We start from the raw sequence: 71,697 nt of genomic DNA, 5'->3' as shown, positions 1-71,697 counted from the left end.
CCTACCAGTGCAAAAGGGATGGGTGAGATATCCCTGCTGTTGTTCAGCTGTTGGTTAACAGAAGAAGCTGTTTTCTATTTGGGCTTGAACTGGTTGAGCAGCCCTGTCTGCAGCTGTATCATGTTACACACTGTTGTGCAATGCCATCTTCTCTTGCAAACAATGACAGGAGCAACCTAAATCATGAAACATAAGGACTATAATTAAAGAGGGGAAAGTGCTTATTTTGCATTCAGATACCCACAGCCAATTCAGATTAGCTGAACCAGCAAGTTGCTTGGCACGGGCTTAATGAAGATAACATTTGCACTGGACTAAATGATGGTTGTTTTACCCCACTGTCGGCCAAGATGGAGTAGTGTAATTTGACTAATGCTGTCAGGTTCAGGTCTTGGGCAGTTCTCTTCCCTCTTGACAGGCAGTAGGATTCACACCATGAACAGGACCCTTGCAGTCGAAGATGCTGCTTCAGGTTTCAAGACCATTAGCACTCAGGGGAGCTCAAATCTAGGATGATGCTTCAGGTCCATTTCTTATGAGTGGAAATTCGCAGAGCTGCAAATCTGACAGTTTCTGCTGACACTGCCAAGTCTAGCTCTATGCCCAAGATTTCCATGCTGGGCTTACCCTCTTCACACTGTTTGGCAGGTTTATGCATCCATGCAGCTTGCTGCTACAGTTGGCTGTGAAAAGTGGAAGCCCGCCACCAGGAATTCTGAATTTAGTCTGTGACTGTGCAAAGCCCCTTAATGCTGTGCACATGGAAAGTGTTCCTCACCTCTCCTACTCTCTCCCTTCCCCCTCATTTCTTAAAAAAAGAGCCCACACAATTTTAAAGATCTGATATTTCTTTCAGATTTTTCTTGCTGGAGGTCTTCCTTGGGGAACCCAGATTAGTAGCTTACTCAGGCATTAATGGAACAGCAGCTGTTTAATGTTAAACAAAGAGAGATTTTCTTCCAACTGATTGCTAGATATTGAGTTAAATAAGAATTAATTAAAAATAAAGGCCCTGCTTCCCTTTTAATTTGCAGCTCTCACCCTGGTGTGCATCTCCACAGGATTCAGTTGAGTTTTATGATTTACACCACAGTTATCAGGACTACAAAAATTCTAAGTAGACCAAAAAAATGTGAATGTTCTTTTGTTACTGTCTTGGGACTATAAAACCATATACCTACAGGATCTTTAGCTGACCATAGAGATGTCTGGTGGGGGAGGAAAATAGCCTAAGTTTAAAATGTAAAATAGGGGGAAGATGAATCAGCACAATTTTGATGTTGGCTGCACCACCCTTCTGTTCTAACCATACATTTTCACTTTTCTCTTGCTGTAATCGTTCTCTGCATGTACTTACAATTACTTTACACATCACCGAATGCTAGAAATGATACAAGTTACACTTCCCTATATCAGTGAAACCCACATCTTGCTAATTTATATTGGATATGAAGATAATTACCCATGACTTTCAGTAAGTAGGTCAACAGTTTTAGTTTATGGAGAGTTCTGCAAAATATTGATGATAAAACACTGCAGCATCTGTACTGCTGGTTGCATAGTGAACATGTTCTTGTCCTGTTGCTCTCCAAACCCCTGTATTATCCCTTCCCACAGCCATCCCATCAGAGCCAAAAGCTTATCTATCTGAAGAGTCAGGCAGCTCTGCAAATAGGAAGACATTGCATGATATTGAATAACAGCTCTGTTTCCCCACACGCATGCATTTTTCCATTAATCCCTCATTCCTTTACCTTGTTCTCACAGAGGGAAAGTTCAGGCATTTCAGCCTTGAAAATGGCTCTTTGGTGCTCAGGTAGCTAGATTTGAGGCACAGTGAGTTATTTTGCATCATTAAGGCTGGGGGCTTTGCTTACCAAGAGAATATAGTATCATATTTTGCTGACTGCAGTATCACTCAGACATGAGACAGTGCTGCTGCAGCAAGCTCCTTCTCCAGCCCAGAAGCACTTGCACTCACCCACTTTCCCTCAAGGTCCCACAGGCAAGCTGTTCTTTAACCTGTTCACCTTTGTGCATTTCCTAGGACAAGAAACACAGGACCTCTAAGACAGCATAGCCTGACTCCTACTTAGCTTTGCCACAGGCTTTGGGTGGGAACAGTGAGGATTTTGTATGCTAATGAGTCCTTAATTGCACCTGCATGTAGACTCCTCCTTCCACCAGCTTAGCCCAGCTCACAGCCCTCAGTTCATCATGTGCCTGCCTGTATAGCAGCTAACCAGCCTTAGGTACCTACAGAGAGAAGTTTATTTACCTCTGGGACTATTTCAAGGCTATAAGGCCTAACTGAGCCTGGGCAGGAGGATGGTCTGTGGAGGCCGGGGAGGATTTGCAGGTGGGGTTAACAGGGTTAGCCCAGTGCTTCTTTGCTATTAGGGCTGTCCCAGGTTGCTTCTCTGTCTTTGGTCAAGCAATGAGGCAGCAGCTGGTGCAACCCACCATTTTCACTATAGCCATATCTAGCCAGGAAATAGAGTTTGAGTTTAGCTTGACAGGCTGGTCCTTGCTTTTCCTTTAGGCAAGATGGAGGTGGGAAGCAAGTAGTGCTCCTAGTTTCTACCCTCTCTCTCATAATGGGACAAGGTATAATTTGAGCTAATGCTCTGTCTGCCTACAGGAGCAGGTGTCTCTTCTCTCTCTGCTTTGTGCTTCTCTGACTCTGCAGATATTGTTGTCAGACTAACTTAAAAAAGTGCATTGTTCATTTTTGCTTTTCTTAAGTTCATATACAATCATTCTTTCTGTTGCTTTAAAAAAAAGCTGCTTTGGGAATATTTAGACTTAGGCTGATGCTTCCCACATCTGACTTTGATTCTCTATGATGCTGCATAAGGAGCAGCAGCTACTTATGGAGTACACAAGGAAGGCTTTCTAGCAGCTGCTGGTGTCACCCCTGCAAAGATCCTGGGAAAAGCATTTCCATGGATCACAGTGCCCTGTTGGATGGAGGAGCAGTTATGTATTTGATACTTCTCCCAAAGTCATGTATTTACAAAGTTGTATGCTGATATCAAATGCTTGGTAACTTAAGAAGAAGGAATTGTATGTTATACTGGTGTATTCTTCTTTTTCCTCCATGTCTTCCCTTCCCTTCCTCTAGGTTACATGTCCCTTTTCTATTTTAACTCTATACTGTCAAAAGACATTTGAAGCAGGTCATTCTGTTTTTCAGTCTTCAGTGACTCCAGTCAAGTTCAAAGAGTTATTCTCTTTTGCTTGCTGAAGTCTGTCCTTTCTTTTTCTTGCCCCCTCCCCCTTTTTTGGAGTCAAATTTATGGTTGCCTCTCCAGAGAGTATGAAAGTTTCTCTTATTATTATTTTAAGTACACAATGTAACTGCCGTGGTGTCCCACTTCCTGGATGACATTGGCAACCTTATGTGTGGCTACTGACATTTCAAGAGAACCATCTTATACAGGCTGTCTGTGTTTGGCTAAATTTAGCAAGCCACGGATCAAGTGGCAAGCATGTTCCACCCTGAAACCTATTTTAGGTAGGAACTCAGCACAGACACCAAGAGGTTAAAAAGTTGTGTGGGAGAGAAGAGGGAAAAAAAAAAAAAAGACAAGAAGCAAAATATTTTGCAAGAATTGTTGCTATGTTCTAAGCTTCAGCTCTTGAACACTGAGTCTCTGAATCACATTCACTGGGGAAACAGCTGCAGCTGTTTAAGATGCTACTGCTCCTCAGCTGTTTGTTACCCTCTTTTTGCAGGCTGGGATCTTAGCACAAACCTTTCTTAGCAGTTTAAGCTTAATGTACCAGCCTCTGGCCTGCAGCAGATAAGACATGGGCATATAGTCCTTTCTGTTAACTTTGCTGTGGAGCATGGTAGTCCCTGGAAGAGGGCTGGGATGGGCGCTGATATTATAAGCAGGCACAGCAAGTTTCTGTAATGGGTTTGTAAGGGCTGCGTTTATGCATACTGTGTGCCTGAGAGTACCAGCCATACTCTGGTGTCCTGAATAATGAAATATGTTCTACAGTTCAGTTGCAACTGGGTTAGTTGAAATTGTTTTTGAAAATTGATTTGGCTAAATCACAGAGAAAGCCTGGTGTGGACATGCTGATCTGTAATTAATTGATGAATATTAACCAGATAAAAACCAGTTGTCAGCTCACATAAGTGCATTCATATGGGTTTGTGCAGGTTTAGCCAAACAGTTCAAACTCTGTTTTGATTCAGCCACTTCTAGACCCAGTTTATTACCTTCTATAAAAGCATATGTTAGCAAAAAGAAGGTGCAATGTCCTCCCAAACAAAGGCGTACCACCATGTGCCCATCTTCCCCCTGCAGTGAGGGCCGTCCTGGGACAGAAGATGCAAAGCAGACTGCCTCCCTGGGACTGCTGCCAGCAGCTGACTCAAGGCAAAGTATCTTGGGGACTGACTGTAAAGGATAAGAGCCGCACCCGGGCTGGTTAAATAGCACACCTGGTGCTGTCTGCTGCTGCAGCAACTGGGCAAGAAATTGGTGTTTGCTGGCATAACCCCCTGACAGTGTGCCCGTAGCTCACCTGGGCCTCAGCTGCAAGCAGAGGTCATATGGCTTTGAGGTCTCATATTGCCCCAGCGTGTGCAGGTGGGGAGAGCTGGGCGCCTGGCACAGGTTGTCTTCTTCCCTGCTGGAGAATGGGAATGGAGGAGGATGCAACTAGGCTGGGGGCAGCTGAGTCACAGGCTGATTCCTGCTTTACTCTTGGGGCAATGTGCTACTTTGTATCTGAGCAAGTAACTCAGCCTTTCTGACTGAGTGCTACTGCAGCTATTTGCAGCAGCCTGTTCGTTTGTGTCATTTTTGCCTGAGGATCCAGAGGTATGTTAGCATGAGGAAAGGGACAGCTGGTTTCTACAAGGGATGCTGGACTGGGAATCCGGAAATGTAGGAAATTCCTAGCTGTGCTGCCAGCCTCAGTTTCACCTAGAAACCAAGTGGTGGTAACAGTTACCCAGTCATGAAGTTTGAGCTCAGTAATATTGAATGCTGTTTAAGAGGAGTATTCATGAGGCTATCACTTGTCATATGTGTTTATTACCAGCACCAACATTTAATGAAAAGGAAATAATCTGGGGATCTAACAGACTTTTCATCATGTAGCTTGCTTTTTTGCTCTTTCACTGAACTCAAGTCAATTGGCAAAATAGTTCAGGATCTTCTGCATTAGCTGTTACTGTAGTGTGAAAATAAGCACTATGAAGATTTTTAAATATTTTAATATCATGGTCGCAGGGAAAAGAAGAGGGTGTGCCTTTTTTTGTTAGGATGCACTAAACATGCCTCTATTATTTTTATTAAATGTTAACATGGTTCTGACCAGCCTGAAAGGCATCCTGGCAATGGGGAAACTAATGAAGTAAGTGATTTTGGTGCTGAAAGTTTGAGAGGTGCTTTCCTAAGCGTTCAGTGCTCCTCTTTTTCACAAAAGGCATGAGAGCACTCAGTACTCAGCTCTAAAACATCTATATCCTCCATAAAAACAGAGAAGTCCATGTTTAGCCATCTTGGTATTCCTAAAGCTGAAGGGGGGGGGGGGGGGACCTGAAAGAAAGCACACTTAATGCTTTCTTTGGAAAAAACAGAGTAAGTATTTCTCCTAAACCTCTCAAGCCATAAGAATCTGCCTTGAAAAAGAGCAGAAACCCAATTTAGTAGTGAAACTTTTGCAAGCAGTCTTAAAATCTAAACAAAAGAAGTTAAGACAGAATGAAACCTCTTCTTGAAAACGTCGTCTTGCCCTTATTCAGAGTGACACAGAGTGGAGTACAGTTTTCAGATCATACTCATCCTTCCCCATTTTCATTTCTGTGGATGTGAGCAGAAGTAGAAGGGGCCATTTCAGTCCCTGCTTGTGAGACTCAGTGTTAAAGAGGAGAAAGCAATACTTCAAGACTGCTTGGAAAGAGAGGGGAATTTAATTCCTACCTTAATCAGTGAAATGGGCTCTTTCCTATTGATTTCAGTGAATGCTGCAGCAGACACTAATAGACTGAAGTGAGATTGCAAATAGACTAAATCTTGCTAGAGCTGATTTTAGAGAGGAAATCTGCTGCCCACCATTTATGTTAGTAGTAAGAAACGAATAAGGTCCCTAATGCAACTTGAAAGGTGGAAATACTTGAACCTCTGCCCCAAGCATGCTTGTGACAGGCCAGAGGGATTTCAGCTGGCTGGTAACTTTTCAAATATGAAAGGACTGAGAAGAACAGATAAAATGATGGTGCCCTTTTAATGACAGAAGAAAGCTGTTCTAATGGCTAACTGCTGGTGAACGTACAGTCTAGCTCCTCCTTCTCCTCTATTCCTCCTCCTTGACCCTGAAGGGAGCTACTCAGGGAGCCAAAAATTAACCCAGCACTCCTCACACTCCCAACTTTGGTTTTGGAGCAGGATCAGCTCCATGAACCCGCTTACTGTGTGATGGCAGGGTTAGCAGTGCTGGCTTGCGGGAGAAGGGCAGCTGTGAACCAGCGGGATGCAAGAAGACAGCAGGTAAGAGCTAGCAATTTGAGGGTGATCCTCAGAAAAAGTCTGGCGACTCTTGTGCTGGCAGTTGAAGCTGTTATCCAAAAGAATATGGGCTTGCTGCAGTTGGTAGGCGGTTGTATTAATGCCTGGTATTACCGAGTTTGCTAGTATACCAGCCTATAAATGGGATGGCTTGGGAGCGGATATGCGTCATGCTCAGCTGTCCCCGTTGTAGGGCAGTAATCTCTGGCACAGCCGCAACTGGTTGGACCCTCCAGTCCTACAGCAGGAATAGCTGGAGCCTCTGTCAAGGTTTGTAGAGGCTTTTAAACAAGTATGAATTTGGAAAGGGACATGAGAATGCAAATATATTGCTCTGTTTTGTTTGATCATTGCTGTGTTCACAGAGGGGGAAGAAAAAAGGAATTTATACATTCTTTGCAAGGGATGGAAGGAGCACCTTATTCAGCTACCAAATCCGCTTCTAACGGAAACTTGCCGCTCCCTAAATTTTTGGCTGGCTGCTGAGGTCAGAAGGGATAACAGTAGTGCTAGAGTTATAGCATTTGTTCTGGTTACTGAGGAGGGAGCTCTGTCTTGTTAACATAGGTTGAAATCATCTCATGCTGTGGACACAGATGATTTTTAAGTCATTAACACTTCAGTGATGAATATCTTCTCGCACATTAAAGTCCTAGAAAAATGGCATTGATAAAAATCAAGAGGACTGCTTAACTGGAAACTTTCTATTTTCATGGCACTTGCACTGTGTTGGTGTATTACGTTAGATGCACACCAACAAGCAAGGGCCCAGTAGGACAAGTCATAAAGATTGTGGCCCAGTCCTTGTTGCCTCTTTTCAGAGGGCCCTTAAAGAGGGCTGTAGGCCATATCTAGTCTTCTGGTGATGGCAGAGCTGATGCCTGGGGTGGTAGGGGCTGCCAGGCTGCTCAGGAAAGCTGGTAATTGAGAGCAGCTTGTTGCCAGAAGATCTGTGCTTGTGGGCAGCTCCTCTCCCACATTGCAGGAGCTCTTGGGAAGTGATTTGCTCTGGTACTGCCAGTCCAGCACCATCCTCCTGGTGACCTAGGTGCGAAGCAGGGTGGGTGCAGGCTTTGCTTGCAGGGAACAAAGGCAGCATTTCTGAGAGAGGTTGAGCCAACTGCATGTATGCAGGTTGGCTCTTCCATCCATGCATGTTATGTTATGCTCAGGGAGAGTCTGGTGTATAGCACTCACATGTGGTGAGAAGAACTTGTGGCCTGTCTAGCCAGAAAGTTGGGCACCACGGTCCCAGAGCATGTAGCTTGCAAAGCCTCATTTGCTGGTAGTTTCTGCAGTTGTGGTAGAGGAGGGCCAAGTTTCAGGGAGGGAAAAAGTGGCCATGAGAACTTTTAAACCTCTAAAAAAAAAGACATAGACACTGCAATCTTTGCTATGACTCATCTGGGCTGTTATTTGAAAAAGGCAGGCTGAGCAGCCATGGACCATTTAGCTCAAGGGGAGCAGCACTCATTTGTGAACTTGCTGAAGGCCTGAAAGCAGAATTGGTGTAGGTGAGCAGTTCCCAAGCTGTGTCTCTGACCACTGATTTTCCTCTAACCACTGCCAGATGCAGCTCAGGGAGAGCTAGCAGGTCATGGTTGGCTAGTTTCTTCCCACCTGTTGTTTCCACTGCTACTAGACATGTTTGAGAAGTTAAAATCCAGCAAATACTTTCTCATTGTCATCTTTCTCCTGCAAACAAATAATGAAATAGTTGCAGGAATATCATTAGTTCCTAGATGGAAGGGCTTTGTGCTATGGTGAGTGTGGCAAGGGTGGGGTCTACGCGGAAAGCTTCTGTCTATATTATCCAAGCATGATGAGCTGAGATGATTTCAGTATGTTTCAGCAGTGTTTTCCCCCCACTTGGAACTTTATTCCAAATTTGCCAAGAGTCAGAGCACTGCAATGAACTGCAGTAACTCGTTCAATTACCTTCCTTCAATGAATAAGCCATGTTCCTGTGGGGACAAGCTGGGACATAAAAGTGCTGACAGATGAGTTCTGGTAAATCTTGCAGCATTGCTACCTCTTCTCTGGAGATTATGGACCCTCCGAGTCACAGCAGGAAGGAATGTGTCCCCTCAGCTCTTGCTGCAAACTGCTGAGGAGGGTAGGTTTGTCCTGTTTCACTTCCTGGGACCCTGAGCGGCCGTGGCTTGGGCATGTGCTCAGGTGCAGGGTGGGTAACCTCTGGCAGAGGAGTGCTGCTGTCCCCAGTCACCGCTGCTGTTTGCTCAGGGAATGTAAGTCAGGACGCCGAGTTGTGATAACACATCCCAAGTGATAAAGTGATTTTGTTGTTTGCCTGCTCATTTGGAGCCAGCTAGGTGTTCTGCCTTACCGTGCATTAAGGGTGTAGGCTGTTAATGAAATTAAAAAGGGACTTTGAATGGGCTGGGTCCAGGTGTCAGAGGGTTAAAAACAAAACAGTTCCAGTAGTTGCCCGAGTGAGAAAGTTGTATAACATCACCTTATACTGAGTAGACATCTTAGGCAGGCAGCCCTTTAAAATTTTGGTGCATAAGAGAAATGCCCATGCAACCATAACGCCGTTGTCCGTTTCAGGGCTTTTTATTTTTTTCCAGCCAAGCTTTTGCAATGGTGTATCGCCATCCTCAAGGCAGGAAAAACGATTACTTTTTTTTTTTTTTGGTGGTGGTGGTGGTGGTGGTGGGGGAACACCAGTGACAAGTCTAAGTAGGTTAACAGTGCCACCTCCTGGATAGCCACGGGAGGCAGGGATGTCCCTGGCTTTGCCACAGGCCTTACACTGACGTGTCCCGCGCTCATTAGGTGCTTGCAGCACAGCTCGAGTCTCCTGCAGCATCTTGCCAACTGCTAAATGGCATTGGGGCTGTAAAGAGAAAAATAAGCTGTAACTTATACCTAGGCAGCACAACAGCCAGAAAAAGGCTTTGGGATACAGAGGCTGGCCAAGGCAGGATTTTTCCACTTCATGGAAAAACCACAAGTCTGCAGTGTTTTTCATCTGAATGGGAAGAAAAGAGAAATCCTGTTTTGTTTATTTTTATTCCCTCCGCCCCCCAGTGAAGTGAAGGGCTCTAAAAATAAAATATTTTTACTCATAGTGGGGTAAGAAGGGATTCTCTTTGGTAAGGTCAGATCACTTGTTTAAATGCTGATATTTAAATTTCATAAAATGTTAATTAAACATTACAAAGCTATTTTGAAATGAAAAGCCTGGAGCACTGGCCCTGGAAGTTTTGATGCTGAAGGATTTCATGGATTTTATTTCTGTTAATTTCTAATGGAGGGGAATGCCTCTGTGAAGAGTCCGTCTCAGCACAACATTGTTTTCCAGCAGACTGTAAAGGTGAACTGGGTTCACGGCTGAGAAAAGGCCTAAGGCTTCCTCCTCAGGAGCAGGCTGGCTTTGCCGGCATGAAGGGCTGGCATGAAGGTACTTGGGGCCTCTTCCCTGGGCTCCCAGTTCCCGCACTAACACCCAGTAACACCAGCACCATGGCTGTAGCTGGGCAGCCCCCTTGGGGTTGCACTGACTGCGGCTACGAACGCCTCCTGAGCAGGGCCGGCAGGGCTGCCCTCCGCTGCAGAGGTGGGCTGTCAGCCGGAGAGCGGGAGCTTGCCTTCGGTCTGGGCCTGGGGTACCGCAACGGGAGAAAGGCAGTGGGCTGTCCCGCGGGAAAGCTGCAAAATATGATCTGAGCTTCAGAGGAGATTTTTGGTTCCTTTTTCAAAGCCTGGTTGGACTGGAATCACAACCTTATTTTTACTGCCGTGTTTGAGTTTCTGTGAACGTGAGTAGGATCCAGGGCTGCCTTGCACGTAGCTGGCATTCCCACAGCAGTTGAAACAGCTCGTAACCTCCCGCCTCATTCCCCCTGCTCCTGGCTACAGCGCTCATGACCCCTGCAGAGCCAGTGCAAGGAGTTAAAGCAGCAGAAAATGTGAGACAAACCCAGAAGTGAAGAGTTTCCTGCTGGTTCAGTTTCAGGAATGGACTTGCAGTGGGGTGACCCTGGCCTGAGCGCTGGGCTGAGGGAGGAAATGGGAACATGCAGTGGAGGCAGAGGGTATGAGCACGGCCTTTGTGGCCTCAGCACTTCCCTTGGGGCACTGTGTTTGGGTTGGCCTCTAATGCAGTAAAGGCAGGCCATCAGCACCAGGGTGGGTTTCCTGAAGCACATGAGCTGCTTCAGCATACCCTCAAGAGCACTTGGAGATGCCTGTGACCTTAGACGCTATTTTCCCTCTATAAGGAAATCCAGTTCATCTTTGCAGAGGTTCCAGTGACAGAGTGTTTTTGTTGTAGATGGCACAAAAAATATATTCACTTAGACAATACAGCTGACTAGTTTTCTAACCTTCCCTCTGTTGTACCACTTTGGCATATTCTTTGCATTTATGACTGTGTTTCCTAGAGTCCCACATCCTCCTTGCTTTCATCCCAACCAGTGGTGTTTTCTGTGGGTGTAGTCACTACTGAGGGAGCAGGAAAGAGCAGCCAGGAGTGGCAGGGACTTCTTGAAATGGCTTTGCCAAAAAGTCCTGTAGCATGGTAGTGCCTCCTGAATGGCTCTTTAGCCTGTGGTGGGGCAATGCAGAAACCTCAGCAACACGTGTGACATAAGGAATGCTGTGTCCTGGTCCCTCAGCCTTTCAGCTGTGCTGAAGGACTTATGGTATGAACCAGGCCAGGGAACTGACTGAGCCTAAAATAAGTAAATAAAGCTGCAGCATAATTCCAGTGTGTTGACACAACTGGGAATTCCTTTGGCCGGTTTTGCTGCTGAAGCTCCTGTATTGTCAAGGTGCAGTTTAATAGTTTCAGACTTCCTTCAGAATAGCTGGTGAGTGAGTCTTCTTCCTACCAATGTGTACCCCTTTGCTGCTATGTGTCCCCAACCTGTGTGTGGGAAACTCCTCCATTTAATCCATCCTTTAGCCACCACCCTTTTTAGGCAAACTGCTTTGCATGGTCTGGCTGCCTCCTTTGAGAATGAGCAGATCTTCCAGCATTTATGTTCTGTTTTTTGGCTGTGCCACCAGTGTTTGGAGTTTCATCCTAAATGGGAGGTAAAAAATACAGAGAACTTGCAGAAACAATATCTTGCAACCCTAATGGAGTTGTCAGTTGGGGGAAGATCTGCACAGACAGACTGTAATTGCAGTCAAGCCAACATAGAAAAATTTCCCTGAACAGTCACAGGTGAAAAGAGATGTTTTTTTTTGCCAGAGAATACTGCTGTGTGGTAAACCCCAAGGTATCTAAGAGTCTGCTTGAATCTAAGTTTCTTATCTTGGTGATGCTTGGTTTTGTGTCCATGTCGCTTTTTTTTGTTGGCCTGTAAATGCCAGAGTCACAGCAAGTTACCACTGTAGACAGGACTCTGATGGATCTGTGTGAGCAAGCAGCAGTGGCTTGGAGGTGAAAAATACTGCAATGTTGTTTCCTTGCCATGTTCTATAATTGTGATACCAAAGCTCATCTTAGTAGTGGCTTTAGGCCTGTTTATCTGTATGCATCATCCACAAGCAACTGATGTATTTATAAACTGTCTTTCATGTCTTTTGTCATGTGTTTATCCTTGGAGATGTTGATAAAAGAGGTGGAAAAAGTGTTATGTATTCCTGATCTGGATCTGCAGTTCCTAATGTCCAGGAAAACTTTGAATTTGAAACTCCTTTCCTGTCTCTTAGGGAACAGATCAAGCTATGAATAATAAATACAAGCTTTGGGGCAAAAATATTTTTCCATTCATAAAATTCAACAGTAAAGGCTGGGTAGTAATTTCTCAGCCTGCTACAAAGCTATGGTAACTCCATGTTGTGACCAGAAAGCTACTGACATCTTCGTCTTTTGCTGTGCCACAGTTAACATGTAAGTTGGTTCAGTTTTGATTTTTATCTAGATAGAACAAAGATGTCTCCAGCTAACTGATGCAGATTGGTTTAGTTACCAATCTGAGTAGTCTGAACTTGAAAAAATAAAGGCAAAGGAAAAATCTTTCTTCTTTTATGTTGGCTTCTCTCTCTTGGCTTTTAGAACGGGAAATAGCTGGGGCATAACTTCAATCAATCAAGTTGAAAGAACATGTGAAAGTTGTGGGCATTGTGTTTTGGGCTGAATTAAAAGCTCTTGTGCAGGCACTGAAGTTTCCATTTCAGGGATGATGGGGAGAGAGAGTAAGTTACTGGCATCCTATGAGTTGATGTTGTTCTGATCCTAGTTATTCATGTTTCAGCACCCAAATGGTCCTGTGGGTGCCCAGGCAGAACACTGTGCTGGGAGGGAGGTGGGGAGGAGAGGTAAATCACCATCAGCACTGCGATGCAAGGGATGAGGGGGGATCTCTGATTTGGGAGCTCTAGTAAAAAGCATCTCAAGTATTAAGTAGGGAAACCTGATTATGACTTGCTCCTCTCCTGCCCTGGAACAGCCTATTGTTTTTCTAACTGATGTTTTAAGGTGGTAAAAGGTGGTGAAGCATTGCAAGGGGCAAGAGAGTATCCTTGTTTAAAGTACCTGTTTTTCAAGGCAAAGCTGTGTCAAACTGGGGAGAAGCAAATCAGCACAGAGAAGAATAATCTGTGCATTTTATCACTCTGCTACCCCCAGCTGTAAAACTTACCATAGGAAAGCTAATAAAATGGGAGCCACACAAGCAAACAGAGGGCACCGGATTATTGGTAAATATTTATTTTGGCTCTGGTGGAGCTGGTCTCTTGATCAAAGCGGCTGGAGTTTGAACTTCTTTTAAGTTGTTCCCTACTCAGCCTGGGAGTGCCGTGCTCTTGCACTGATGGCGTCAGTAGCCTCTGTGCAGCTGAGTGGAAGAAGGCAGATAGCAGGAGGGAGAAAGAAAGTATGTGAGAGGCTATTTTACTGTAGTGCAAGACAACAGTAGCTTATATTTCCTTTGCCAGTTTCAGCCTGGTTTAGGAAAACAACCTAAGGCTTATTGTATAGCTAGATAGTACAGGCATTATTGCAAGGCCAACAAGGGATGTTTTACCACCTTGCAAGCTTATGCCTGGCAGGCTGAATAGCTCAGTGATCCTTAGCAACAAAATGCCCCACTGGCAGAAATCCTTCTGAACCTCAGACTGGGTCCTTTGCGAACATCTTCTCTGTCTGCTCTCTCTCTCTCTCTCTTTTCTTTTTTTTCCTTCAGGATTTCAGGATTTGCCTCTTTCACCCATCTGGACATGCTTGAATCCTGTTTGGCAATTAGTTTCCTGGCTGATAGACATTGCTCCTGTCTGAATCTTTCAGGCTCATTGGTTGGTACCTGCGGGGTACCCATCTCTTGATGAATGTGGCACTTTCACTCAATCTCAGTTGCTGGGCAAATAAAATACTCTTTAGCTTCTGAGAGCAGGTAATATGGGTGCGAACACAGCAGTGTTATGGAGGCAGAGGGAGCAGAAGGCTTTAAGGGCTCATGAGCAGGCTCTTTTTATGCAAACATTCTGTTTTTTACTTTGTAGGTTAAGAGTAGAACAAAAGCAGCTTTACTTCTTTTTTTTTTTGATTGTTTTCTCCCCTTTTTTGTCCCTTCTGTATTTTTTTTTTTTTTTTTTTTACTTTACACTCTGGGGAGACTGTAGACATCAGTGTGCTTGAGAATAGGTCCAGTTTAAGGCCAGCACCCTGTGCATTTGAACTAGAGAGGTCTGTGAGACAGCTGGGGGAAAGACTGATTGTATCTGTTAATACAGCAGCTTTCGACACTAGGTTAGGACAGTGTCATAAAAATGTATAGTCCCTGCCACAAAGAACTTTGTATAAAGAAGACAGAAGAGACCAGGTGGAGCAGTGAGGGAAGAGAATAGACAGCAGGAAGCTAAGCCTGTCGGTTTAACTCTGCAGAGAACTACTTCTTCATAATACAAATTTTTATGACTCTTATTTTTAAATCAGTCCACATTATCCAGACAGAGGTAGGCCAGAATAGTTATTTTGGCGGCCTCCCTGGAGATGTGGGTATTGAGGGAAACTAGAGCAATTTGGAAGGCTGGCAGAGCAATTCAAGCAGGACTCTTCTCTCCCTGTCCCAGGGGACTGTGTACGGCTTTCCATCCTTGTACCTTCCACAACCAGCTCTCTCACACCACATGAGGAAGTTGCTGCATCTCTCACTTGAGGTACAGAAGGGTTTTCCTGTTGTGTGGTGGTTGAATGGTCTTCCCATTGTCACATTCATCTGGCAGAGAACTGTCCTCCAGGAGAATCCCATCCTATTACTGCACAGAAAACTGGGTCTCTGCAGTGTACAGCCACGTAATGCTGGATGGGCAAGAGCTGGATTTTGGGTGGATTTTTACACAGATCTAGGGACACACTGGCATAGAGAGATGGTGGGTGCTCTGTTCATGTCTGGCAATCTTGAACTTTGCCTGCCAGAGATGCTTTGTGAAGGACAGGTGTGGCTCAAGTGTCTGTGACTAGGCTGTGCATAACATAGCAGAAACATTGCAGTAGCTGTTTCATCTGTTTTAACTGGTTATTGATTGTATTTTTAGTGTGCTGATCATTTTGTGTGCCTGAGCCCTGTGGGAGCTCCTAGTGGCTGGAGTCTTGTCCTGTCCATCTCAGTGAGGCTTTTCTCGGTCCTTGAAAGGTTCGTTCAGAAGAATGAATTAAAAAGACTGGGGTCTGTACTTTAGGCAGATCCTTCATCATATTTCCTTGCACAAAAATTGGGTGTGGAGATACTTTCATGCTTTCCTTCCCTGTCCTGAGAAAAGCTGAAACAAAACTTGACTTTTGTTGGAATTGCACACTTTGGATGTCCTGTTTGCCTTACTCCCTCTGTCAGGCTGCTGAACACTAGCAGAGGAATAAAACAGAGTCATTCTGGGACTATTTTAGGGCTACACTGGACAGTGCAGAAGAAGATGGCTGAAAAACTTGATCTTTATGGAAAGAATAGCACCTTCCAAAGCAACAAAAGTAACAGCATGAAGATGTTTCCAATTCAGGGGGTCTTGCCTGGAAGGGCTCTGGGCACAGCATGTGGCCGTGAAGCCTACTTGTGTCTCATCTTCCTGACTTTGAGGAAAGTTGGATGGAAGTCCTTGTTTCTGCAAAATCCAACTTCCTCCTCGCTAGGGCTGCAAACCCCTGGAGGATGCTGGTCTCACCTTTGCAAAGCTGAGCTGTATTCAGAGCCTGGATGTTGCTTCAGTGCCCTTATTTAGCTTTTCAAGGCTATTTCAGAAAGGCAACTGCAATAACTGCCAAATGTGTTTGAATTCAGGTGTAATAGTGCCTAAATACCTCAGACCTTCTGGGACATCAAGAGATATATTAGCTGTGCTGGGATCGAGGAAGATGAGCCCTGTTTTTGTTGCTTGACCATGCACAACAGTGTCTGATCAGGAACAGGGACTCAAGGAAAAATCTGAGGTATTTCTTAGGCTGAAGGGACAGAGCCCCTTTTTAATTTAGAGAGCGACTGAGGCCTTGAGTTGCTAATCTCTGAATGATGTTTAGACAAGGAAGCTCCATGGCTCTGTGGTATGACAAAGTGTCCTGCTGTGATGAAAGATCCAGTTTAATCCTTGAAGTGTGGGTTTAAGATTTAGTCTTGGTTCTTCAGGCTAATTGCAACAAAAAAGAGCAAACAATGTTTGTGATAGGAAGCCAAATACTGTTCAGCTGGTGCTGGGAATGAGACTCTGTAATAAGTGTTTGTGTGAGGTGGGCAGTGAGGGGTCAGTGATGGAAGATCTTGAGTGACAGAAGTCTGTCACTTTTGAGATGAAATTCCCCCTTCTTGGTCAGCTAAGACCTCCTGCAGCAGCTCCTGGCCCAGATGCTCCAGGGGACCCCCTACACCATGTGGAGGTGAAGGCTGGCTTGTTTGCCGCTGTGGGCCTGGAGGCCTCTCCAAGCATGGTCCAGAGTGTAGGAACCTTCTGAATTTGACTAAGAACAACTTGGCTACTATGGGATCGATTTTGAGTGGAAGTGTTTAAACTAGCTCCCTTCCCTTGGGTTTGTTTTTCATCTGGCAAGTCTTTCATCAGATAACAGACAAAGCAGCTCGGTGGCAGGCTTATTAGGATTTTAGTCATGCTTTTGTTCTGTGGTTGAGGTGGAATGGAGTTGAGCAAGTGGACTCTTGTGTGAGTGTTAACTGCTAAATGCATTTTTGTTAGTTTCTTCTTGAGGTCTGGCTCTTCTGATGTTTTGTGGGAATCATGGAGGGAATGATAAATCTGATGAGCTACTGAGGTGAGGAGAAATAGTAGACATAATCAGGCTTGTATCTGGATTGTGATACCCTTTTCTTAGTTATGAACAGCTAAAACATAGCAACTATGGTGACTTGTGCAAACTGTTTCCAACACAGCATCAGATCATCATAGTTGAACCTTGATCTGGGGAGTGGTGGACACAGCTGTGATGAGACCACTGGCCTTTCCCCCCCCCCCCTCCAGATCAGGGTTTAATTAAATTGGGCTGAAACTACAGTATGTTAAATGTGCTCTGTCCCAGTTTGTGGTGCTTGCTGATTCATGTTCAGCAATGGTAAGCCTGCCTAACATGAACCAGGCCTCCAAGACTTTCTCATCATTGTTGGGATGGTGAGTGAGAGCTGCACCATGCACATGGGAGACAAGAGACTATCCCATGCCCTCTAGCTGTTGGCTGCTCTGCCATCTTGGTCATCTGCACAGCAGGGATGCTTTTGTTGCTCAGGAATTTGTTTTTACCGCAAGTATGTGGGTGTGTAGGACAGAGATCACGTGCCAGAGCTCCTGTGTGACCACAGCCCCTGCTGCCCTTGCCATACATGATGAGCCTCTCTAGACAAGGCATGCAGCCTTGTGCTTGCTACCTTCCCTTGTAAGCTGGTACTCATCTCCAGGACCCTCCTGTGGCTCTGTTTCCTGTCCCTTTCTCTCCAAATTGGCACACAACCCCAATCCTGATCCTTCCCCTATGCTTCCAATCCCCCAAACAGGTCACCAGTTTCATGGTTTCCAGCCCAAGATGCTAACTGGGTGCACTACCCCGTGATCTGTTATCTACCCATTAGCCATGCCAGCTGCAAAGGTTCCTGGAATAAGGAGCGGTTTTGGTGATGTGCTGCATTGGGGAACATGAGGTGTGACTGTGTGTACTTCCTCTGGGGCTCTGTTCTTAAAGCAAATAATGCTTTGTCCACTGCTAATATAAAATGTGCATTGACACGACTGATGTTTCAAGTTAAAAAAAAAAAAAAAAAGGAGGGGGGAGGGGGCAAGAATCTAACTCATTTCACTTGTTTTCCTCAATCTTTTTTTTCCGGTTTGTTTTTTTGCCTTAAGTTTTGGAATGATCTTAGACATAAATGAGGAAAAAATATTCTTTTATTATGAATTTATTGAGAAGCAAGTAGAGCACATAGCTTAGAAACAGAAAGATTCATGTGTCGCTAAAAAGACATTAAAAAAAGAAAAAAAAAATCCCAGTAGACTCCTGAAGACTGGAGTGATACAAGTCCAATGACTGGACATGGAACACTGAAGAAAAAGGCATGTTCATCCTATTTGGTCTTTGTTCAGTGGCTATAACAAAATCTATACTAACAGAGGCTCCAGGCAGTCCTTAAGGAAGATTGAAAATGTTGAGTGCTGTAACTGTACAATAAGTAATACACATGAAAGTTCTTTTGCATGTGTTAGAAATGGTTGCCTCCATGACTCACTGCAAAAAATTGTTTAGGCTCTCACCTCTTCTGCCTGGTGCTGTTTTCATCCCGAGACCAGCATGTCGGTGTCAACAGCTATTTGCAGTTGTATATGTTAGAAGCAAAAAGTGGGCTACAGTGTGCATTTAGAGATAAGATTATCACTAGAGGGTCTACTGACTTCTTGAAAAAGAGAATTATAAAGAGAAATAGCATCCAAACCACCATGTGGGAATTATTTCCTTCAAAATCATTGTAGCATGCAAGTAGCTCACTTAGCTTGAACAGTTTAGGTGATCTGTAACTTTAATGAAATGGGTTTTGGCACATTGTTTATTTGTTGCTAATAATAATAATCTAAATAATTTTTCACGGTAAAATCAGCACAAGCGACAGTGAGGTGATCTTCATTAGTCAGCACTGCTGAAACAGTGTACTCTCCCTGTATGAGACAAACACAAAGCAAGAGATTAGCCTACAAGTAGTAAATAACTGCTGCTGCTGCTTCTACGAGGGAGTCCTTTTCCTAGTAACAAAATAATACTTTTCCCATCAAATCCCTCCAAAATCTTTGTGGTCCAAATGTGTTTCAGAACTGGTAAAGGAGTTGTCCACGTTTTCTGCCAAAAGATTCTCATCAGGAATATCAATGCTGACAGCACAAGAAGTTCAAAATTAAAACAGTGCAAGGGGAACAAAATGTTTTGATGTGTGAAAATTCCTTCTGAATCTGTGTAGTTTCTCATGCTCCTTATGAACAACCACAGTATGGTGTGTACTATTTAGTAATTAGAAAGGGAAGAAGGGCTCAGTTGCCTGGCACTTCTCTTGTTCCAGTCCTGTAGTTCAGTCTCTACACTGTTATCAATTCATACAAATTTTTATAGAAGATAACATTTTGGGTGCGTGCGTGTGTGTAGAGGACTCGATCTGTGATTAATTATTATATAATAAAACTAGAGGGAGCTTAATTTCAAATTGTGTAGTAAAAGTACTAGTAATTCCTTTTGTGGGAGAATTTACATCATCGCAGTGCAAAAATCTCAACCTTAAAGAAGCCTTTTTTTTTTTTTTTTAATTAGTCAAAACTGCTCTTCAGATGTTTGGAGAAGGAGACATACTGGGATGCACTGCTGGCACTGCAGCATTTCTTTCTGTTTTTTTGGGAGTGCAGAGGGAGAGCCTTGGAAAGTGGAAGTTGTGGTTGCTGCTGTCACTGAGGGAAGACTGAGATGCGTGATATGGTAGCTGTTACAGAGGCTTGATCCTCCAAGAAACAGCCATTCTTGTTCTCAGTAGTACAGGTCTCAGCAAGCCCAGCTCTCCAGGACTTATGTTCTCATTCTGTTTCCCCATTCTGACCCTATTTTCTCCTTTTCCTGTGCCTGGATCAAGCTGGTCCTGGGCAGGCCCCAGATCTTCTTTGAGGCTGTGATGTAGGTTTTATGTATGTCAGCTGCTGAAGGTCTGAGTAAATCTAAGAGGGTGTTTGACTGACCAGCTGGACTGCAAGCTTTCATGGTGGTGACTGATTCTTTCTTCCCCACATTCTCAACAAGATGCCTTGATGATCTAGATCTTGCCCTCTCCCTTTCAATCTAGTCTCTTCAGGTACCTGGTTAAAACCCCTCTATTATTCACTGGTCAAGCATAGCTTCAAGTTGTGCCCAGTTAAGAGAGCTGATGGTGCCTTCAGCATTTAGGACCTGTCTTGCTTTGCAATGTGATTTGATTGAGGTTTAGGAAGGAGATCTAGTTCAGTGTGGAGAAAGCTGTTCACACAGAGCACACTTGATGGATAAGCAGGGAACTCAGTATGAGCAGTGCCTAGAGCACTTTCTCACCTTTCTAGGAAATTCATCTCTTGTCATAAAGCTCCATGAATCCAGAGAAAATGTTCCTAGGCCCCATAACTTGTATTGCCAGTAGCAACTTAGAGGAGATCTATCTTTAGATCTAACACTGTATATCTATAGTGGAACAAGTACAATTGCAATAGTTATCTAAATAGCCTCTATAGCCAGTGAGGACGAATGAGCTTCTCCAAATTGTTCAGCTCACTAAGGAGCGAGCTGAATTGCAGCGCTGGTGTCTCAGGAATCCTTTGGAGGAGCTGCTTTGTTTATTGCCAGTTTAAGAGTAATGGAGGGCAGTCTACTTAAAGAACTAAATGGCCACATCTCTTAACGCTGGCAGAAGAGATCCACTGTCCTGAGAAAAACTGTCTCTCTCTGAATAATGACTGTCCTAGTGCTTTAATCAAAGCTGCTTCATTTCATATTGAAAAAGATTTGTCATGTACATGTTACCAGGTCTTGCGTGCTTGATGGGAGAGCTTCAAATACGCTGCCGTAATTGCTTGTAGTCTTCTGACCATACCCCATCTAGAAAGTCCTTCTGTTTGGGAGCACAGTTGTGACAAACTTACCTGTGGGATTTCTTTGATTCCCAGTGTGACTGGTCCCTCATAGTAGATGTGTTCTGAAAGACAAATATGACGATGGGTGGTTAGATACTGTGCCACACATGAAGGAAACAAGCAGCTGATAGTAGATGCTATGTTGTAATAGCACTTCAAAGTGCTCTGGTGACAAGTGTTATAGAACTGTAAAGTGCTCATACAGTCTTCCAACAGCCCTCCTGGGAGAAATGTCAGGACATGTGCTGTCTTATGCGGAAGGCAAGGCCTTGGCTAAAGGAGCAAATGCAAGCCCTGTCTGAGTGGAGGAGGGGGACATGGTTTTGCCCAACAATGTGGATGTTTCTATGTCAGAGTGCATCCTGCAAACAGGGAAATTAACGGCGTGGGAGTTGCTAGACACAAGTCCTTTAGCATGATCTATAAATCCATGCCTGTGCCTGTTAAGCACCTGGAGCTGCAAGAGTTGAACTATACTTTTTTGATAATTTTAAGAAAAAAGGTCTGAGATGAGTGCTTCTATAGGTATAGGCTTCTGACTCCTTCTGAACATGACCTTAAAGTAATAAGAACATGCCTAACTTACTGTTGAGAGAGCATTCACCAAGAAGTTACATGATGTGCTAAAGCCAACACAAGTTGTGTCAGTGACTGGAATAGAGCCCAAGAGTCCCACCTTCATATCTTCATCTCCCTCATTGTTAGACGTGCTTTCTCCTTATTGTTGAAGAAAGGTTGATTTCAGCGCTACTGGAAAATTCACAAGCTCTTCTGCAATTCCTCCTACTTTCCCATAGCTTACTGGGCCAAACTCTGTAGTCTTGATTGAAAATAAAATTCTTCGATGTTTCAGTACAGATTTTTTTTTTTTTTTTTTTTTTTGTACAACTTGCCTTGCACAAGTCATAGAAAACTCAAAGAACTGTTTTAGGATTCTCTTTTGTAGGTGTCATGAAATATTCTTTACTTTGACAGTGACAGAGGAGTAAGCATTTCATCGTATTTATATGAGTATCTGCTGGCATCCTGATGCATGTTACTTCTAGAGAGCTGTTTTAATCCAGTCTCAGTCTGTACTGCCTTAAATTGTTCCCTGTTAAAGAGTGGACCAGGGGTTTTGTCACATGTTTATGTCCCATGGTCCATCCCACCATGCAAAAAGTGTCCAATTTAGAAAAGCATCTGCAGAATGTCTTCCTCACGCATACATAAAATATTGGTTAATGCCTTTTAACAAACTTAAAGAATCATGACTATAATAGGCACTAGGAAGAGAGTAAGAGAAACCTGAGACATCACCAGTGTCCTACACCTTTGCATTAGTGAGGAGTTCATTAAAGATCATGCCTTGATGATCCTGGGAGGTGGAGCAGTTGCATGACTTCTGAGTGTCCCCCTGAAAAACATTTTACCAAAACTCAGGCTAGAATCAGTATGTTTTCTCTTGTTACTCTCAAACTGATTAACTGCAGCACTCACAGAAGCTTTGTTCCCTTTGCTCTCTGCTTTTCTGGCCACTTTGCCTGGACCACAGGAATTTTTTTCCTTTTCAAAGAGTAGTTGCCATCACTGTTTGCTTCCATGCACAAAGCAAGAGTCCTGGAGTCTGACACATCTCTGCTGCAGAGCGGTGACTCAAGATTTTAAAAATACAGCACAACCCACTTCTCAGTTCACAACTTACTAGAGCCTAAATGGGAGTTAGAGACACTGCAGACTTCACGACTTGTGTGATGAGTGACTCCCCTGGGACTTTGACTGTAGATGTGCTGATGTCTGATAAGGCATATTGTGAGCTGCCCCATCAGGTAGGTGTGTGGTCAGTGCAATGCAATGGCTCGTGTTTTGTATGCACTCGTTCAGTAGAGGGCCTAAAATGGGCCTTGTTTGAGAGGGAGAAAGGCAGCATCTCCCTCAGTCAGCTCTGAGCCCAACAAGTCCTGCACAATAGCACAGGATAGAGGAGAGGAAACTGGGCAACTGGACAACCATCCCTTCCCCTGAAACCCTTCTCCAGTGGGACATGGAAACTCCTCTTGGCTCCGGTGGCTCATTAGGGTCCTACCAAGGCCATCAGAAAGCAGTCCAGAATCTAAACATAAAGAAGTAACATTCAAGCTCTGAAAAGCCTGTATTTCAAAATGAAGTAGGTGTCATCAGGCCATACATTTGCTTCTGAAATTATGGAGATGCTAATCTCTTCCTTTAGTGAAGGTGGTAGCTATTTTTTCCCCACTTTGCTGTGACAAAGTACTGATTATATCAGAGCCATTTCAGTGTGATCTAGGGCTCTGCCTCTACCCTCTCTGTTAGAGATTCTCTGTGATTGCTCCTACATGTGGTCCTACACCCTTCCTCAGTCGGTAATGAAAGGACCCACACTCCTAGGCTGTACTGTCTTTTGGAGAGCCTCAGAAACTATGGAGCTGGGTGCTGTGTGTCCAGTTTGAGTTCCACATTTACTGCTTTGTGCCTTGGAATTGCCCTTGCATAGCTCTTTCTAACCAGGATCTTGCAGTGGCTTACAATTGTCAGCCAGGCCTCTAGAAAACCATTGTGACTCTCCTTGTTTCTAGCATGGGAAAAGGGATTGTTCTCCTTGGAAAGTACCTGTCCTACAAAAAGAAAAGCAACTTTAATTTTCAGCTAGTTGAGGCCTGCCAGGAAATGACATAAATCAATAGGTCTGCTGAATTTTATTGTCTATACTCATTTCTGACTGTAGCAATGTTCTCAGCGTGCACATTGGCTGGATGAGGCTCTTTAAAGCCCATTCAATGTTCCTCTCAAACAGAGCTTTCTGCTGTAACTCCAGAAGTGTACACATACTTCAGGCTTTAAGGTATCACAGTATCCTTCATACAGTCATATGTCTTTGCATTCTCCATTGAAAGAGGATGAACACATCTGTTGCAGTAAGCGTAACTGTCACAAACACTGAGCCTAGCTCAGTGAATGAATTGTGTGGTCTTTTTAGAGCTTTTCTGTCCAAACTCGGATGCTTTTATAGCTGCAAAATTATGTGACTACATATATTTATATTTATATTTATTTATATTATTGGGAGCAGCCTAAATCAGGACTGAATTATTCTAAATAAGAAGTTCCCCATGTCTTTATTTGTATGCTTGCAAGTTATAGCATCTGTCAGTGTGCTGTAATCAGTGGTGTGCTTAGCCTACCTTCCATGTTCAGCTCTTTTTCTTAAAGACTTAACTGAAGGTGATTTCTGGAACATCCTGGAAAACATTTCTAAGGTACTGCTGATTTCAGGTGACATCACTGTATATTTTGGAGCAGATTTTCACTATTATATCTTATCAAAAGTAACTTAGTCCTTTTCCTTGCCACTGAATGGGCCCATAGAAGCTTCCAGTCTGAAGCAGAGCTTTCGAGTGTGTAAGAACTTCCTGAGAATTACTTCGAGTTACTAGTTATCATTTATCATGAAGATGCCTCTCACTCCTGACAAAACACCTATAGTGAAATTCTCACTCCTCTTTCTCAGATCTTCCTTGCACTGAAAATCTTTAAACATTCTCGCACTCTTGTACTATATAAAGGCCCTGTACATCTGCACCCACCTCTTCCTTTTTCTGTGTTTTAAATCCTTTTAGAACTTAAATGCTCCATGTTGGAGTTCTTCTAGGACGTGATCTTGCATCCATGCAACTCTGACACAAAGCTTCTGTGAATTTTAGGGATGCAGGAATGATCTGAATAACTGCCAGCTATAGCTATATAGTTGGGTGAGAAAAATCTATATAAATATATAGCTGGGTGAGAAACATGCACTCTTTTTACTGGGGAGGAAAAAGTGAGTTGAAGGGGCTAAGGAAGACAGCAATGTATATCAGTCCAAGACCTAACTTTGTGGTGTAGTTGCTTCCTTACAAACGTGTACCTAAACTCTCAAAGTGATACCCAGTTCTGTAATTCATGCCCCATTTTCTATTTTTATTTGCAAATACTGTTTTAGAAACATAGGTACTGCAACACCTAACCAAACGAGATAATAATGTAGATGTTATAATGTAATGTAAAAAACGCAGGTCCAGAGTTAAGGGTGTTTTTTGTTTAGTTCAACAGTATCTTTCAGCAGGAAGGTTTTTTTAAGCCTGCAAGTTGTGGTTAGCACATTGCTTAATATTACCATACTAGGTATGTTTCTCTGATTTTTGTGATTGCATTGGAAATCTGTTAAATCTTATGCAACTATATTCTTTGGAGGAAATGTGGAGTAACCAGCTCTTCCTACTAAAAAAACGGAAGAGCTAAGCTCAAGTTATACCACAAAGAATTTAGCTGGTTTTGTTGTTCTTATTGTTGTTCTTAAATGGGAAATGGCCCACTTCCTTGCAACCTTTGAGCTTGCAACTTCAGAACAGGGTTATATGTCAGAGAAAAAGGTCTTAGAACCCTGTTTAAAAGCCCTAATAAGCTGTGCCAGATGTGACCTTTGCTTAAAATAAATAGTAAATACGTTAGGGAAACATCCAGCTATATTAGTTCTCCTAAAATTTTTCCAGTCGTGGCAAAGTTGTAGCATTATAAAATAGCAGAGAAAAATAAAAAATTCCCACATCCAGCTCTTATAAATCTCTTTTCCTTGTAACTTCTGCTCCGCTTGTCAGCACAAGCGGACCAGTAAAGCCTGCAGCAGAACTACACTCTCATTTTGGGAGAGGGAGGGATGTGCCTTTTTTGTCCTTCTTGTGGTGGCCAGCAAATTCTATGTGGAACTATATTTAAACTCAGATCAGATTTCTGTTGGAAATGTTGCCTGTACAATAGGGAAAATGGGATTTTGCATGAAAAGCTTCAGTTGAAAGGGCTATCTACTCTTCTTCACCTTTGCTAGGCTACATACTTGACCATTCACAATGTCCTTTCTGCATAGATTTTAGGTCAGATTTACAGCCATGCTATTATGCTCAGAACATGGCTGCACTGAATTGCCTCAAACTGCTTTTCTATTCACTTTGTTGCCCTATAACATAGATTAAAATCAAATGTCAACTAATTAAAAATTACCACAGTTTCAGTTTGAAACCTAGTGGTTTGAAAAACTTCACTTTCCCACTGTGACTTAATTACTAAATAAAAATAGTTATTGAACGAGATGGCATGTTTTAAAAAGTGTGTGGCAGAGGTCCTCACACTAACTTAGGGATGCTTCTAAATGAAGATGTATGGTACTATTTAAACAACCAGCTATGGTTTTATATCATAATGTACTTCAATTAGTAGAAACAATCCCCTGCCAGTCTAAGATTAAGGACTTGGAAACCCCAGGAAAATTTGACTTTGTGGCATAATGTGTGAATAGCAGTTTGCGCTTGGCTCAGGATTGACTCCACTTCTCCTTAATGTATTCTCTAAAGAGTGTTATTAAGTACTTCATCAGAATAAGACAGTTTTTCAGTAGGTCTGTGGGTGTTTGGGTTTTTTTTCCCCTTATAATTCAATGCACAATTGAAGAAGCCTCTAAATTTAATTTTTCTGTCTATCTGGCTTACAGGATTTACATAATTGCTTGCTCATGCAGCATTTTTCTATTATTTGTTGTGATATTTCTATGCTGTGTGAAATGTCTTAGTGATTTTCCAGGGCCTGTCTTTGCAGCAGTGCTGTATGCAGGTGTCAAACCTGTAGCCCTTGTAGGTGAATTATTGCAGGGGGATCATGATGGAGATGCAAGTGAATGGAAAGGAAGTGGGGCTTCTGAAGCTAACCAGCTCTGTAACAACTCTGTGATAAACTTCCCTGCACCTCTACTTGATTACTTTAAAATCAGCCTAAAGAGATGGTTATGATATAAAGAAGAAGAGGGACTTCACAGTAGCCATTTAAGATCTGTTGATATTGCAGTCCAGAGGCACGACTGCAGCTCTTCTGGAGATACCATGGCTAGCTTTATACCACCTGGCTTGGGTCAGATATTGAGATGCTCATGGCAGTGGGGACCTCAGGGTGCCCAGGCCCACCTGGGACTAAGGGTGCATACTTTGTCGGGGTAGCCAATGCTACTGTAAAATAACTAGGCTGCCTTGGGTTGACAGACATGAACTGAAATCACACCTTCTGACTGCAGCATAGACTGCTGAAACAAGACAGAAACCATAGATAGTATCAAACAGTACCTTGGTCCAAATATCCTTATTCAAGCATAGTTCTTCTTAAAGTAAGTTAAGAACTGCCTTCAAGATCAGGAAGCATTACTTGCTTAATAATAAAGAACTTGTTCAGAACTTGTTTGCGCAGACCTTCCTTTGACAAAAATAAAGGCCAGTTCTGCAATACTCTTTGGTCATGTGACAGTCATATAGATATATATATATATAGGGCTTACAAACCTCTCTGTGCTGTGGGATGGGGTAACATTACCACAGTATTTTTTACAGACTTGAAATCCAATGTGTGTGCGATACTCTGTGATTAAAAAAAAAAGTGAGCAAACCTATTAAGGAGAAAGAGGGCTCTAAAATTAAAACATCTCTGTCCTACTGTGTTTCTGTCATACATTAACATGCCGTTGAAATAAACAGAACATTTTGTTGTATTGGTACATTCAGCAGCACAGCGGGCACATCCTGCTTGCAATGCTCAGTAGCCATCAAACATTTAGAGTGCTACCTAAATTACCTCCTTTCTTCTTTCCACAGAAAATAAGCTTAGCATTATCTGGCTCACAAAGTGACTCCGAGTAGCTTAAGACGGTCTTCCCATTTATGATCAGGTTAATCTTCGCATACAATTGCTTGATGCTGTGTCCTATGCAGAAAACAGGAGGAGAGCTCAGGGAAAGTACAAGGGTAAACAAGTTTATTATTTTATTTTTAAAAAGATTGCATTTTTTTTCCTCTGATGCTTAAGCAATTGTATGTTTTCTCTTCACTGAAAACTCCTGATATGTAGAAATCTATGCTTCAGGGACAGATCCATAAGTCTCCCAAGGTAAATACAAGAGACATGATAGCTATATCTTTATTGTTAAATAAACTACGCCAGTGACCATTCTCTGACTCTGAGCCCAGCTGGCATAGTAAAGTTTGTGTCCATACACTTAAACTCTCTTTCTTCCCTCCTGTCCTCCAGCAGAGTGGCTGTATCTGGTTTGCCCACTGGGAACAGCCCAGGGCCTGTGCCTGCTGCCTGGGAGAGCGCTAGATGGCCTGAGCCAAAACTGTGCTGGGGACCAGCCTAAGCAGTGCTGGGAGCTCGCCTGCTTGCACCAGTGCCCTGGACCTGTTTGGCACGCTAGTATCAATACGACTGGTGAGGCTACTGGATTTAGAGGGGAGCCCCTGTAATCTGAGCTGATGGAAAGGGATTTGCAAATGCCCATCACTGATTTGCAGGCCTGTTTCACTTTGCAGCCTCCTGAAAACCAGTGCTCCCAGGCAAAGGGCAGCACCTCCCTGGCTCTTCCTACCAAGAGTCCTCTGCATACAGGGAAGTATTCCCAAGGGCTATGAGAGGGTGGCACACAAACTTGTTTTCAGCACAGAGAGCATGTAGCAACTTGAGCCAAATCTCTCATATTTATATTCTAGTAGTATTTAGAGGCTTCAGGTGAGATGGGGGCCTACAGTGTTGCAAGAAGAGTTGCTTGTCCATGCAAGGCTAGGATCACAAGTCAAGCTATACCTTATATTTACTTGTGCACCCAGCCCCTTAACTCAAGGGCAGTTCTACTTTTGACCTTCTTATGTCAATCACTCGAGCACTGCAGGGTATATTTTTGGCTAGTCCACCCAGTGAGCTGATGGCAGGGCAGTGCATTGCCTCAGGCTAGCAGTACTGACACTCTGACTCCCCAGTGTTTCCCAGCAGTGGTCCCTAGGCACCCAGGAAAGGTGGAGAGGTCCTCCCACCTCACTCCCCCAGAGTCCCAAGAGCAGTTCAGTTTGGTCTCTCTCCTGGAAGGGTCAGCCATGGGGATTTGGAGAGTGCTGCCAAGTGGGCACAAAAGTCTGGGTGCTATAGCTGTCTCACTCGGGCTATTGCAAGATGACTTAGACATGAAGACAAGCTCTATAGCAGCTGTCACCTTGGCAAGCTTATATCCATATGTACAGACAAAGGGTAGCAGTGGAATGAGGGCCCAGAGAGTGGATGTGGCCTGCTCAAGGTCATACAGAAGGTCTAAGGCAGAGCCGAGAACAGAACTGACATTTCTCTGCTCCCACATGATGCCCCTGGTTTTGAAATTTCTCAGAAATTTATCATTTGTCAGAGGTTCAGACACTCTTATTTGCTTCTGAATACCAGCACTCCCACAGTGGATTACCTGTTTATGGCATGAGGAAATAGCAATTCACTTACTTAGGATTACGGCAGCTCTGATGTTAAAGGTGTGGGATGTGATATCAGAACATCGGTCAATGCTGAAAGCAAAATCTTGTTGAGGATCTGTCAGGAGACAGAAGGCAGTGGGTAACCAGCTGTATTTTTAATGAGATACTGACTGCATAGTGAAGAACAATAAAACTATGCAATTGTTATGAAAATCAAATTACATGTTTCTTTGAAACTCTCCAAAATCTGCTCGAAGCTCCCATGCCCTGTATCTAATCACTACTTCTGTCTTTCCTGCCACTTTAAGCTAAACTTCATTCAGCAGACAGCCTAAATGTGGCTAAAACCTACTGTGTGGAAAAAGAGTCAAGGAGGGAGTTCAGGGAAAGCAAGTTCACCAAAGAGCGGGTAGTCAGTACTCATTCAACACTGAAGCCATAGCACAGGTACTCTTTTCAGGCTCTGCACATCTCCATTCCTTGCTCAGCTGTGACAGGCACTTTATGATGATGATGGTTTTTAGTTTGTTTGTATTACAGGATGACTTGGTGAGGCTCTCTGGGAAACTGAATCCTGAAGTGGGATGAAAAGTCTAAAATTAAAATAAAATAGTGTGCTGAGATCCTGCAATATTTCATGCTGCGTTCACCATCATGTAATATTTCTAATCAAAGAACACATCTCCCTCTCTGGGAGATGTTAGCAGAGCGGGAGACCAGGGAGCCCAACAGCTGATGATTGACATGAACGTGGTTCTTACCAGTTCCCACAGCATCCCTTTCGCAGCATGAAGCTGCCAAAACTCTTGCACAAACACAACTGCTTTCTCTCTACTTCCGCCTTCTTCCTTGCTGGCCCTCAGGAATCATCTTCCCTTAAAATCTCTGGGACTTTTGAAGGCTTGTCATTGTGCCATTCTCTGTTGACAGCTGTCAGCAACAACCGACAGCTCAGTTGCCGCCGGAGCTGCTGCAATGAAAGGCATGTTGAGAGGTTTCCCAAACCATGGTTGGAGATGGAAGATTTGGCCAGTTTGGCTACATCTCATCTAACCCATGTATGTATGCTATGGCAAAGCCTCAAGGCCTGATTTAGGTAAATGTCTGGTCCTTACAGTGGTTTCCCAGCTGGCCCATGCATCCCACTTCCTTTTCTGGGGAAACCAGAGATGCCATGGAGGTGTACCCAGGCATGACTATGGCATTTGCAGAAGCAGCTGTAGGCTCCTCAGTTTAGATAAAGCTGGTCGTGACAAAATATAGACTTGGGAATTGAATTCTGTTTCTAAACTTGTATTTTGAGATAAACTTCTCACTGAATTGAAAATAACAATTTGGGAGAATTTTACTTTGATGCTGCAGTGAAACTTGAGTCAAGAATGTCTGTTATGAGGCTGAGCTAATGTGTCAATAGTGCGTTTGACCCTATTTTTACAGTGGTCTTCCACAACTGTAGAAGCCTGCAGGGAACAAGCAGGGGTGGCCAAAGCCCACTTGCTTAGAGGAGAGCATGAAATTAATGGAAGAGTCGGGATGGGCTGGGGGCTCCAACTAAGCCCATCTCTCCAGCACTGGGATTATCCGTGTTGTCCAAAAGCAGCTCCCAAGTCTTAAGCTCTGATAAATCTAACTAGCTAAAGGAGGGAGATGAAAGTGACTGCTCTTTCCCACAGCTCTGTTCCCCTGTGCTGGATTTTCTCCTCCACACCAAAAAAACGGTCTCTGCAGCTTCATGGTCAGTCAGGGGTGAAAAGGTGGCACCTGGAGTTGTTTATCAGCTACTCAAGCATGACAGGGGTCAGAGGGTTGTCTCATCTCCCTTTTCATATTCCTTCCAGTTCCTGCTTTGTTATTGCAACTTCAAAAGTTGTTGCAACCGAGTAGAAAAGCAGTTTCCTGCTCCAGCCGGAAGTAGTGTCAAACTTCTCTTTTCTCTGGGGCAGTTATGCCTGCTAACCCTCTGGTCTCTAGCAGCCCTGAGGGTTTGGTTTCCGCTTTCCTCTGGACTTCTGCAAGAGCCCCTCTCATTTCTGTTTTTAGTATGTGGTGTGATGATAAGGTTCAGGAAACAGCTACTTAGATTCTGAGCAAATTGGGTGCCTACAATTGGGTGCCTGGTTGTCAGATTACTAAAATTGTCAGTTCTGTAGTTTCCAGAGGGGGCTACAGTGACAAAATGGCACTGCAACATATACTATGCTCTTCTGCTTTTCAAAGAGACTAAGTTGTGCTTTAGTCAGCAAACCAAATTGTGGTATTAGGGCTAGAAGTTTAAAAATTTAGCTGAAAATTTCCCACCAATAAATCCATTTTGATGGAAAGGGGTTCATGATACCAAGCTTCCTTAGAAAGCATGAACTTTGTATGAAGAACCTGAACTTCAGAGTGGTTTAGTTTGGCTATCTCATGAGCCTGTCCTTTCCTATAGGTTGCGCTAGATTACATCTTTCACGGTGCATTGTAGCCGTGAGTCTCTCCTACTGCACCACAGAGATGCAGCACAGAGGAGCTCTGGTGCATCCAGAAAAGTGTTTTCTGATCCCCAGAGAGGAAGAGAGTGTGGAAGCACCTTCTGTGAAAAACTCCAGCAGAATTTGTGAATTAGGGCACTTGGATTTTGTGTTGTTGCTCTGTTGCTGAGAAATGTAAACTTTTCCACTGGCAAAAGAAACCCCAATTAATTTTCTCACCATCTCCCTGTGGAAATTCAGGCTCTGACTTTGCAATCCGACAAGTTAGATGCTGTTGTGTATGTGGGGGCCTCCTGCCGAAATCAGCTGAAGGGATGGCTTTATTGCCAGACCCATGGTGCCAGAGAGTCTAGAGTCCAAAACAAGTAGGCAGAAAGTGTGCAGCTAAAAGTAAATTAAATAATATAATATTTTTTAACCATTTGATAAGTGAAGATGTCTGTAAATTCAGCTGTGCACTACAATCAGAGTTAGCATGCTATGCTCCTCTTCCTTTAAACATTGAGGTGTCCCTCATCTGTGGCAAAGGCAACTCGTGGTAGTTGCCATTTTTGTGTTTCATTTCAGATGCACAACTATGAGTCACTGTGTGTCTCTTATGGAGGTTTAATACTTATTCTTCCTTGTTTGCCTCAATCTGAAGGGAGCTGGTTAGACTGAAAAAAATACATGTTATGTCTTTCACATGTGCAGAGCAATAACATTTACCATTAAATCTCTAAAATACGTGGGGCTGCCCTTCAGCCTTCCACTTCCCTGCAACATTTCATAGTGCACAGTACTGTATGTTCCCAGACTTCCCTCCACCCACTCCCTTCAATCTGCTACCTCTTCCATAATTAAAGCTAGAAACTCTTCAACTGGTTGCAGAGTTTTGCTTTTCCAGTAAGCTCTGATACATTACCAAGACTTAAAATGATGCTGGAAATTTTGCAAACACATTGAGGTTTAGCAGTGAAAATGTGCTTATTGGGGTCAAAAAGGGCATTTTTTATGTCTCTGTATTTTTGTATGAGAAGGGCTTAGGCTGCAACATTTGCAACTAGCAAGGAAGTGCCCAGGAGTAAGATTTTGATTCAAGTTTCTTTCTAGACAGCTCTAAAAACCTTTCAGGCGACTGCTTTCAGAAAGAGGTAAGTCTTCGTCTTTTGTAACTAATCAATTTGCTGTAAGATCTCTTAGACTCATTATTTGAATTCAGTGCTGTGGCTAATGCTGAGCTTTCAACTGTATCCAGCACTGAATGCACAGCTTTCACTAAAGACCACTTCTGTAGTACAACCCTACTGTGTGAGAGGTAAATTTGGGACATCCCTGGCATCCTGCCACTGATTACCATGCACTTGGGATAGTGCCAGCCAACCCCACGCATCCCACCCCCCATTTCACCCTTTTCTGAATACTGTGGGGGAGATTTCTTGCAATATTGGCTTGGTACATGGTTTTCCTTGCACGCTGCTTATAGTGGCACCATTGTGCAAGATTTCAGCTTGGCTTAACATTGTGAAGCGCTGGCAGAGATGAATTTGGCTTGATTATTCTAGAAGACTGAACAGACAGGAGTAGTACTGGTTAGATACTCAAAGAAGTTCCTGAAGTTTTCTTGCTAGGATTTCTTTTCCTGCTCTTGTTCTTCATAGAAAGTCTTGTCCTAATTAAATAAGTTCAGACAGATCTATAGCAGTCTATACGTGATCCTCATGGCTGCAAGCCTTGTACCTTTGATGGAGGTTATTACCTCCGTAACAGGGACAACAGAAGGGAATGCAGTTTCATGCCTCAGTTCCTGCAGTTGACGGGTTGGGCTGGCAGCTCCAGCTACCGCTGAACATGCGTGCATACTGAGACCAGGGACTGTGAGCCGGGGCAGTCAATACACTGCACATGTCCCATCTGCCTGCTGCGCTGTGGGAGTGGTGTTCTCCAGCACGGAGATGGAGAGGGCAGCTGGGAATGATAATGTGCTAACCTGCTACTGCTAAATCCCTCAGAGTGTGCCTGCCAGACCACTAACAGGGCATTACAGAAACTGTATGGCCAGATGGGAAGCACCTGTTCTAGGAATTTTGCAGGGCTGTTCTAGAAGAGCTTCTGTCTTTTATTCTTCTCTTTCCTTCCCCCCTCTTGTTAATTATTCTCTACTGGGTTTACTCTCACCTGAATCTCCTCTAAAATCCCATTGTTTCCATATGAGTATGAAAATCAGTGGTATAACAGAATAGAAGCAGCAAGCAAGTAAGCTTTGCTTGCAAGAGTTCACATTTTTAAGCCTTGCAGTGGTGAGAAGACTCTCCAATTTGGTCATCCTTGTGTCTTTCAAAATTGCACTTTTAGGAGTGGGTAAGCAGTAGAATTCAATGGAATGACATAACTGCACTTTGTTAGGGTCATACAAGGATATACCGGTGCTAGAGGAGCTGGAAATTAGCACAAGGAAGAATCATATTTAGTAATTACCCAACACTCCTCACCTTCAAAGCTCTTAATAAAATTAACTCGTTAGTCCTTAGAACATTCAAGGTGATGAAAGGAGAGGGAAAGAATGAGGAACTGTTTGTGATCCCAGACTTGATGTATTCACTTAATACTTTCCTTTTAATGTTTATTTAAATAAATTAACCCGAATGCTCAAGGTTATATTTGACACTGTGGAGTCTGCTTATAATGTATTGAGAAAGAAGCACCAGCTGAAACAGAAAGTCTCCAGTTATGTATCTAGATTTTCCTGAGCACCTTCTGTTGAATGTACCTCCTTCTGGGCTTGTCTTCACTGCACACCACTGCCATGTTCAGACATGGCTGGGAGGAACAGAGTGACCTCTGTTCAGTGGAGAGCAAAATAAATTTTGAGGTAAATGTTGGCTGGTGGTAGCTTATCATGATTGGGATGCTGTATCCCAAGACCCTCACCTCAGAGACATGACCAGCTTTGGGCTTTTGCTTAGTTTAGGCAGGCACTCTGGCTTCCTGTGCAGAAGCCTTGAAATATTTTATCTCCTGTATCTCATATCTCTCTGGCTTGCTTAGACAACATGGACATGAAGGAATAGGAAAATAACAGTTAATGTATCCTTAACATCCTGGGGCCTACAGACTGTGCGGATTCCACATTGCAAACAGTGCTATCAACTTGTGACATCTGATGTCTGCTTAAACCTGTAGCTCTTGGAGACAAGTAACTGAGTAATTGTGCTTCCTTTTTGATAAACCTTCCACGAGTGCAGAGAGAAGCCTGAAGATTTGGTCTCAATACAGTCTGTAAGCTAAAAAACCTTAGAACATGAGTAAGATAAAATATGTAATTAAAAAAAAAAAAAAAGAAGGAGTGTTCATGTGATATTTAAATCAGTTCCTCTCCTCTCTCAAGAATATTGAACACTGGCAATACATATAGCAATTATGTACAGTTTGGTTGGATTAAGGCACAGGCATTACTGGCTTGGGTTTATGGCCCTAGTTTTGGAGCCAGGTGATTCCAGAGTCCTATGGAGTTAATTTAGATAAAGGAATAAGTCTCTGTCTCTTACTGTTTCAAAGGAAATGCATTGCTGAGTATAACGCAAGTCCTAATTTGCAAATATTCAGCAACAATAATTCAGAAGGTTGGTAGCTTCTCCGAATGTGTTGCCGGGACTCTAATCACGAGAGCAAAAGTACTTGGGGTGTAAGGAACCAATGTGGGATGTTGGGCTCAGCCCATATTGAAGGGCTTGAGGTGTAGCAGAAGGAGAAGAAGGGACAGATTTGCCCTGGAATCAAGCAGAGGTCAGCTAGTGGCAACCTGCAGCCATGGACCTGCTGGTAGCCTGGATGAGGAGTGGTGTGGTCAGCACTCGGTGAAGGCAGCAGATGTGAGGGGTTCTCTAAAGCTGGAGGGCTGTGTTTGGGGACAGGGGTGTCCCTGGCCTGCATAAGTGTCCTTGCTGAAGACTTGAGTCTCCCTGCCTTTTCCTGCCCGGGGGATTTTTCTTGACATTGGGCTTGTTAGAGCTGTTCACAAGGGATTGGGGGGGGGGGGCAATGTCTCAAGGTTGATTTAATGGAGACTTTCTTTGATTCTCCCAGTGGTGGTATTTGGAAAGGGGGATTGCGGTGCTTTGTGTTGTATGACAAAACTTCATCTTTTTTGATTAAGAAGACGAAACTGAAAGATGCTGGGTTTCAGAGACAGCAGATACAGATCTGTATTTGTATTTGATAATCCTGATATGTCCTAGTTATCTTGAGAGAGAAAGGGAGGCAGGGCAGGCTTCAGCTACAGTGGTTTAACAAGAAAATACTGCATTAATTTAGGCCCAGCAGGGAATGTATTAGAGAGAGAAACTCTTTGTTCTTCTCTTCTGTTGGTAAGAAAATACCATGCTCTGCATGAGTAAGATGCATACAATAACTGCCTGTATTCCTAACCAGATCTGTCTCTTCTCTCTTTGGGTGGTTTTATAACGTTCTTTATATTGTTCTACCTAAGATAGAGAGATCTCTGGACATCAGCAGTTGCCACTGTGACTGGGGATTCACAACAGACCTGCAGACTTGTGTCAGAAATAGAACCAAACATTAATAGAAACTGCCCTGCTGTTAGACACATGCCATGCTCTAGGACAGCAGGCTGATTAAACAGAACACTAATCAGCAGCATATAAATGGATGAAATGTTCCTGTTTTCCCAGGATGGCTTGAAATCCACTGCAGGAGTGTGGCAGTGAGCTATAATTGGAAAGGTATGCTACCTCTGCTAAGGAAACTAGCTGGATTCCCACCTGCCTGATTGCTGTTGGATCCCTTGACAGAAGCTATCCATCTTCAGGTGAAGAGGAAAATGGTGCATTGAATTAATTTGTGGTAGCTTTCAAGATCCTGGCTTTTGGCAACTGGAAGCTCTCCTGAATCTAAAAGCAGCATCTGGGACAGATCAGAAGTTTTGGATTCAATATGTGATGATTTTGTACAGGGTATTTGGACATCTTGTCCCTGATGAGCACCAGTTTTATGTTGCCATAAGTCTTGAAGTTGGCGCAGTGACACCAACCTGCAATACTGCAGAAGTCTTTTGGGGGTTTGTTTTCTGAGGTGTGTTTTCTTTTTTCTTGGATTATTCTGAATGTTTTGGGCGACTGATGTTAAACTGCTGGGAGAATCCTATCTCCTACCTTGCCTTTTCTTTGGTAAACTGTAAGGATTGTAGTGTCCAGAGCTATTTTGGGGCCTTGATGACATCTCTAGATGAGATGATGTGGCAATGTCAAGAAAGCCTAGTAATGCTTCATATGCTTACACAGAACGCTTTACACCAGATCACTTATGAGACCCTGTGTCTTGTTCTTGCTCCTAACTTGATGCAGTAAATGTACCTTTTGATAATTTCCACTTTATGCGATACATGAAGCTAATCTCAAAGTTTTATCATATTGTTAATATAGCAGTGATTCACCTGTTTAGTAAATTAGACTGCTTCCTCCGTAAAGACTCAACTTCTGTATGCAGTAGCAAATGGCAGTTCTGTCTGGGCCACAGTACTTCTTGACTGTAGTGCAATATACTGTTTTATGGGTATGCTTCTCCTATTTGTTTCCAGTGGGGAGAACATATTTTTCTATGGCTTGCATTGTGGGCTGCTGCCCCTCCTACTTGTGATACCTTAGTAACTCTCAGTGGCTACAGCAATTGAAGACATGGCAAAAGTCATTATTTGGAAATTGCGTCTACTAGTGGGATTTAACAACTAGAGATAATGAGCAGGGGCTGTCACACATATGCAGCCATCTCTTTGTGATACATGATGCAGGACCTTCACTGCTTTGGTGAGGAAATGGGCACTGTGGGCACTGGGAAGAAATCTCTGAGAACAAAACTAGAAAGGAAAATTTAAAATATGGTGAGGGAAGAACAACTGAGGTTAATTCTCTCCACCACTAGTCTCAGTGAAAGCATTAATATTGATCTTGCTAAATGTTTCAAAGTTTAGATACTGTACCTAATGTTTTGGCCAAAGTACCTTGGAAGTATGAAATTGTTCCTCCTTAACATTACATTTTAAAACTTACTAAGTATTCTCCTTGCTCTGAAAGAAGAGGCAGAATTAAATTAGGAGCACCTAGAGAGGTCACTTCGGAAAAGAAAGTTTTAATTCTCTGAAGGAGTGGAGAATGAAACAGATCAGGTACTTTTAATTTGTGGAGGGACCAAAACTTTACACAAAGATTTACATGTACAGTCACATCCATGCTACCTTGATTTTGATGATAGCTTCAGTTTGTTAGGATGTGGTGCCAGAAATACACTGGTCAACATCTGGCCTTCCCTCTGGAATAAGAAAAAGCTATGCCAGATGGGCAGCCAGGCTATGACACTAAGATGGCTTGGACAGAGCAAACAAACAAACAAAAATGTTTTCAAATGAAATTCTTAAGTTCTTTGATTGTTTGCCCATTAGCAATCTATGCAACAAAAGATCAGAGGGGAGTTGATGTCATGTGGCTTTAAATAATTTAGAAGCAGAAGCAATTTCTGGAGACTGCTTGAGGGAAATAAATAAATAAGTCCAAGAGAAGCATCTGGCTCAATCCATCTGCCAAAAAACAAAGAATAATGGAAAAAGAACCTCTTTTACCAAGTGTCTTGGAGAACATTTGCCCTGAAGATGCATGAGGTGAGAGGTTTGCAGACTTTCCTTTCCCAGTGAAAGCTATCAGATTACTTATATCCTTTAACTAAAGGATGTGTGTGGCCAGGGAATGCATATCTGGAGGAAAAGGGATCAGCAGACTGGTTTAACATGGGTTAGCGTAGAAAGCAGAAACCAGTTTGGTATATATTAGTGCTACAGTGATAAGGATTTAGCAAGATTATGTACAGGTTGGTATTTCTGAATGACCGGGGATGGGTGTTACAGATCTATTAAAAAAAAAAGGGGAGGTGGTCTTAAGTGAAATAATATATTTGACCTCTCAATATGTAGGAAAAAGAATGTGATGGGCTGACTCTGTGAGCTGAACCCCAGTAAGACTGAAACTATACAGTATTGACAGACAAATTATCAGGAAATTGTAATCTATTTTATCAACCCCCACTTTTATTTCTTTTTTAGTACTCAAAAACTGCCTCAAAGCAGAGTTTAACAGGAGGTCATCTATACTGAGCTATCTGAAAAGACCAGATCCTACACCAGAATAACCCTGTTGACTTCCAGCAACCATTTTAAGAGAGATCAGAATCTGAGTTCACAAGTTCAAGGAAAGGCAGTACAAATGAGAGTTCATCTGTCAGGATAATCCAGTGCAAGCTCACAGTGAAGTGGGCGGTGCTCCTGTTTCCTACTGTACCACTGTAGGGTAGGAATAAACTTCATAGAAGTGACCCTGCTTGAAGTGTGACATAATGCCATGCAAGCAGTTGTGGAGCTCACTGGACATATGCTCAGTCTAACTTTGCTCTGTTTAGGAAAGGGCATTGACTTTTAAGAATAGCTCCCAAAAGAGGAGCAGAGGACCCTGCTACTATGTCTAGCAGAAGTCATTAATTAAAGCAAATAGTTGCCCATTTCCCTGAATATGTGTGGGGGGTTGTTTTTTGTTTTTTTAATCTGTGGATATGCAAATATAAAGCTGCAAAAAAGGGTGCGATCAGTTTCCTGTTCAGGTTCTGGAGGCTGAAATGAATACTGATTGACTTTTCCTTTCCTGAAACTTCAGCTGATGGTTATTAGTCTTGCTTCAGATCAAAACAGAAAAAAAAACAGCAAACAAAAAGCCAGACATGAATTGGGAAATCTGTTTGTGTCTGATAGCCAGAAATCCCATGTGGTCTGAACAGTGTTTTATAAAGCCTAGGGAATATCCTTCAAGATGTCATCTCCAAATACTACTACTTACTTTGAAGATCTCCCTGAAATTCCCTGTTTATTCCTCCTGGGCATAGAAAACAAAGTCCTTAACAGTAGATGCTCTCCAGACCCTTTCTAAGAACCTCCTGCCTTCTAGCCAGCTTCTCTGCATTGTTGAGAAACCTCCGATTTCAAGCACCAGGCAGCTCTGAAATCTCTGAGGTCCTAATCTAAACATATAGCTTTATTAATCGCTGAGCATACTGGTCCAGGTATGTTGGCTGAAACAAAAACAGACGTTTAAAATACTGATTTGTTGACATAGACCCAACTAACACTTCATGAAAGAGAGCTGTAAAAACAGTTGGAAAATATTTTCTGGGGATCTGCAGCAGCAATCTCTTGCTTTACCCTATGAAGAAGGCCTCATTTGAATCCTACATTGTAAGAGTGTTTTCATGGCTAATTAACAGAGAGTGCCGCAATTAAGCTTATATGAATGGTCTAGAAGCACGTGCTGGTAGACATGTCAAAGAGTTACATTTTGTACTCTCTGACTGCCTTGCACTTTCAAGTAGATGCCTGACACTCAAACAGCACTGGAATCTGCTCGCGGCACTTAGCTACCATTGCCTTCCTGACTTTCCCTTCCCAGAGAATTGCCTTTAAAATGTAACTGGAAAGATCAAAAGCATGATTACTGTAGAAATCTCTGTGAAATTAAAAGGGATAGGAATTTGCGTAGCAGATTCTTTTCATGTCTCTGCATAGACTTGCCAATTATGGTTCTCTTTTCTCAGTTAGAGATGTTAACCTGCTCCGCTTTTATCTTAGGATCCCTGCCCAGGTTTCTAAAGTGATTTGTGGTCACTTGAGATCTTCCCTCATTTTTGTCACTTGTTCCTGGGAGGAAGAGTGACTCTGATGGGAAATGTGTAGCTGTTTATAGACTGTCTTGGTGTTATGTCTCCTGTGGTTATATAGAGGAGGCAGTATACTGTCTATTTACTTTACTTCTAGACCAACCATCTCTCAGCCTGAGTTCCTTGCTATGAACTTGTTACAGACAAGTTTCTTCTGCTTTCTTTTTGATGATTTTTGTCTGAGTATATGTGACAGTTGGTCATTAGGATCTTTTCCAGCCCTTTCTTGTGATGGATGCCCTGGGGTCCTGGGTCCCTCAAGGTTTAGTGGTGACACAGCTGGGTGTGAATGGGATTTGTGATGGGATGTTTGTATACCCCACAAAGCCTCAGGTTTCCTTTCTATGGCATTCAGAATATGGAGTAAGAGTGGGGGCTCAGTGCATGCCTGTATCCTACCTCTTTACAGAGGTAGGATGCAGCTAGGGCAAGCACTTGCAACAGAGATTTGGGAAGGGCTCCTAGGCACACAAAATTGCTACTCTTTGTCCATCCATCTTCAGTTTCCCCATCTAAGCTTTTATGCTACCTTATCACAGTTATATTAACTCACATTTTTGGCTTTATGCAGATTTTTACTGCCTTATAGGGGAGGATCTGGCAAACTGCAAAGCAAAAATGAACACTTAGCTCCATTTTAAATGCTCAGACTGAACTCTCAATCTGCTGATAAAAGGCATGCAGCTCCAGAAATGAAGTTATGAAGTACTCAACTAAAATTCTCTTGCCCTCCTTAAATTTTACCTAATTTTATCCTGGGTCGCTGATAACATCCCAGAATTTATAACAACAGTAGAGGTGATATCCTGACCCTCTTGAAGCCAATGGCAAATGCTTTTCACCAAAATTTCATACTAGAAACCTTACTGTAGGGATTGTATCGCAAAATGCCTCATTCTGTGGCATCTTCAGTAAGCAGGAAATACCATGAGAATGTCTCAGACTGAAGGGACATGCAGGTAGAGAAGTTTTACAGAAGTTTACTAACATTTATGTTGAGATTGGATGCTCTCAATCTGAAGTCAGCCTAACATAAATGTTTGGTTTTCATTTTGCAATTTATCATTAACTTACCACTGTTCTTCAGTAGTTTGTCAGAATAGCCTGTGTAGCCACTAATACAAGTTGTCATAGTCCCTTTTCCCCACCTCTGGTCTATGAGTTAGGAAGCTACTCCACCTTTTTTAATCACACACTAACACCCTGCAGAATGAGCAACCCTGTGGTTTTGGGACATTCTTTTCTCCAAAGTATCTAAAGTATATGGGCAGTTGCCTAGCATTGATGCTGTGCTTGCAGACATTGCAAAGTTGTCGCGAGAAGGTTTGCTTAGGAAAGCATCTTTATCAAAGCAGGTGCTAGCATACCTGTTCCCTTCCGGATGAGAGTAGCTGATGGGACACATGTAAAGAATGAAGCTATGCTCTGCCCACCTATTTGTGGATTACAGTGAAACAATTTGGGGACAAAACTTCCCCTCTCCTCAGAGGGCGATCAGAGCATTTGGCGCTATTGCAGGCTGGCCAGTGAACATTTATAAAAGCAGCATCTTCTCTGAAAGGAGGCAATATGGACTAATGTATTTGGGTTTTTTCTCTCCACCTGGAAGGCTGTCTATAGATTTTTGGGCTCAGCCCAGAACACCACAATTTTTCTGTGCTATACAAACTATCAGACTATGAACTGGAGCTGAGTTGCAGACATGCATCCTGGTCTGATGCTACAGGTATGGTAACAGGTGTGGAATAAGGCAGGGCAGACCGCTGGGATGGCAGCTGGGAGTATTGTCACAACTGAATCTGCAAGAGCTGTCAGGGAGAGAAGGATCAGGCTTCAAACAAGGAATTTGATTTAATTCTCGCATTGTTTCCACATCTGTGTAATCCTCTTGCCTCCTGTAGCTGTGCCCAAGAGAATAGAAACCCTCTCTCATGTTGAGACCTGAGCTGTGTTATGTCTGGCTTGTGCTTCTCAAGCTGTGAACGCCTCCTGAATGAATGTACCTGTTACATTTCTGTGAATGGCAAACTAAAATAAGTGATATATGAGCTCTAAACAAATGCATTTTGTTAGTGAGCCCAGTGGTGTGCGTGGTAAGAAGCAATGCATGATTGACACGTGGCCAGCAGACAAATTTCATCATCATTTGGATCAGCTGTAGCGTGTGCCTCTGTGTCAAGGCATCTCATGCTAAGTGAGACCTGTTGAGGGAACGGAATTAATTTATACAATGAATTCCTGCTAAAATAAAGGTAATAGCAAAGCTTGTATTCAATATCTAATTAATTATTTTCCTAATACAGGACATCCATTTATAATATGTGAAGCCTGACTTAGTTCTCCTGGGAGCAGGCCAGTAAAGAATTGCATTACAAACATTTATTTACTTCTCTTGTCCCTCACTGGCTTTATTTTAATGGGTGTGCAAAACCGCATGAAAGCTCCACAGGAGAAAAAGCCCCCTGGGAAACCCTTTGTATCCGGATGAATTGGGAAAACAAACTCTAGGGTGCTCATTTGCCATGAATCACTTTTCACATCACGTGCGGAAAATGAATGAGGCATCTGTGAATCTAATTCCCTTTGTCCCAATTGTAAAGCAGATCAGCATAACAGGGGAGGCACAAGGCCAGCAAAGCAACGGAGCTGGAAAGCAGGCACCATTCAGTGAATTCTTTCTCAGTCATTCCAGTGCCGCTTGCTCCTTTTCTTCTCTACAGATTTAAAGAACAAACAAACCCTACTGTCCCTGGGAAATGCCTCTGGTAAGTGCTGCTGCTGAAGTCTCACTAAGCATGGTAGCAAAGTCTGAGAACACAATTCCTTCCTACTGTCACACCAGGTCCCTTGTCACTAAGTGGGAGGACAGAAAACACATCACCATAGCCTAAGCACACATTATGAAAACAGCAGAGCATTGCATTGAAGATTCTGTGTCATGCCGGGGTAAAAAGGTAAAGATTCAGGATCTACCTCATGTATTTTGTTTGTTTTTTGTTTTTTGTTCTTTTTTAACCTAGCTTTAAGATACAAATCCTAGTTCTCTTTTTCATGCTGAATTGGAGCTATTTTTGACAGCTGTTATTAATCTGAATTTGGTTACATTATTTCCTCTCTGTTATCTTTCAACTAAATACAGTCAGATTTCTGTGTGTGTGTCAACCAAACCAGCTATATTTGGAAAACTAAAAACATTCTAACTACAAAACACAGTGCTTGCTTGGAAGTATAGCCCTTCCATTCAGTGCCTGGTTTATAAGCTTCTCTCACTGTGTAAGAACCACTTTGTTGCCCAGCTAAAAAGAAAATTGAAATTTTAAAAGTCTCACCACAGCTTTTGTAATATATTTCCAAGTTGTTCTCTTTGCAGACTGTGTGCGTAGGCCATTCTGTGCTGGCATTGATGCAGAGCAGGACTAAGATGAGCGTGAGGACATTGGATGTCTTCATGGTGGTGGTGGTAGTTTGCAGAATTACTTCTTTCTGTCTCTCACTAACCCTCTGTGGAGGGAGGTTTTCTGTTCCTTTTTCTCCAAGGGAGACAGGAGTTACTACATTCACGCCTGTAGAAGGGTTAAGTGAGCCAATGCAGCCTGTAGCTTACCACAATGTGGTATAAACAAGAAGCTAATCAGAATTGGAGGGTGCTACTTCCGTGTGCTCCGACTTCTGCTTTCTGTTTCATGTTAGCTTCAACTAAAGACAAATGAGCTAATCACACCTACTCGCTGCACTGCGTAGCACAGCCTTGGCGGCTGCTGGAACAATATAGCAAACTTTAGTTTTTCTCTCTCTGTCAGTTTCTACCTTTGAAGTCAAGGCTTCAGACAAGCTTAATTACCCCTTCTGGCTGCAAAACATTGTGAACCAAATTGGCCCATTTTAATTACACCAAGTAGTACCAATTTTTGCAAGGTGGCCAGTTTGGTTTCTGTGTTCCCTTTGGCAACAAATCTCTCTGCTAGAAGAAAGGGAGGTTTGTCTGATAAAGCTGACTCACCAAACAACCAAGTCTTGAAACTCTTAGAAATGAATCCTTTCTGCTTAACTATGCTAAAAATTGCATTTTCATTCATTTTATTTGACAGTTCTTAAGAATGTACTATTTAACAGTAAACTCAGGTAAACGTAGACTTCTTTTTTCTTCCTTCTTTTTTCCTGGTTATTTAACTGCCCACTACTACCACTGTGCGTTTGGCATTCAGGCTAGCTTTTTTTAAAAGCTATGCTGCGTGCAAAAATTAGTGGATGTTGCAGATGGCAAGGAATGATCAATAAGGAAGGGAGGGAGAATTGCCTCATCTCCAGCAAACTTCTCTGTTTCAGGATTTGGAATAGAATTTCAAAATGCAGTTGCCAAAAGGACTTTCCTGAACAAAGTGACAACTGGAAAAAAACCTATAAGCTGAGCTCAACCCTAAAGCAAATGTCTGCAATACTCTTCTCCAAGATGGAGACAGGGAGAAAGTTGTCTCTGTACCGTGGCAGAGTTGGGTAAAACATTACTTTGGCCATCTCGGTCTTTTTTGCTCTGAAGGCTACAGGTATCATTTATTCTGCCACTGAGTAAAGCTGAAGGAGGCAAAGCCTATGTACCTTAGCAAACAGAAAAGCATCTTACAAGATCACTAGGGAGTGATGCTAAAAACTAGAGTTGTTCCTGAGGTGAAATCCTGGCCTGAATGAGGGTAATAAAAGTAATCCCATAGATTAAGGAGAAGGCCAAAATTTCAACCATGATGTATTAAATATAAAAGCCGATTCAATGCAATCCAAGAGACCTTACTTGAATAATGAGGTTCAGGCCCACTTCATGCTTTTGGATACTATCATAATGATATATTATATGTCCAGAGCCAGAGTGGGAAGCCAAGCAACTGTCCTTAGGTACAGAACATATGTACTAGTCACGTAAAGAGATTTGGGGTTCCAGATCTGTCTGCTTTGAATGGACTTTTGGTCAAACTCAGCCAATAGCTGATAAAAGCAAGTGAAATTACATAGGGAATAATAAGGAGAGATAATGTCCAGGATTACTGGAGTACATGTAAGCTTAAATCACATTAAGTAAAAGTCCCTTCCCACTAAGGTCTACAAGGGCAGTTAAAATGATATAGCAATTTGTTGCAAAGTGCAAAGCAGTGTGGATTAGAAGTGTGAGAGTATAACCATAGCATTTTTTTTGAATGACATCATCACAATCCTTGATTTAAAATGCCAATTTAATGCTCAATAACAATAAACAAAGTGAATCAAATGATAGGGCAAATACTTGAGAGTGAGATCCACTGGAGATCACTAAATAGACAAATCACATTAGGCTCAGGACCTCTCCTGAGATGAAAGCTTTGGGAACCTGGGAAATTATGCATGAGAAGTATCAAATATGCTTGCTCTGCCCTTACTCCTCTCTGCATGTCGGCTCATAGATGCACCTGGGGACAGATTACTGGGTTAATTGGAGCCCTGATCTGGACTGGAATGGTTTATCTGGACACTGGCCTGTTCTTTAGCTCCCCTTTCCCTTCGCCACCCGGTCTGGTGGGAACGGTGCTTCTGGCGGTCGTGGCTTTGGAAGCGCTGACTCAAAGCAATCATTCCTCGTTGCAGAAGCAGTGCGGTAGTTGCTGTCTGAATGTCCAAAAGTCTGGGCCATTCCTTGGAGAGATTTTAGTCTAAGCATAAGCAGACAGTCTGGGAAAATAGAGTGGACTTCCGGGGTGCAAGACCTCCTCTTTTGCTGAAAGCGGGACAGGTGGGGCAGATCTCCCAGAAGAACTCAAATGCAACTTTGTAGCTGGGCTCGGGAGCTCTGTTATACATAGGCAAACGCCTGCACCTTTTCCCCGTCTGGTGCATAGACTCTCTCTTGCTCTTTTGAGACAGCTACTTCATCCTTGTTTTTGGCAGTGCTCCTGACACTGACTCAAAATGACAAGTCACAAGATTTTTTGTGGGTGCGAGGTTGGAACGCATCTCACAAATAGTTTCAATAGCCAGTGTTCTGAGGGGAAACAGCCTTGATATTTAACATTTTGGAAAGCTACGCTGTCACTTCCAGTTTTCCCCACCATGTTGTTCTCAGTGGGAAGGGAATTTTACTTTGAGTGGTTTAAGTTTACAACGTGTACTCCAGACACTGTTTCGCCATTTCATTCCCTGTGTAATCCTTGTATCTCCTAGAAAGAGCTTTATTACCAACTCCATCTGTTCTGAGAACTGCTTTCCCTTCAAACAGCCGAAGCCTGTGGGATGAGAAGCTACATCGAAAAGAAGTGGTATCAGTGCTGGCAGTGGGAATTCTGTTTTGGCAGGATGCTTAGCTGGCCAACAAGCATGTTTCTTTATCTGTCTGACTGAAGCCTTTGACCATGGAAATAAGCAGCACAAAAATGCCTATAAAGCAAGCTGTTTACTTGAAGTGGGGAAGTGGCTTCATGTATCTAGAGTACTCTTCACTTAGTCTGGATACTTCTGGAGTATTAAAGAGTGAAAATGCCTCTTGTTACTTATCAAGAAGATTGTCATATCTGTAATATCATCAGGTAGAGTAAAAGATACAAAGATAGCAGACTAACCAGCAAATAAATCTTAAATCAATGCCTGTAACTTCTTAGGTTTGTCAATACAAGACTGCTGATAAAATTGTATCAGCAAATCCTCTCTTACCAATAGCCTGTATCAATAGTCTCTCTTACCAAAAGCCAGTACCAGCTCCTTGAGTGAGAGAAAGTATAGCAACAAAGAGATTTTTTTGTCACTTGTTACTTTAGGGTTCAGCTCTTAGACTTTAGGTTTCAGGCTTGAGACATAACTGATTTAAGAGACAATGTATACATTCGTAGGCGTCTGCACTCTTACTATTGAAAGATCACACCCTCCTGTGCTCTTTACCTGATTTTATTCCACATTTTTTCTATTTTTGAACTCACCTTTTTGCTGCCCTTACACTTTTCTTTCTCTGCCCAAACTTCTGCCAAATAAACAGTCCACCCCAATTAGTTTCCCCAATGGTCTCAATTCTCCTACATCTGTACCCAAAAACGGTGTTTCTAATACTGTTACTTAGGCAATTTTGGCTTATGTGGTGTTACTGGTACAGTGGCATAGTCACAGGCAGTCTCACAATACTGCATCCCAAAACTCCCCTACAATTATCCAACTCATACTGGCAATTTTTTTTTTTCTGCATATACTCACTAAGGCAAATTTTCTACTTTAGCCTTGATTCCTCTAACTACCTCCAATTAAACACAAATAGTTTCTTATCTTAGGCACAGAGAAACAAATGAACATGTTTTTCACGCTCTGTTTTGTGCTCATACTGCATCCTTGCCCTTGAATTTCCCTTGAATTATTTTAATCACTCTCTCCATTCCTTGCAGAGGCCATAGCTAATTGTGGTGCTGGTGCTCCAGTGGGACCTCTTGCTCACATTCATGCAACTGCATCTGCCTTGCATCTACCCATCTACTTTTGCAAGAATAGTTATGGGTATGCTATTTTTTCTATGGTCCTAGCCAAATAGTTGTGTTTGCAAAACTTTTTCAAATGTAGGTCTGGACAGCCCTTCACCTGGTCTCAGCAAACTGGGTTTCCCCTTAAGAATTTCTTTTCTTTAAAGCATTTCTCCTGTATGTGCAAGTCCAGTATAAGGTGAATCCTAACCAAAGTTTGAGTTCTTTCTTTCAAGCCAGAATCTTTCTTCTTGCCTTTGGCTTCTTTGCGTACTTGTGTACCTTACAATGGAACAACTCCATAGGGAAAGCTTCACACTAAAAGCTTCACTGATTTCTCTTCCTTTTCCTTGTAATTCCCTCTGAACAAATGCTTTCTGCTTGAGATATCTCAGTGTGGGTCTCCCACTAGTGAAGGACAGTGAGTAAAATTTCCCAGCATATAGAAGGGACTTTTCAGAGGAGATACCTTCCCTCTCTCTAAAAGTCAGCTTTTCCTACTGTGCTTGTATCAGAGTATTAAATATTTTAGTTAAAAGAGACAGGGCCTAGAAACTCTATTTCTTTCATTTGTCTTCAGTGAAGGGTGCTCCCACAGCCCCTTTCCAGCTGTACCTGAGAAAAGGTGAATTTAGTTTTCTGAGATTTACACAGTACTCAGGCTATTTGAACTGCTGCACTGCCAGCAATGTCTCTGACTGGGCTCACACCCAGTGGAAAGCCTTGTGGGAGCAGAGACTAGTGGGGCCTTTGAGCCCACAAGGCTTTTCAGTTTCACAGGGTGGGAAGGTCTCAGGGATTCCACAGCCCTCTCAGCTGCCAGCACGGCTCGTGCTTTGTCCATTGTCCCTGCAAATCCTCCAGGAGCAAAACGAGAGCCAGGGCCGAGGCTGTTGCAGAGCTTTGAAATTAGATGCAAGCAGGACTTGCAGATGGGGCTGCTGTTTAGTGCATTATCTGAGCACCATAAAGCAGAGCTTTAACCAGCTCTGGTGTGCTCTTGGCACAAGCTCTTTGTGGCTGTTGGGGGGCTGGACTGCTTCTCAAGAGTACCTGCTACTTGTGAAACATTGGTGCTATTTGTATATAGCATGAGCCTATGTGCTTTTATACAGGCCAGGTTTTAACTGCTTTGATGCCTCAACTAGTAGCAGACTTCTGAGTTAGAGACCTTGCTAGTTTTAATTGTTCCTTTTAAAATTAAAGTTTTCAGGAAAAGGGAATATTCAGTGGTTTGGAGAAAAGGACATAACATTCTCCTTTTTTATCATTTATATTAAATGTTCAGAAATCCATTTAAGGTTGTCTGTAGTTATGACTTTACTTAAAGCAGTATTATCTTTCTTTTGGGGGGAGTGAAAAAAGCAAATGGGGATGGAGGGAAATACTAATTCCAAACCTAGAATTCTGGTAATGTTGATGTGATCTGGAGCTTGTGTTTCTCATAACTTGCACACTACAGCCTTTCAGAACTGTACCTGGAGTCTATGATCTGTGAGAAAGACTGGAGGTTCCTGGTTTGTCTGCTACCAAGCAGGAGGGTATGCACTCTCATCAGTTTACGGTAAAGGCCATGCAGCTGTAACAGTTGTGTGCAAAAGGGAAGCCTTGCACTGTTTCCTTCTGGTTGCAAACAACACTTTTCAAGGAGGAATTTGATGGTAAGTCATAGAAAAGGGGCAAAACTAAGCTGCTGTCGTGAATTAAGCATGCTGACTGCTTCTGGTTTTTAACATGTGAATCCTTATGTTTATAATGTCCAATACTTCAAATACTTTTATGCAGTTCCTGCATTGTGATTATACAGTGTCTTCATATAAAAGCATGGATTATTTGTTAAAGCTCCATTTAACTCATTTGTAAAATGATGGAAGATAGACTGGAAAGATTCTGACTTATGGACTTGTGAGCTTCTGCTGGCAATAAAGGAAGCACTTGAAACGTAGTTATGAAGACACAGTGGTACCTAGGCAAGAGAGTTGTCTGGTTTCCAGCTTTCATTTACCATTATGTTCTTGTACTGTCTTCATTTATACTGCTGCGCCAGGGAGCCTTCTGTGGTGGTATGAACTCTGTGCTCAGCCCTGCAGAGCTGAGGTTGAGAAAACTAGATTGTCTCCTGCATGGCCTCTTTGCTTTGTCATCTTTTTTCCAGAGGAAAAACTATGAGAGCATCAGAAAATGTTTAGTTATGGCAAGAATGGGGCAGGAGGGTGTTACTTATATCGTACTCCTTTGCCCTGTGTTTGTATGCAGGAAGGAAATGTAGAAGTTTGTTCTGGTGCTCTTTGAAGAGGATAGCCATATTTGTGATGTGGCTAAGATGAGATATGTCCACATGTGCAGTGAGTGCCTGAGAGTCTGGGATGTTATTTTTGGATGAATGCTGCCAGGTGTGCCCACTCCTTCTACAGCGTGCACTTTTGAATAAAGAAATGAGAAGGAGGGGAGCACACTTAGTACAGCTCAGAGCAGAGGCTGTGATGGATTGCCTGTTCATGATGCAAAGGTACACGAGCCTAAGGCTAAAAGGAAATTCTGTCTTTTAAGCATGTGGTCTCTCCAACCCTAGCAGAGGTGGAGGCAACAGTGACAGTTTTTGGTACAAAGAGAAAAACTTTCAGCTGCCTCTCTTCTTCATCTCCCCTCCTTGGTTCCACCAGCCCATCTCCATAGCTGTACAGAGTTACTGCTATGCCAAATAAGGTTATGAGGTGGGTGGGAATTTTCTAGTGAATACTTTTCTTCTCAGAAAAAAGGATGTTACTGAGTCCAAAACTCCTTATGGAAACACTCATACAATTTGGTGGGAATGTGCATACCAGCAGGAGAGTTTTCTTGGCAACAAGAGTAAATACTGTGCTTAGCAGGAAACTCCTATTCCAGAATAGCCCGTATAGGTTAATGAACTTTTTTACTTCTTGTGGGGCTGAAGTTCAAAGCAAGGACTTGTATGTGGATTTCTCCTGGGCTAACAGACTCCCAGCTGCCATGAGATGGCCTCTTTCTGTTCAAATGCAGTTCAGAATGGGAGAAGCTTTGAAACCTCAAACTTCAGAGGGATGAGAAAGGGTGTTTCATGCTGTTGTGTTGTCTCTTCTGTGGACTGACTCTCTGTGCATGGCAGTGGCAACAATATGCTGAAGAATTGCTTTGGTGAGCAAACTTTAATTAGCTAAGAGAACAGCCTCTGGATTAGCATGAACTCTGCAGGTCTCATTATGTCAGGAGGCAGTCTCTCCTGCGCTGCTTCATGGCTGTGCTCGTGAGCAGCTGCTCAGCCAGGCAATATGTTTAAATTGGTGTTGGGATCAGAATCACAGTGGATCAATGGCCTGTATTAAAACCCTGCGGCCCTGCTGGATGGACTGAATTTGTTTGCCAGCATTGCCATGATGATGTGCAACTTTGGATTGATGCAAATCGGCACTGGTTATGCACTAAGGAACAGCAGCTACCCACATCTGTGACATACAAACCAAGGTGTGGTGTTGGCTGTTATAGTCTGTGACTTTTCCTGTTGGAGTCAATGGAAATGAATATTTCTCAATCCTGGCTAATGGAATTTCTTGCGTGTTTGTGGGGAAGTGACTGTCTCCATAGAACAGACTCAGCACAACCCACTGTTGGGGAAATGCTCAGCTATATCTAGGCACTCCTTTCATAATACTGCCTGAGACCACCTGATGAAGCTGATTCAGCAAAGATCTAATTAATGATGATACAAAGAAGAGAATTTCTGGCTTTACAAATTCTGTTTATAGGTGACTCAAATGAAGGGGCAGGAAGTGGTGGTTAATGGTGTGAAATTTCATAGTCACACAAGTAATATGTTGGGGAACTTGGCAGCTCAGTGTGGTTTTGCCTTGAATAATCATCCACAAGCAGGGGTCAATGTCCAAAATCGCTGCCCTTGTGCTTCTGGATCGCTTATCACTGATGGTTTCTCTCCCCTTAAACAGCTAAAATGCTCCAACTAACTTCCACCCAGGCCTGACATGAAATCTTTAAAAAATGTTTTTCTAATCAAATGCTGGCAGGTATGGAAACAAGCATGTGTTCACTGAGAGCACGGTAAAAGGGAGCAACTGAAAGATGGATATCTCTTGCCAACAACAGACATTCTGAACAATACGCTAAGCCCTTCCTGACAAAAAATAGGGCTTAGATTAGACAAGGATCCTGAATTTCATCAGTCTATTTTGCCTCTTGCCCAGGCTCCCTTTTGGTACCAAGATGTTCCCTAGGCTCCTAGTCTCTTGTCCTTTCTGATTGGTGGGTGGTGAGGTTGGATTTGTTAGGACGCATAGAGAAACAGGTGAAAGAGCTAGAGCTGAAGAAGGACTAAGTTTAAACTGGACTGTAATGGATTTGGCGAGTGAATTTCAGATTGGTTAGCCTATTGCCCAAAGGTGATGTTTCAGATGCAGATTAATTTTATAGCTGGTGCTGATGTTCTTCCAGTTACTTTCTTCCGGCAGAAGTGTTTTGGTAAGGGAGTTCACAGTTGCTCCTGGTGAAACCATTCCTGAATTAATCCAGCCATTCTCAGACTGTAGAAGCAAGAGGTTTTTGAACGTCGCCTTGTCTTCAGCACTTTGCCATGAGGAGAATGCTGGGAGGTCATTTTCTCAGTGGCTTATGCTGTCTTTTCAAATACTGCTTTAATGGAAGGTACAGCTCTCTCCGTATCAAGAATTGCGGTAATTATGCTTGGAGAGCAAAACTGAATCTCAGTCTGTCAGGAGGGAGAACAGTCTTCTCATTGCTAGGTGGGGAGAAGGAAGTGCTACATCCCTTCCTCAGGCAGGCACAGCAGACAGAGTTGGTGCAGGGACAGCTTCGGAGGAGAGGCATTTTTCAGACTTAGTGAAATCTGAGTTCTTTCCTCTCCTCAGTCTTTTGGGCATGCAAACACAGTGAGCTGTTCTCCACCCGGTTACCTCAGCCAGGCACTCAAATAGTCACAGGTTGGTGTGGATTGCATCTGATGTGAGGGTGGGATAGAGCTGAGTGCAATCTGTGAGTGGAATTTGCCAACAAGGCAGCAATTATAGATATGGGATTATACGTGTGAAGGGCCATTTCCACTTCTCGAATGTTTCCAGAAAGAATGACAGGAGCCATTTTAGGATGAGACTGCTCTGTGTCAGGGGTTGGACAACAGTGATCCCCTCCTTAGTGATATGAGAAAATTTAAAAAGTCCAGAAACAGACAGCTATAGCCTGTGCATTACCCCTGCTTGCTGCTGAGGAAAAACAGTAAGAGAAGCACTGTCTTTGATCCAGGTCCTGGCTTGAGATCTCATTATAATGCTCAGAGGATCTTTGTGCCTGGTCAGGAAGCTGAACCTGCTTTGTTTAATAAGTTTTTCTGGGATGGGGCAAGTAGTGTATTAGGGCAGGCTGCTTTTTTCTGAATGGGTATTCAGAGAACATCATCTGGGAGAGGTTGCAGCTCATTCTAGCTTCTCTTTCCTTAATATAAGTCAGTATGGATCAGAGCCACAAGTTATTTCTAGTATATGGATTGCCAAAGATCTAAAATTAATGTATGGATGTTCTTGTCCCGAGAGTCCAGTGTGGCTAGGGATGGCTTGCTTTAGAAAAGCCTGTCTATCTTTGCTCGATAGCTTTCCTTCCCAGGAAATACAGACTTTCAGATTTAGCAAGGCCATGACAGTTTGGACTAGTTAAGTATGATTTGGAAGTTGCTGTGAGATGAAGAAGTGGGATTTCTTTAGAGCTTCCTCCAGCAGAGGAAAGTTTCACTAGCAGTCTTGGTTGAAGCCTGTCTAAGTCTGCTTCCTAGCAGAAACAAGCTTGTCTTTCCTCCCACTTCTGTGACAAGCTCTTCCAGAGAATAGGTGGTGGTGAGAAGGAGCGATTACCTTGGTTTTGAGGACTCAGGTTTGCTGTGAGCACCCCAGATCTACCCTGGCTGCAAAGAATAACATGAGGAAATAGGATCGTAGAGCCTGGGGAGAAGCTTTGCAGATCACTCGGCCTTCAAATTACTGACGCTGCTCAAACTTCCCTCTGTAGGACACCCATGTTCCAAGCTCAGGTCACATGAAAAAATGAATTTAGCACGAATATTATGAGTCCCTATTGATCTGCCAACAAATCCACCCCAAGCATCCTGCTCCATGGCTCTATGCTTAGAACAGAGCAGCACAAGTGACAGCCCAGCATAGAAACATACAGATGTACTTGCAGAACCACCTGGAGGTGGCTTCTGCAGGATTTCCCATGAACCAACCCTGCTGCAAGCTGACTTGCCTTAGCACCACATTCTCTTTTTACAGTTAAATAAAAGGCAAGGGCTACAGGACTTGAAAGCAAAGAGAATTAAGGTGTCAGGAAAAAAGACATTCCTTCTTAGCTCTCTGTGTTCCACCTGTCCTAGGAAGACTTCAGTTATCCTGGGTATTGTTTACTGACTCAAAAATGTACAAATGTAGGGATATTTCATACTTCTATATCCATCTGACCTCTGCTGACATCATTAGCGACAACTGGTGAGGAACTGCCTCGTGCATAAGTGCTGTTTTGTGCATTGCTTTTTTCCCAAAGCTTCAGAGCAAGATGCATAAAGCAAAGAAAATTTAAAATGGCTCTAGCCCAATTATGGCAGAAATAAGCAGCTATCTAGCTTAATGCAGATGCCATTGTGGGAAATATAATCTCATCTCCTCTTCTTTTTTCTTCTTTTGTGTTAGGTGCTCTGTTATCATCTTTATGTGGGATGTTCTGAAATTTTATTGCATTGAGCATATCTGGGAATTGGGAGGTCTCTTTATTACAGAAGGCAGAGATTTTGAGATGGGCTGTCAACAACTTTCAATGCTTTAATCTCCCTTCAAGGTGACTGGATGATGCACTTCATACAGAAATGTCCCCTGGGGTACTATAACTAGAAACATAGGACTTCCTGTGCAGCCCACAAATTTTTGAAAATTATAGGCCTGAAATTTTATATGTAAATCAACCCTTCTATATACATATACATAAACACAAACATAACTATGGAGGGTCCTAATTTTCAGGGTGGCTGCTATAAGATCTAAGTGGGCACTCAAGGTTGAAACTTTGAGCTGTTGTGTTTCCTAAAGTATTTGAGTAACCATATGTTTGAGTAGTTTTCCTTTAAATTTATGAACATGACTGTATGTGTGTTAATACATTTTTATATATATATATATATTTATATATATTTCTAATTAGATTATCTAAGTTTTGCTAGGAGACAATTAAAAATATCTCATTATACTCTAGAGTGGAAAATACTCTGAACAAAAATCTTTTAATATTCAGGTATGAGGAAAGGAACTGAGACTGATTGGGTAGGTTGCTCCCTTGGTAGCAATGCAAATAGTGTGGATATGGTTGCAGTCACTGCAGGACTGTAGGCAAAACAGTATTTTGCTTTTCTTCAGATCCTTTCATCCAAAGGTTTCCTATCTTTAGAAAGATATGTAAGGACTATATGTGTGAGACTAAGTGCAAAGGTGACATGCCCAAGGTTGGAAGTTTAGGACTTGAATTCCTGTCATCTTTATGCTCATCCAATTACTCAACACTAAGTATTTTGGGACTGTATTTGCCTCCTGATTCACATAAAATGGATGGGAATCTGGCTTGTTAGTGGATAATGGTTCCACTCCCAGGTTGCACTAACCAAATGTGTGGACAGCAAGAGAAGGTAGCAAGGATGCTACAAGGAGCCAAGTTATTTCAAAGGCAGTCTTTGGTGCAAGAGTACCTGCTTGAGGCAGAATGGGATATCCTTCTTCTTCCCTGTAGAAACTGGGAGAGGTGGATGCCAGTAACGGCTTCAGGATGTTTGCACAGTGAGGGTAGGTTTCTGAAAACATTAATTTGCCAGTGCCCCAAATGTCTGAAGGGGTTGAGATGGATCAAGACTTGAACTCTGTTCAGACCAGCGTTCTGACTGCCAGTGCAGGTCGTTTGTTAACTGTTAGTTAAAATATTTAGTTAAAGCTGAGATACATATAACCATCAGCAATAAGTAGGACGAGCTGTAAAAGATGTACATAACAGTATGAAAGAAGGGTGTTGGATGTTTCCCCTGATGTCTTGCCTGGATATATCTTGCTGCCATCAAAACCTTTTCTTACAATTTTGGATGTGGACAGTTTTTCCCAGGAGAGGCTGTGGGCACCCCGTCCTTGGAGTACTGGGGAAACGAGTACGGCTGATCTTGTCTGGGGTGAGCTGGTGACTTGCAAGGCCTGGATACGGGGTGGCTCTGAGCGTCTATTTCTACATCAACCACCTGATGGTGCTGTTTGTTTAAGTTCTCAGCTGCAGTGTACGCTACTCTCCTGCTGAGCTATGGACTTGAATGCAAATCTTCCTTACCACAGTACATTTAATTAATAAATAAATAATAAAAAAAGTCTACATCCCAACCTGGCTCTGAATGTAGGATCTCACCTTTCTGCAAGGCCCTGCGGCAACAATCAATGTCTTTTTTTAAGTCTGATTTCAAGGAAGCACCTTGAATAAGGTCTGGGGGAGGCTAAGCCTGGCTGCCTCTGCATTTTGTGGAGTCTTACGATCGATCACTTGCTAGGTTTGCCTAGTTTATTTTGCATTCTCCTCACAATTTCCATTGTGGAGCTTTCCCGTACGAGGATTAACCGTCACAAGCGGTGCAGTGCAGCGCTGGCAACCTCCCTGGAAATCATGCATCCTGAATAATGATGAGAACTGAAAGCAGGACAGAGAATCCACCCTTCTGCTCCCTAAATCATCACTGTGTAATAATGCAGCCAACAAAGCAGTGCTTGGACACATCCCCTCTTCTCACAGCCTGCACCCTGAACAGTCCCAGATCTACCTAGACAGGGGCTCACATCAAAATGCACAGGGAAGGCAAGAAACGCAGTGTGGGGCTGCTTCTGCCCAGGTCTGGGCACCTACTGCAGGAGACCAGGCTCCCCTTTGGCTCCAGAGGCACAGGCTTGCGTCGCCATCTTAGGAACCTGGTCCCTTGGTTAAGGAGTAGCTGTGCTTTGCAGTGTAGGTGCAGGAAGAGGGGAGGGAACTGGTGTTAATAACTGTGGCCAACACGTGCAGAGGGGAGGACAGAACAGCTCACGCTCCTTCCTTGCTGAGTTAATTTTCCAATGATGAGAGAGGGTGGAGAGCAAAATTTAGCCCAGATTACCCCACTTGCTCCTGCCTCAGGCAGCCCTATCAGTGGGTCTCTCTGAAGTAAACAGGCTGGCTCCTCATTTGTTTCTCGCTGTCAGGATGATGATTCCAACTAGATTCCTTTCTGTTTGCATTTGCTGCTTGTCTGTGCTGACAAAACATGCGTAGTTTGTAGCTCCCTCGCTTCAGCCGGCTGCTGTTCCATTTTAATGCGAGGTGCTTCATCGGAGGTCATTTACTCAGTATGTTGCTGGGCCATTTACAAATATGAGCTGATGAATATTTCACAGTCGTTCACGAGGAATTCTGTTGAAGTGTAGAGCTTCATGGCAGTGAGTCAGTAGGTGATGCACTCAACCTGAAATTGTTTCCTTGCTGCATCTCTTGTCAGACATGCTAATTGCTGATGTCAAGGGGGGGGAAGTTGGTGGGAGGGGAAGAAATATATATATGTATTAATGTAAGAATACTCTTTATCTCATTTTGATTCTACTTAAAGATCCCTGGGATTAGCACTGCTTGGGGAAGAGGCTCTTTTAATGAAATGTTGAGAGCAGACATCGCTTCCCATTCGCTATAAGAGCAATACCCAGGCTGACTTTCATTCCCGCAGTGCCACACCTCCAGGAGGGAGGCTCTCTTGGACTTAGAGACTCCTTCTTAAGTGCCAAGAAGAGTGAGTGCTTGCAGCAGAGAAGGTGGTGAGACCAATTTATCTTGCTGCAAAACATCCTAGTGGAAGCAGGGCACAATGTGTAGGGGGGACATACTGGTGTTATTGCTTGCTTGAGATTGCAGAAGCCTGGAACGATAGTTCTGTAGAGAGAGAAACCCAAGCCAGATATCTCAAAGAGTCCAGTGATGATTTGGACACCAGCATCATTAGTTAGGTATTTTATTGCTGAGACAACTGAAGAACACAGAAGGTGGGATAGAGTACCAAGGTTGAGAGCAGGGGTCTATCAATGTACAATGCCCAGCAGGCATCAGCTGAGAGGGAGTATATTGCTGTATTGCAGCAGTGGGAGTGGCAGCAGAAAGTCCCAGTTGTACACTGGGTTGTGTAGATGTGCTTGTGGAAGCATGCCAGCTTAATGCCTTATCAGCTGACTTGGGAAAAGCTGGTGGGAAGGTGTTTTCATGTCATGGTTTTGCACCCCACTGTAAAATAATTCGTGTAATACCATTCTGGATTTTTCTGAACAAGGTTTTATGGTGAAAGATGTCTTGCTCTTGTAGCTAGTGCTGTGGTGAGCATTAGGACACATTTTGGTTCACTAGTGAGAAAATAGTCACACCAAAGAGATCCTGTAGATATCCCAGCTTCTCCAGCCTTCTCCCTCGGTGGTGTCAAAGTCAAGCTATGGTGGGGGGGTCTGCCAATAAGAAAGGTTGTTGTAAATGTGAATGCAGTGTGTCAAACATGGGAGAGGGAAAGGAGGCCATGTGTAACTGGAGCTCACTGGCTTCCCTGGATGCCTGGAAGCCTCCCTCTCCTGGCCATACTGCAGGGATGGGCTGGAAAATGTACCTGCTTTTCATTTGCTGCTGGGTGGTCAGCTGGTGCCTCAGATGTAGGCTAAAGGAGGGAAGCTGTGAATATATCAAATTTGGTAGCTAGGTGGGAAATAGGGTGTCATCTTATTAGATGGAGAGGAGAAAGGGTGGTAGTTTGGAAGATAGAAGAGCTGTGGAGCTGAGGATGGAAAGTGAGATAGGCTCCTCTTTTCATTTTTTCATCTCAGCTTAGTCGATGCTGCACATTTCATACAGCTCTCAGTATTGCAGCTTCTGGAAGCACCCCCCAAGAGTGTCTGGTTATCCTTAGCACAATGTCACAGCAGTCCTTCAATTCCTGGGCTGGCTCCCCCCACAGAAGGTCCAAACCCAGTGGGGACAGTGGGAACATTTGCCATAAACATAGGGTTAGGCCAGGATGGACTTTGTGACTTGAAACTCTAATCTCTGTTCTGCCATGGCTTCATGGATATCTCTGGGGAAGTCAACCTTTTTTGACTCTGTGCTTTGACCTCTCTGTGCTTCCTCTCTACTTTTGTGAGTAGGTTTTGGAGGGTTTTGTTTGTTTGTTTGCTTTTTAAGCTTGACTAATGTTTTCAGGATTTTACTGGCTTCTACCCTGTGATGCAAAGTCTTCACTGGAAAAGCTTAGGGGACAGGCCAGCTTGTAAGAGGATATCAAAAGCCTGAAAGTTAGGTGTCTGGAAACTTTATGCCAATATTTATGAAATGCAATAAAAGCAGGTAATGTGGAAAAAAATGTAAGGCTCCTTTGGCTCCATCATAGTCTTTATTGGGCTTCTTAGTAGATCTTTTTTCTTAATTGGATTTTTTATTTGACCAGTTATAATGATAGAATCAAACTGATTTTGTAGCTGACTCTTCCAAAACAGCTCGATAAACAAGCAGAGCTTTAAAATATAATTAATAACTTCTTGTAGAGTGAGACTTCTTTTCTGTGGGGGTGCAGGCATATGTGGGTGGTTACTGAGAATATGTGGTACTCTAATTCCTTCTCTGTCTCTCTTCCACTCTCACTTTCTGATACACACAGATATAATAGGCCAAAATTTGCCACTTCTGTCATCCCAGAAATAAGCAGGACTAGTCACAGTGCAAAACATGACTTACTACAAATACAAGTGACAGAATTGTACCTGAAGAGGGAAAAAAATGGTCATTTTTAGTAACACTTGGTTAGGTTCCTAAGTGGAGAGCAAGTGAACAAGCTTATATTATGCTCTATCGAAAGCAAAATAACAATATTACTATTCTAGAGAAGCTTGTTGAAGGGAGGGCAATTACAGTGGAAACTGCAGAGGGAGTTGTGTTAGCAGGAGCTTAGCCATCAGGGCAAGTGAGGTACTTATGCTCTCTATGTAGCCCTTGTGAGGCCATATCTGGTGTATTGTGTCCAGTTTGAGCTCCCTAGTACAATTTGGAGTGAGTCCAAGAGAAGGTCACTAAGATGCTTTGGGGCTGGAGCATGACATATGAGAAGAAGCTGAGGGAAATGGGTTTGTTCATCGTGGAGGAGAGAAGGCTAAGGGGTGGGGAGAGGGTCTAATTGCTATCTGCAACTATTCAATGGGAAGTTATAGATGCAGCCAGAAAGGATGAGAGGCAGCAGACAGAAGTTACAGCATGAGAAAGTCCAGCTAGACATAAGGAAGATAATTTTCACAGGAAGGGTAGTCAAACACTAGAACAGGTTGCCCAGAAAAGTTGTGGAATCTTCATCTTTGGAAGTATTCAGAACTCATCTGGACAGGGCCTTGAGCAACTTGACCTAACTTTGAAGTTGGACTTGCTTTGAGCAGGAAGTTGGACTAGATGACATTCACAGGTGCCTTCCTACTTTAATTATTCTGTGCTTCCATGATTTTGGGCAATAATTGAAGCAGTGCCTTAGACAATCTGTACCACCTCCATAATGACTTCCAAACAAGGGTCTTCGCCCTCCCTTTCAGAAACAGAACTCCCTCAGGACTCTCTATGCCACAAGCAGCTTTGCCACACCTTTGCAGGCTGCCACCCCTCATTCAATGCATGCTGGGGTTTGCTTTTGACTGCCTGTATTTTTCCATATGTGAAGATGGCTCTTAAGTCCACCTTCAGCTCAAAAATCTCTTCTGCTTTAACAGAAAGAGCCCCAGATGGTACAAAACACACATGAAAATTAGGCCTGCTTTGACCCAGTGCTTTCCGGCTATCTCCCTGTGCTCCTCAACAGATCCTCCTGTAAAGCTCCTTCCTCTGGCAAGTCTTACTGAGGGTCTTGTGAAGGGAGAGTTCTTCTCTCCAACAGACCTCATTGATGAGATGACAATGAGATGTCAATATTTTTCCTAAGGTTTCAGGCCACTAGACTTAAAAAGACTGCAAATAACCACTATGTCAACATTTAAAATGAGACAAAGAACTTGGTTTGGGTCAAAAGACGTTGAAATGAGGACTCATGCTTTGGGATAGGTCAAATGCCATTTAGTCCATACCAGCATATCTGAACAGGATACAGGACAAATAGAATTTTTTCTGGATTTTAATATTTGAAAATACCTAATCTTGTATTCCATGGGGGAAAATATTACAGAAGACTGTTTGTTTGCAGGCCTTTCACATTTCTGTAGGATCACAGGATAACTGGAAGGGTTGGAAGGGACCTCTGGAGGTCTCTTGCTCCACCTCCTGCTCAAAGCAGGGTAAGCTATGAGGTCAGCTATGAGGTTACTCAGGGCATTATCCAGCTAGGTCTTTAAAACCTCCAAGGACAAAGACTTCACAATCTTTTGGGGCTGTTACTCTCCCACAAAGATCAGCTATTCCAAATTTTCTGGAAAAATGTTGGTAAGCTGAAGCCTTGGTTCAAGGGTATGTGTTGCATAGTCAGCACAGAACTGTGAACAACCTGACCATGGTTTGAATAAATCATTAAAATGTCCTCCAGTTTTCCCTTTGCAAAGTGGATACAGTAGCACTGAAGGTGCCAGAAAGACTGTATCCCAGTTCAAGTTGCAGCTGGGCTCCAGTGCAATCACAAGTGCTGGCTCTCTCTATTCCCTCAACCCTGGAACTTACCCACTTCTGGACAAAGTCAAGCTGGCCTTAAAATCTAGAGCTGAGTTCTGAAGGCAACTTTTAGATTTTTTTTTGTTAATTTAGAGTGAATGCAATAATTACTGAATGGCACTCTGCTATTAGCAGTCAGTAAAGTAAGAAAGCTCAGGATTTCTTTCTGAGTTATAGTGCAAAGATATGTTAACTGTGAAATTTCTTTGCAGAAGCTACTGTGAACTAGGAACATTGTATCATAAACCAGCTTAACAGCAAGACTCCACAAGTTACTGAGTTTGATCCAGGAATTCCTGGTTGAAAGTTTATGGCCTGAGCTCTGTGGGAAGCCACGCTAGTGTGAGGTTTTGGATCAGCAAAGCTCCTGAGCACTGCATAAGTCTGAGTTCTCCTTTTCAAGTCAAACATCTTGTGGTCTCAATATTAGGACCACTTTCATGAGTGAATGGATCTGTGATAGAAGTGTAGGAGAGCAATGTGGTAGCTGTGCCTAAACTAATACCAATTGCATGAGATTTTTTGAACATCTGTTCAGAATACTGATAAAGACTGCTGTTTTTTTGATAAGCTAGAAAAGTTTCTTGATTCTTTGTCCCTGTCTCCTCTTCTATGCACTAGAACTTGATGAAGCACCTTTTCCAGGTCAGCTTCAACAGGATAGATGAAATTCTGGCATTTATCTTGATGCCCAATGCCAGAAGAAGAAGAAAAATCAGTATTTAATAATTTCTTCTTAATACAGCCCTCCTGTATCCCTGTTCAGAATATTCAAGGTCACCAAGTGCTGTTCAAAGACATGGGAACAGTAAAAGCTGTGCACTGAATGCTGTCATGTACTGTGTGTCATTAAGCTCATATATTCCTTTCAAGGATTCCTCATGACAACAAATAATAATAATCTTAATCTGAGGTACCCAAATGGCTTCCTTGTTAACAGAGCAAATACAAGAAACAGCTCTTTTAAAGCGGTCACAGACATGCATGTTTCCTTTTGATAATGATGTACCCCATCAGCTTATTAATAGTAGAACCAATGTTTAATAACCAGCTTTATTACACCCCCTGTGCACCAGTTGGGCTCTGAGCTCGGTCATGGTGGTTTTCTCTTGTCCTTTGCCATAGGTGTCTGTCTTTTTGCTTTTGTAGAAACGAGTGGTCTGCTGATCTTTGTATTTTGGGAGCAGCTAAGGAGATAAACATGTAAGACACCATCCCTAGTCTGCTGAGTTTAAAATTTAACTCAAAGGTAAAAATCGTTAGAAGGGCACAAGTGACACAGGTTCCAAATTTAAGGAAATTGGGATACTTAGGAGTCCAAGTTTCACGGTTAACTAATGGGACTTAGATTCTCAGAATTCTTTTGAGGATGCAGTATCCAAATGTAGATGTTTCTCCCATAGTCTAATCCCAGGACAATGTAGGCAAGCTTATATTTCTCTTCCACAAGGCACAAAGCCCTTTTCAGCAGTGGTTTTATTTCATAGTATAGACTAGATGTTCAGTTGATTTTTTTCCAAATTTCCCTTTTTAAAATGTGGTGGTATGTGTCCTTTATGGTTCTGGATGTTTGTTCCATCTAGGGGCTGAATTGTTATGGGAGGAACCCCATGGCAGTCTCTGTCACTGTTCCTTGGATAGCTCCCTTAATATTCATGCCCACTGCTTATATGGTTATACTTTAACTCCTGTTTTGATCAGCTCTCCCACTTTTTATTTTCTAGACTGTGATCCAAATTTCAGGGCTTTTTGCTGTTTGTATCTATGTTGGCCCTAATTTTGACTTAATTTTGCATTGCTTTTTAGCAAGCTCTTCCAAGTAATCTGCTAGCAAACTTGCACTTGATAACAAGCAAATAAACCCTTCTCATTCTACTGAATAACCATATGCCTGTGTGTATGGTTTAATGTGTGGAGAACTGTATTTGCCTATCACTGAAATTGGTGGCTCTCAACTTTTACCATATTGACATTGCAAGCAACAATTGAAAAAGCTTTGTGAACATCCCTCTGCCTATAAATATAGCAACTGAATCTTTCTTAGCCTCTTCTGAGATCTTGCGACTTAAACTACATGGTAAGATCCAGCTACTGAGGATTTATGAAGCTTGGAAATGGTAATTTATTGACTTCAGTGTTCTTGTTCATTTACAAAGACAGTCCACTGAAAGAGAGGCATTTATACTTTATTACTCTTCCTTGAACAATGACATTTTTATTTCTGAAGAATTGTTTTTCTTTTTGTTTTTAATTTAAAGACCAAACACAGTTTCCCTACATTTGACAAATAACTGAAGATTGGCCCGAGATGCTTTGAATTCCTGCTTAATAATTACAAAATTCACTGTCCAATCTCACTTTCTAATTACTGTAGGATTAAAAGATGAAAAAGTGAATGCTCAAGAATAACATTTCATTGCTGAGATTTCATCATTGCATTTTTTCTACAGTAAAATATATATTTTTGACTGCTTATTCCTTCACAAATCATCCTATTTTCAGTGGATGCTCTGCCATTACTAATACCGCAACAACATAATAGAAACTGTTATGAGAACAGCAGAACTAATTAAACTTGGCATCCTGTGAATGCACCAGTGTGAAACTACCAACTCTTCTCCAGGTCCTTCTTAACAAGTCTATTGGACAAGAGAAAACACTGGCTACGTTAGCCTGCAGCTGTACATGTACTGATTCGTTGGCTCTCTGAGGCTAACTGGAATACATAACGGCTGAGTTTTGCCTGCCTCTCCCTTAATGGAAGGCACTAATTTTGGTCTTTCTCCTCTGTCCAGCTGCCAGATCCCTGAAACTTATAAAAATATAATTATCTGTGAGACTTCAGTCCTTTTTTTCAAATTTGGTTAAAATTAGCTAAAGAGATTGAAAATTTACTGAAGAGAGCTGACAGACAGGAAATCTGGCCAAAAATTCATCAGCCATTATGTCAGTTCTATGTGTCATGGGTAGCTGTTAATTTAATACTGCATTTCTCCCAGACTGGCCTGTGGGGATAGCTACTCTGGTGTCCAGGAGGTGTGATTATTATGTGCATATTTCAGTGAAGAGCTCCTTGGAAACATTCAAATCCGTTACCTCTAAGTACCACTCAGTGTTGAGTGTCATTGCATGTTCTTGAAGGCGGCTCTGCAGCCCAAGGCCAAGCTGTTTAGTTTTCCATTACTGATGAATTTCTAGGGCACGCTGGATGGCTATATGCAAGGCAGATGGGATTGCCCCTTCAGGCTTGCTTGTGGTAGCTTTTAGGCAACAGTGTGGGGCTTCTCTCCGGAGGCAGACCCAGGCCCTTCATGAGCACATAACCTCTGCGCAGCTGTGGGTGTTGCTGTGTTATTATGGGCAGAGATAACCTGTCTCTCTAGATCAGCACTAACCCGGTGAGGCCTCCCACTGCTGCATCTGCACTTTTAATTGAATAGAACTCCATCTAGCTCTTATGTTTTGGGCCCGTGTAGAGTTAAGGTGAATTCAGGTGTATATTAAATGCCTTATTCTAGGTACAACATGCATTTGCATTTGGCTGTGTCACCTCAACTGCACAAAATCTTGCATAGGCTCTCTTTCGGAGCTAGTTTTCATTGTGTCTGGGGTTTACCTGTTTTAGGAGCTACTGCTGCAACAAAACATGATGCCTGGGTTTAATTTTATGCCTGCAAGCACTTCTGTTGAAATTAGGAAGAATATTCATCTATGCACAGCTAAGCCATGTACGTTGGCCTGGCTGAGGTCTTTCTGTGATATGCAGTCAACACCCTGTGTAAGGCACCACAGCTGCCATTCCACTGTTATAAAAGAGATAGTTGTGTGTTACCTTCCTTTTCAAGGTGCCCTGTAGTGCTGAAGACTAAAAAAATGTATTTCTCCATCGCACAGTGCAATTTGGTGAAGAAATTTCAGAGAGACTTCTAAACTAGTTAGCTGTAAGTACTATAAGCAATATAGCTGCATTAGCAGAGAGCTCAGCTGGATAAATCAGCATTGTGCAGCATAGACATACCCTAAATTTCTGGTATGGTTTCCTCAGTGACACTTTTTCAAACCACAGCTTGACAATAAAATATGATTTTTTTTCCCCCCTCCAAAACCCTGTGCTAGGAAAGCTTGCATAAATTTTTCTTTTTTATTATCTCACTATCTCCTCTCTTAAAATAAATTCTGACTGCCTCATTTTATTTCATTCTATTTTTTTTCTTTTATTGGCAGCATTCTCTCATTCATCTGAGCCTGGATCCCCTGTAACCCAAACTGTTTCAGCTGGGTCATGGAAGGTACTGCCTCTGCATTATAAAAGCTATTGTTTCAGTTCCCTTACGACCTTGTGATGGAAGGCGAGGCATCATCAGGAAAGGAACTGAGATCAAGCATCATTATGTCCCTGCATAAATCTGTGCAGGTCTGATCACACCATCTTGAATAGGATGTAGTAGGACTGAAAAATGCACAGAAAAGGGCAAGAAGGATTATTGATAGTGTAGCTTTTGCAACAGGAGGATAAACCACATTCTCCAGTTTGGAAAAAAAAGTGACTGTGGGAAGAAAGTTGAGGGGTGCCATGAATGGCGTGGAGAAGGTGAGTAAGGAACTGCTATGGACTGCCATAAGGCAAGAATATCCAAGGAAATTCACTGAGGTGCAGGTTTAAAGGTCTAGAGGGAGAACTTTTCTCACAATGGTTGACAAGCAATGAAACTCGTTGCCACAGCATGCGGGCAAGGCCAAATGTTTAAAAGGGTTCAAAATGGGATTAGATGACATGGATGAATGTAATTACCTTGATGGTTGTTCAGCAATGATTAAGAGGTTTAGGAGGTGAAGAAAAGGAGGGTAAGGATGGGTAGTTCATCTCAAAGGAACAATGACAAATTATTATCCTAGGTCCTTCTTGGAATGATAGCTAACATCACTGCATAACCCACTGCGTTATTCTAGGTACTTAGTCAGCTCTAGCTGTGATGGCAGAAGTACCATTCTACAAGTGTAAGTTCTTAAGCTAAAGCATTAAAGAGCAAGGGAGAGAGGCATGAAACACCACTGACTGAGATGTATTTGCTCACTCAGTCTCCCAGAGGAAGACTAGCATCATAACTGTACCTGTTTGAGAAGACTGTGAGAAAATGAGTACTGCCATGGTGTGTCCAAAATTGATGCCTGTCCTGACATAGCTCCCCTGTATCCCACAGCCAGGTACTTAGGGAATTCCTGAAATGAAAGTTACATCAGGACCCTTGTGTTTAATCTATTACAGTGGCTATTTTAGATTCCTCTAAATTGGAAATAAGAACAGGAAAAAATGAGATTCAGCCAAGAACATACCAACCTAAATGAAAGTTCAATTCTGCAACTGTTTAAAGATCCTGTATAAGGTTCCCTTTTAAACAACTTGCTAAGGAGGAGATGTTTTTGCAAGGAGAATCTTGTTTCAGTAGAGGATGGACTACACTCAATATTTGTCAAAATCTTATGTAGCTAACTTTTCTTAGCAGGTTGTGGTTTTCTGTGGCATTCATTTAACTGATATGTGGTGATTTTCTTCTTCCTTGCTCCATCAGCCCAAGAACTTGAAGAATGAATGGAATGAATATCATGGATCACTAGTGTTTTTCCATTCTGAAAATTGGTATGTGACAAAGTTTTAAGCTCATGGTCAATATATGTATTTTGGAGTTGGTTTCTTTTTTCAGGAGGAGGGGAGTAAATACAAAGGTTCTAGGATCAGATCACTTCTGCTCAACTGGATGTTCATTCTGGGGTAGAATAATTGCCAGAAACTGGTCTGCCAGCAGTGAAAATGAGATAGGCTTCAATACTCAAAGGCTAACATGACTGACGTAAGTGATCTGATCCCTGATCTTGGTTATGTGCAAGTAGTCAAAAATAGTGTTATTTTTGCTAGAAGAGTTTGTTCTGCTTCTGCCTTTATACCTGGCACAGAGGCAGTAACTCCAAGGCACAAATCAGGAACTCCCACGCACAGCCCTTGATTGCTTCTTTTTCAACTCACCGTGCAGTTGCCATATGTGAATCTAGCAAGTGGCACTTCCTAATGTAAAGCACTATCACTTTCCTAAAAGTATGAGCTTAAATAGACTATATACTTGTGTACATGAAATCTGTATCAAGCCTAGAATGTGAAGGATGGACTTCAAATAGGACAGGTGTTCTCTACTAATATCAGATGGTAGCCATTGGTATTGGTGGAAAAAGGCCAAAAATTTGATGTCACAGAAACCTGTATTCCTGCGTACATGTGAAATAAAACCTAATTAATGAGGGTATGTTGAAGCTCTCTATTATATTTGTGTCAGGCAGTCTTCCTCCTTTTCTGTTTTCATCCTCTGCCTGTTCTGCCACAGCACTGTATAGATCAGGATAGAGAAACAGGTGACTACCTAAATGGTCCTTCACTTGGCGGGTCTTCTCCAGTATCTTCAGAGGCATCTTTCCCAGATCCTCTCAGCAATCCCAGCAATACATGCACAATAAATAGAGTCCGTCTGAAGACAGTGGAGAAAAAAGTGAGGAGGCCTGGGGATGTCTGTCTTTGTCTCCTCCATGTTTAAACAACAGGGCTTCTTCAGAGAAGATCCAAAGCCAACACACAGAGGCACTGCAGGGTTGAATACAATGGATTCTGGTCTGGATCTCCAAAGCACCAAAAGGTAAATTACAAAGAGCAGAATCTTCATTATGGTGATTTAGGAGGCATAAAGAGACACAATTTGATTTGTGGATCCCAAGTGGAGTTTTCAAGGCTGACAATTAATAATATGAATTTGACTTGTAGACTGAATGAACCTGACACAGGGTCATGGAGAGAAAATTAAATTTGGAGGCACCAGTGCCATTTTTCTAGTCACTTGTGAGAACACCATGGAACTATGTTTGCAGATACTTTTATATTTCTCCCCTCCTTCTTCAGTGCTTGTCTCCCTCCCTCCCATTCCCCAGTTCAAGCCTCTCTCTGGGGATTTAAGTATTTAACTTCTTAATCTTGTAATCTGAAGTAACAAGACAGTTGGGTGACATTTTACAAGATGAAAACCATTGAGTCAGTCTCTCATAACTTCACAACTGTTAAAATCCCCATATGACTAATCTCTAATTCCCAGCAGTCTACTGCAAATAAAATCATATATTGAACTGTGCTACTTTAATATCCCAAATAAAGCTCCCACATGACTTCCAGTTCGGCTCAGAGCTTGGTTAGCCTAATACCATGGTAATGTTTATACAGATCACAGACTGCATTAAATAAAACTCTCCCCATAAACGTTCCTGGGAGATTATATTAAGATAAACAGTCCATGAAATCTCTTTAAAAATGCAGGGTGCTGGGGCCTCCAACGACATGGTAGTTAGGAAGATTAAGCCACAACAGTACTTCTGAAAATGTATCTTCAGTCTTCGCAACAGAAGGACAACTCTGAAAACAAGAGTCCTTTGCCTATGCTGATTTCTGGCCCCATCCTTTCAAAGCTGCATACGAAGGGTCCTTTGGGAAACAACTTTCTTTGTGTGTTCACCAGATGCAGGTTCCTGGGCCCAGGATATCTCACTTGCTCTGATTTCTTTCCCACTAACTACTTAAAGATGATATTAAGGGATATATGCCACTTGTACTCTCTCACAATTTCTCAGTTAGCTCTCAAAGCAGTGAGATGATCTCTAAGTTGGAGGCAAACAGAAAGACAGCAAGAACCAAATCTGAGCATTTGCAAAGAAAAGATGGCGCATGGTCCATGCTTATTTTTAAGGGCACCTAACTTCAAGGCGGCCAAGCAGCTATTTCTGAGCTTCATGGGGATTGAAAAATCATTAAAATGCCACTCTTCTGTGCAGCACAGGAGCTTTCTTCTGTGCGAGAGGGCAAAGCTCAGCTCCTCTGTCTGCTCTTCTGGCCAATGGGCAGAACCTCAGGTGCGAGCTGCTGCAGGGCTGGGGTCCAGGCTCTCATACACAGAGACATTTGGGGATAAGGTCCTGGTCTGGGGAGGCAGAGCGAGCAGTAGGAGGGTAGTTCTTGATAAATGAAGATTTTGCTATGTGGCTGGCTTACTAGATCAGAAAGTCTGACTCTTTCTGTTACTGACCTTTCCAAGATTGGCACTGGTACAATAGCAGTATATTATGACTCTGTAATATACACCCTGTTTTCAGAAATGGAATACATCTTTGCTAGAAGATGTGTTTCACTTGAACTACAGGGTGTCAGGCTTTAAATACAAAAACTCTAGTGCTACTTACCAATTACAGTGTTGAGGAAGCTTCCAGAATCCAGCTGGAGCTGCACTGGTTGTAATATTGGGCCTTGCATGTTTCTCTTTATTTAGCAAATGCTGCTATTTGGAACGTGACCTGTGCCACTGTGGCTTTTTGTAGTATTTTGAATGTCTGAGGAGCAAAAACCACAAAAGCAGGTCTCAGAAGTGCTGTGTGTTATAGAGCCTGCCTGACTGCCATCAGTGATATATTCCCATTACCTGAGAGGGAAAAGGCAAATGCAAATAAAACATTTGTCCCTTATGAAAAGGCTACCTGAACTGCCTGACTTGGAGGGGGCAGGCGGAGCCTGCTTGCTGGAGAGCATCCAGACCAAATTCAGAGCTTCTCTGCACCCATGTAATGGACAGCAGAATCCAACTTTTCACTCCCTGGTTGCTGGTACAAATTTGTGGTGCCTGCTTACCATCTGGTGACATGAGGGGGTGGTTCCTGCCCCTGCCTGGTGGGGAGAGCCTGCCTAAAATTAACCGATGGCTGCAAATTTGGCACCTTTCAGCAGAGAAGCCAAGAAGGCACTGACTGAGAGCCTGGCTCCCTGTTAGCCCCCCACCGTGGTCCCGTCGCATCAGGCTGGAGCAGTGGGGAAGTGTGTGGTGCTGCCCACTGTGCTGCAGCTACTCTGAGCTGTGGCAATGCGCTTCTTCAGTGCTGTCAGTCCAGCAACTGTCACTATCTCTACATGGATGCAGACTTTTAAAAGGAGCTGAAAAACATCAGGGATTTTGTCCATGTGACCTGCCCCTGCTGTGCAGACCAGAGTTGGTGTGCAATGCAGAAATGCAGATAAGATTGTGCAGATAAGCACGCAGACACACACACGAAATTTTCACTCTAATTGTGAATGGGAATTTATTTTTCAGGATGCCTATTTATTTCTGAGGGCCACATACATGCCTGCTTTCCCTAAGCCCTGTGGCTTTCACCTGTCTGTGACAGACAAGACCTACAGCTATCCAGGAAAGTGGTAGCATGTTCATTCACTCCTCTACTTTGGGTTGCTATTCTAGTATTTTTATCTCAGCATCACATTTGATTACAATACCCAGCTGGAGTTGCACTGTCTCTTCTGAGTATCTTGCCATTGTTCTATAGATGGACAAGGTAGGGAGCTGAATACAGCCTGGTCCCCATTCCTCTGGAAAATAGTGCCTCTTCTTGGATCAGATGTGTAAGTGTTGGGAATTATCTTTGGCGTGACACCCTTCTCCCACAGGATCAGTCCCAGCTTAATGGTAGTTGTAATGAAACACTGAGAGAAATGAGATGTACCTGCAGCAAGAAAGGAAAAACTTTGAAGACTGAAGTGACACAGACATTTCCGTTCTAGTCCTCTAGGTACTTTCATGTTTTTACTTTGTTTTTCTCACTCGGACATTTTTCTGAGACCAATTATGTTGCTAGTGAAAATCTTCCTAACTTGATTTTTTTCCTGGAAGTAAATAAGTATAGTCTAGTTTGAGCAACATTGGTCAGACATTTCTAGTTGCAGGTGGAATGGAAAACTGTTTTTTGTTATATAAAACAAATTTTGTCACCCCCGCTTCCCTTCCCTTCCAACTTTTTAACAGCTAAAATGGCTTAGAAAAGGAGTAAATTGTTTGGCATGAAAATATTCCTGGAAGAAAGTGCACTGAGGTTTCCCAAGATCTGAAGTTAGTTTTTATGTGGTAGAGTTTTACTGTGTCCAGTGCATTTTCTGGGGCATCAAGACTTAGGCATGTGTCGGAGTTCTCGGTTCACAGAGACAGAAAAGACTATCAAAATCTTGGCCTTCACTTAGGGAGATGCTTCTGGATATCACAGTCGCAATCGAAGCATAGTGACCAAGAGAAATGGTTAGTGCCTTCGTGCCATAGCTGCAAGAGGCGCAGCCCATCCCCTGCATCTAGATGTGGTGCTAATGCAAAGAGTCACCATTCCACTGTCCCACAGTGCTTTCCCTACCCTGAAGAGGTATGGACTCCTTACCCCACTGCTTGCTCCTTTCTCACCAGAAATGAAGGCCTGCCTGTGTTTTGTCCTGAAA

The 71,697-nt window shown here is 42.8% G+C and overlaps 1 protein-coding gene across 1 annotated transcript; it reads right to left on the bottom strand.

Moving 5' to 3' along the window:
* Window positions 1-17,880: 17,880 nt before the first annotated feature.
* LY86 (lymphocyte antigen 86) lies at window positions 17,881-43,755 on the bottom strand. Its single transcript, XM_013940169.2, has 5 exons — window positions 43,470-43,755; window positions 28,953-29,039; window positions 27,270-27,398; window positions 20,634-20,686; window positions 17,881-18,647 (listed from the first exon to the last, which is right to left on the bottom strand). The coding sequence occupies exons 1-5, from the start codon at window positions 43,588-43,590 to the stop codon at window positions 18,549-18,551; spliced, it is 489 nt and encodes a 162-aa protein (XP_013795623.1). The 5' UTR covers window positions 43,591-43,755; the 3' UTR covers window positions 17,881-18,548.
* Between the last annotated feature and the right edge of the window lie 27,942 nt (window positions 43,756-71,697).

This window comes from Apteryx mantelli, chromosome 2, assembly GCF_036417845.1.
Source record: "Apteryx mantelli isolate bAptMan1 chromosome 2, bAptMan1.hap1, whole genome shotgun sequence".
Lineage (NCBI taxonomy): Eukaryota > Metazoa > Chordata > Aves > Apterygiformes > Apterygidae > Apteryx > Apteryx mantelli.
This window is presented reverse-complemented; position numbering and strand designations above follow the sequence as displayed.

Excerpts from the sequence above, each read along its gene's own strand:
- LY86 (XM_013940169.2), bottom strand. The coding sequence starts at position 43,590 with ATGAAGACATCCAATGTCCTCACGCTCATCTTAGTCCTGCTCTGCATC. Across the intron at positions 29,040-43,469 it reads AATATATTACAAAAGCTGTG|ATCCTCAACAAGATTTTGCT; the intron begins GTGAGACTTTTA and ends GTCTCCTGACAG. Across the intron at positions 27,399-28,952 it reads CAGAGCTGCCGTAATCCTAA|GACACAGCATCAAGCAATTG; the intron begins GTAAGTGAATTG and ends TTTTCTGCATAG.